Source organism: Stegostoma tigrinum, chromosome 11 (genome assembly GCF_030684315.1).
Source record: "Stegostoma tigrinum isolate sSteTig4 chromosome 11, sSteTig4.hap1, whole genome shotgun sequence".
Lineage (NCBI taxonomy): Eukaryota > Metazoa > Chordata > Chondrichthyes > Orectolobiformes > Stegostomatidae > Stegostoma > Stegostoma tigrinum.
The window spans coordinates 45,539,279-45,611,367 of record NC_081364.1 but is presented as its reverse complement, the minus strand read 5'-3'; the positions used below and the strand labels follow the sequence as shown (position 1 = coordinate 45,611,367).

At 38.3% G+C, this 72,089-nt stretch overlaps 1 protein-coding gene across 2 annotated transcripts; it reads left to right on the top strand.

Annotated features, from left to right (window-relative positions):
• The first annotated feature begins 31,335 nt into the window (after positions 1-31,335).
• On the top strand, positions 31,336-68,326 carry kbtbd8 (kelch repeat and BTB (POZ) domain containing 8). Of its 2 annotated transcripts, none has more exons than XM_048548107.2 (4): positions 31,336-31,408; positions 50,063-50,270; positions 51,253-52,367; positions 63,443-68,326. In XM_048548107.2, exons 1-4 carry the CDS (start codon positions 31,393-31,395, stop codon positions 63,904-63,906), a joined length of 1,803 nt encoding a protein of 600 aa, XP_048404064.1. In that variant the 5' UTR covers positions 31,336-31,392; the 3' UTR covers positions 63,907-68,326. The 2 variants fall into 2 exon arrangements, with proteins under 2 accessions (XP_048404064.1, XP_048404065.1); XM_048548108.2 differs by having other exon boundaries at positions 31,397-31,408; positions 50,063-50,164.
• The last annotated feature ends 3,763 nt before the right edge of the window (positions 68,327-72,089 follow it).

Genomic DNA, 72,089 nt, shown 5'->3' with positions numbered 1-72,089 from the left:
TTTGAAAAATGTTGGATATTTACAATTTAGCCAGGCACTCTCAACTTTCCCCAACTAAACTAAATGACATCAGAACTCTCGTCTCAACAGATGTCTTGATTCCATATCAAGAGCAATGGAAAAGCTAAACAAGTGAACATTGTGAATATACAAGGCCACATTTGCAATTCTGTAAAACATACTTTTCTTCATCCATTGCTTGAACTTCTTCATCTCATCTGAATATTGTGAATGCAAAATAATGTTAATCCATAACTGGATTCTCGAATTGCTGACCAACAGCCTGCAATCAGTAAGAATAGGCAACTACACTTCCTCCGCTATAATCCTCAACACCAGAGACCTGCAAGGCTGCATACTCAGCCCCCTACTATACTCCTTATACGCACACAACTGTGTGGCCAAATTCTGCACCAGTTCTATTGCTGAGAAAATCACAGTCGTAGATGGGATCGCAAACTACAATGTGGCAGAGTATAGGAAGGACATAGAGTGCATAGTGACATGGTATAAAGACAAGAATCTCTCCATTAACATCTGTAAAATGGAAGAGCCGGTTATTGACTTCAGCAAGTGGAATGGAGGGCACACCCCGTCTTCATCAATGATGCTGGCGTGGAGATGGCCGAGAGTGCCAGTTCCTTGGAGGGACCATCACCAACAATCTGTCCTGGTCCACCCATGTTGATGCTATAGTCAAGAAAGCACAGCAATGCTTCTGACGATTTCCTCTGACGATCAAGGAAATTCAACATGAACATAAAGACTCTTACAAATTTTTATGATGGTCCATTGAAAGTATCCTATGTGGATGCATCTCAGAGTGGTATAGCAACTGCATTTCCTACGACCGAAAGAAACTACAGAGAGTTGTGGTCCAAGTCCATCACTCAAACTAGCCTCCCATCCATTGACTTTAACCATACTTCTCACTGCGTTGGGAAAGCAACCAAAATAATCAAAGACCTCTCCCACCCCAGTTATACTCTCTTCCACCCTCTTCTGTCAGGCAGAAGCTATAAAAGTTTGTGTACCTGTGAAAACAGATTCAAGAATAGCTTCTTACCCACTGTTATCAGACTTTTGAATGGATCTCTTTAATGTTAATGTTGATCTTTCTCTGTCTCTCTCTGCACCTTCTTGGCAGCTATAACATTGTATCCTGCACTCTGTTTTGTTTCCTGACTGCACTTGTACAGTATAATCTGTCTGTAAAGCAGGAAAGACAATATTTTTCACTGTACCTCGGTAGACCTGACAGCAATAAATCAAGTCAAATCAAATCAAATCTTTTTTACTTACATCTACAACTTGGCAAACTGTCAACAACTTGTTAAACACATTAGTAAAGTTGGTCACATCTTCCAGTCACAGCATAATAATAAAATGTGAGGCTGGATGAACACAGCAGGCCCAGCAGCGTCTCAGGAGCACAAAAGCTGACGTTTCAGGCCTAGACCCTTCATCAGAAGGGTCTAGGCCCAAAACATCAGCTTTTGTGCTCCTGAGATGCTGCTGGGCCTGCTGTGTTCATCCAGCCTCACATTTTATTATCTTGGATTCTCCAGCATCTGCAGTTCTCATTATCACTGATCCAATTCCAGTCACAGCATACTTGCTTTATTAATGGGCTCAGATACAACTCATGTAGCCATTAATGATGAACTGTAAAGGAAGCAAAGCCATTTCACTCATCTATTAAATTCTTCCAGCTCTGAATCCATGGTTCATTTCTACAGGTAGCTCGTATAAAAATGTCTAGCTGCCTCTAAGAAATTTTTTAAGAAGTAACAGTGATGAGCACCATTGAGCTTTGAACCTTTGATAATCACTTCATTAATAGGAGCAGCAGGTCTGACTTCATTTTGATTTCATCCCCAGCCTCATGGGAATGGAAGTGGGAGTTCAGAGCATAGATTTCAGTGGTCATTTGTTCCAGTTCCATTTGGTCTCAGGTGGGTCCATGAACATCTAACTGCAATGTATGTTGATTCTGATGTTTAGGCTTTCAGAATCAATATTGTAATGGCACAGGAGGCCAATTGGCCCATCTTGTCAACACTAGCTTTCTCGTGAACATTATGACTTTGTGCCATTTGCCTGCTTTTTCCACATATCCCCGTAATTTGTTTCTATTCAAATTACCATCTAATTCCTTGTTGAACACATCAATTGTCTTTGCCTCCACCACAATTCCAGATAGTGCATTCCAGACATGAAGCATTCACTGTGTGAAAAAGTATTTTGTCATCTCACATTGGCTACGTTTGCAAGTCACTTCAAATCTGCATCCTCTCATTCTCTCTCATTCTACAAGTGGGAAAAAAATCCTCTAATTTCTCAGACCTCATGTTTTTTTTTCAAAATCCTTCTCAGTTTCTCAGCCACCATTTTTCTAAGAAGAATGTAACCTCTCCTTATAACTGAAGTTTCTCATCCCTGCAGCCGTTCTTGTAAATTGGCTCTGTACAATTTTTCTATTCCCTCCTAATAAGTACACCTGGAGAACTCCGCTACAAATTTTCCTCTTATCTATTGACCACTACTAAATTTGCTGTCAGCCAATTTTGAATCCTTGTTGTTATTTCATGAACTACAACTTTCCCCAAATCGGATTGGTGACACTACATTAAATGCCTCTTGGAAATCCATGTACAGAGCATCAGTAGCATTACCCACAATGATCTTCTGTCATCTTTTCAAAAGAACTCCAGCAAATTAGTCATTTATGTTTAAGAAGTTTGGCTAGCATGGTGGCTCAGTGGTTAGCACTGCTGCCGCACAGCGCCAGGGCCCCGGGTTCAATTCCACCTTCGGGTGACTGCCTGTAGGGAGTTTTCACGTTCTCCCCATGCCTGTGTGGGTTTCCTCCAGGTGCTCTGGTTTCTTGCAGGCTAAGTGGATTGTCCACAGTGTTCAGGGATGCATGGCTTAGGTGGGTTATAGGGGAAGGGGTGTGGTTGGTAATAAGACAGTGTGGAGGTGGAGGAACACAGCATCAGAGGAGCAGGAAAGCTGACGTTTCAGGTCAGGATCCTTCTTCAGAAACAAAATGTCAGCCTTCCTGCTGCCTGTCCTGCTGTGTTATCTTAGACTCCATCAGCAAACCTTACTATCTGTGGGTGTGGTTGGGATGCTCCAAGGGTAGTGTGGACTTGTTGGGCCAAAGGGCCTGTTTCCATGCTTTAGGGATTCTATGAAATTCAGGGTGGCTCTTCTTAAGCAATTTGTTACCTTGTGATGTCTACTTCTTTCCCAAATAAGTGCTTCTAGAAGCATTCTTAGCACTGAAGTTAAAATAACTGCTCTACTTTTATACTGGGACATAATGTCTACAATCACCAGTCGTCTGGTACCTCCCCTGAATCTAGGGAAGACTAAAAAATTATGGTCAATGGGCTTGTAATCTTCACCCTCCTGGACCATGCAGACATATGAAATAAGACCAAAGTGAAGTAGGTTGTCCTGGGATCGTGCGCAACCGTTCAATCAGATGATAGCTGATCATTTTGTGTTTTGAATTCTACATTCCCACCTACTTCATGACCCTTGATTCCATTGTCTATTAAGAATAAATCCATCCCTGTCTTAAATAATCAATCATCCCACCAACATATCATGCAATATGGCTAGTGCTCGAAAAGGACACATGATGATTTTACGGATGCACTGCACCTCACAGAGGAACTTTCTAGGATCTAATTTCTCTGAACCCATAGAAATCTTAAAGGTCCTTCACCTTCTCAATTCCAGAATGGATTCTAAAAGAAACAGACATATCCCATAACTCAATTCTGAATTTACGTGCTCTACTCATTGCCATCCTCTGAATACTCACCCATGAAGTTTGTATTGTTCCTGCAATATAGAGACAAAAACTAAACACGGTAGTTGATTTGCAGACTTACTGAGCCCAGATACAGATTGTGCATTTCCTCCTTTGACTTAAACATTTCATGTTTGTATTTTTTCTTTTTTTTTTAACTAGCACTAAACACTTAGAATGGTTTTATTGAACTTTTCCTATCATCCACGTTTTGCAGCAGCTTACATTAAAGGTGTAACAGCTGAGCTGCTCCTAAATATCTGCCAATGTCAGTCATGACCCAAACAACAATTACAACAATGAACTTAACTTATTTTCATGCTTGAATGCATAAAGCTGCTTTACAGATTTTTGGTGACCTTGGGGCAATACAGTAATCATCTTACTAAGGGAAAGGCCCAGCTCCAGCAACATACATTCCAACTTGCAGCAGTTCCAGAAGCAAAACAAAAAAATGGATTTTATCATTTTATTAATTCAGTTTAAACTCTTCATTCTAATGTTTTCAAGAAAATATAAATGAATATAAATAAAATAAATCTTACTGTCTTGAGGGGTAAATTCACATCCAATATGGAGCTATTGAATGGACTGTTGTTTAAAACAATTAAATTTCATTTTGATCACACAAATAAACTTTTAACTTATAAACAGGAACATTTGCAGATATTTTGATTTTCAGTGCAAGCAGATAATTGGACTCATTTTAAACGAAAGTAAAAGGTTTCTGAAAGATCTGAAGCAGTTAATTGTAATGTCTGCTATGAAATGTAACACAATTGTATGCACTTCCTGGTCCACCATCCACCATTGGTATTGGATGATTTATTTTTACCTCTGTGGTTACTAGCGTCGCATACACTGTAATTATTTGTCAATATTTATTTTGTAAACTCTCGTCATATTAATTTTAAGGACTTCCAGCTGATTATGCCTCATTCAATTGTAAAATATCCTTCTTGCTTTATCAGAAGCCATATAGCCTCTCATTGTTTTGTTAAATAATTACAAATTTAATACTTGCTCAAATATTAATATTCACTCTATACACAAGAAAGGTTGTTACTGTATCTACTCCTACATTAGTCAGTAATTAGATGTTAGATTTGTTTGAATTATACCAACATGTGCCTCCATTGGTGATTCATTTCGAAAATCCACTGTCCAGATCAGGAAGGCACCAGGTTCACTTTAAAGAAATCAAGAAGTAATGAGCTTAAACCATGCAATTTTTAGGAGTAGGAGGAACAATCATTTGGTAATATTGATGCAAAAATTTTGTTTTGCTCTCACCAGAACAATATGCAAGAATTCCAATTCGAGGTTAACTGCATGAGAGAACAGTAATTGGTTGATGGACACAGTAAGTGGACTCTGATTGGTAGAGGTTTTGCCATGGATACAGCACATATTGATGATAGACCACAAACCGCCAGACTTTGCTTAAATTTTAAACCCAGAAGGTTGATATTGATTGGCTAAGGCATTGTTTTAAGAAATAGACCAATGAATGGCTGTCATTTATTTTGTTGAGTTGAAGCAAGAGCAGGCATGTGTATATGTTCTTTGTTTTGTTGTGCCTAGCCATCTGCCCTGTGTAATAACATATTAAGATTCAAGTACATGCAAGTGATTTGATTTAGATTTGATTTATTGTTGTCACATGTATCAAGATACATTGAAAAGTGTCTTGTGTGCTCTACTGGCAGATTGTACCATACAAAGTGCTTCAAGTTAACAGAATAGAAAGCAAAATACAGTGTTACAGCTTCAGAAAAGGTGAAGAGAGAAAGATTAGCATTAACATTTGGGAGATCCATTCAAAATTCTGATAACAGCATGGAACAAGCTGTTCTTGAATCTGTTCATAATGTATTCAAGCTTTTATATCTTCTGCGCAATGAAAGAGGGAGGGATAAACCTGACTAATAAGTCTAAAATGATTGTCAGCCTAATTCTCTGGCCACTAAGAATTACGCAGCAAATGTTGTCCAGTCAAAGAACCACATCTAATTTTGGACACAGCTGTGGGTTTTGCAAATGTTGGCTAGTTTCCAAGAATTGTGAAGTGCAAGTAAGCATGCTGTATGTCCCAAAGTCTAATGAGTTGTATCAAACAATATATCTACTTCAGGTGATATGCAAACAAGATACTGACGACATCCAGAAAACCTGGCCAAGTTGAATAAAAACAATTATAATTAATTAAAAGGATGCTGTGAAAATATAGACAAAAAATGCATTCTATGTTAATTAAATAAGGGTTCAAAAAATAATTGAAGATTTTATCAAATTTCATCCTCAAACATAGCATAACAGTGGTTCCAGTATAGCCATGAGCAATGTGAAACTGAATGATGAGGTCACTTCCTTCAGATATTTTTACATCAGTAAAACATTAAAGTGACTTTACATTAGTCAATCTGCCCATCTTGTACTCAAATAACATAAGTTACCACTTTGTGTCAAATAAAGATACAGTCCAGAAATACTGTTAAAGACCACATATTTTATAAATAATTAATGAACCAAAAGCCCTTGGTTACTTCACAGTCATTTCAAAATATTGATTGTCATAATTGTATGCACAACTACCTTAAAGATTTTAGCAAATATTACTTTTTTTTGTAGAGGAAATGATTATGAACACATCTGCCGTAATCTTAGTTCTTACTCTTTGGCATTTGAACGATTTCAATTTGAAATGTTTATTTTACCTCACTTCAGTTTGCGGGCAGTTCTCCTGTAAAGTGATAGTTGCGTTCTTGTGTGACCTTGGACTGTAAAATCTCGCATTGTAGGGAAATCACAGAAAATCACAATACCTGTACAGTAGAAAGTTTGCATTATTCAAACAGCGTCCATTATCCATCAATCACACTATGGCCAATTTGTGTTAACAAACACATGCTGTAGCAGAATTACTTGTGTTTCCATGTTACAGCAGTACATAGTCACTTTTTTGTTGCCGTTAGAACTCATTTTTGTGCAGATATTTCTGGAAGTGTAGGACATATCTGCATTCACCTTTTTCTTCTCTATGTTCTTGAGTTGTTGAAAATAGCTTTTTTTCTACATTCAGTATAGTAATATTTCTTGTGCAACAACAAAAGTTGTAAATGAATAAAGATTGAATGAAATATCAATTTTATTTTTCTTTGATTTTCTCCAATGAGTGATTTCAATTTTAAGTGATTTTGATGGACTTGAAAATGGTGATATCAAATCACTGAGCATGCAACTGGAATAAAATTCTAATATAGTGATTAGTGAAAGTCTGAAGATCACAACATGTTACAGTTTATGTTCTATATGAGCAATCTTAATCTGTATATTTACTCGCTGAATCTTTACGCGACAGAGAAAGCAGAATATTTGTGGAAATAGACAATGAGTCACTCCTTAAACTAATGCTGTGAACAGTGTAAATTAAAGATGTTCTCAAACTTGAATTGTTCTTTTTTTAATCAAAGTATCAATAAATAGTTCATGAATCAGCCTGGACTGAGTTAATCTTCTGACATTCAGTTCGAGCAAGTACAAATTGATTAAATTAAGGTACTTCAGTATCAAGTTTTCCATCATTGTGTTGTCACTAAATAATAAATTCATACTGAAAAATAATTTTGGATTTAAGGAGTATGCTGGTGATCCTCCATCAATGCCTCAGGCACACTCTCATGGAACACATATCTGGACTTTTCATACCCATAATTTTCAATGTATAATTTCATTTTATTGACTCTTTATCAAGAATATGAACTCAGTCTTAATCTGCAAGATGTAACAGATGCTGAGATCTGATTGCTGTACTTGTTCTTAAAATGGCAACAACCTATTCTCTTACTCCATTTATGATGCAATATTGCTTCCAGATGTAATGCCGTAGTGCAAATGAGATAACGTGCGTATTTTCAAGTGAGGGAACTTCACCACAGGTGGTGACCATTCCTGCTGGAAATTGCAGCTTGACAATTGTCAATGTGAATATTGTTTTACACCCATATCCTACAAGTGCCTTCAGTGATTCAGTTTTCCAGTCCTCCTTCACTTTGCCTTACAACAAGGTGACTAAATCGATTATAAGATAACAAAGTGTGAAGCTGGATGAACACAACAGGCCAAGCAGCATCTCAGGAGCACAAAAGCTGACGTTTCGGGCCTAGACCCTTCATCAGAGATCTTCTAGGCCCGAAACGTCAGCTTTTGTGCTCCTGAGATGCTGCTTGGCCTGCTGTGTTCATCCAGCTCCACACTTTGTTATCTTGGATTCTCCAGTATCTGCAGTTCCCATTATCTCTAATACTAAATTGATTACTTACTCAAAAAATTTAATGAGGAATATTGTGGGTGCAGTTATTATAACAAGGTCAGCCAGTTGCACCTCACAGAATGAGTCCCCTGAGTGGGGCTGGTCCAATCAGGGAGCCCTGGCTGGCAGATATAAACAGGAGCATCAAGGGTTCTGTTCACTCTGATAGCAGACACTGAGTTACCTGAGTCAGTGTCATGTACTATGCACATATAAATAAAGGGTGATGTGGTGATGGGATGCCAGCCTTCATGGAGTTATTCCAGTTGTGGGTAGTGTTGCTGATGTGGTCTACAAGGATTTTAGTCAGGCTTTTGATGAGATTAGCTTTTACACTTTTAACCAATGGGATCAGGGAAATGTAGCAAGCTGTGTACAAAATTGGCTCAGGGACAAGTAAGAAAGGATAACGGTTGACCGATGTTTTTGTAATTGGTAAGCTGTTTCCAGTGGTGTTCTGCATTCTCTATTTTCTGTGGTACGTATTATCAATTTAATGTAAATATGAGGCATGATCAAGAAGTTTTCAGATCACAGAAATGGGCAATTTTTTGATATAGAGCAGGACAGCTGTAGACCACACAAAGATGTAAATGGACTGGTTACATCAGCTGGAAAATAGCAGTGAAATTTAAGCCAGGCAAGTGCATTTGATGAAGTCAAACGAGGCAAAGGAATACACAATTAGTGGGAAAATAGTGAAAGTTGTGGAGGAGATGAGGGACTTTGGAGTGAATATCCACATATTCCTATCGCTGACAGGACACATTGATAAAGTAGTGAAGAAGAGATATGGAACCCTTTCTTTTGTTAGCCAAGGTATTGACTACAAGAGCAGGAAAATTATGCTGGAACTGTGTAAATAATTAGTTAGGCCTCAAGTTGGGCATAGTGTGCAATTCTGGTCACGTCACTATGATATCTCAGCACCAGAGAGAAAGAGTTTCTCATTTGTGTGTATTTGAACATAGTTTTTGTTTTGCCTAACAAAAAAAGTCAATACACGCCAATCTTGGAGTTGCACACTTCAGCCTCCTTATGTTTCTTTTCTGATAACCCTGAGTAATATCATTACAGTTGCTGCAAGTAATTGAAAAATGTGTTGTATGTGTTCGACATATGACCCAAGCTATTGAAGACTCTTTTTACAAAAAAATTCATTTATGGGTCATTGTTAAAAGAACATGCACACTTTTGTGGCATTTTCAAAGCAAAGACAAAACTAACTCCATATAGTTATAACTTTACAATTAACACTGATTGAGGTTGCTCGGAGCATCTGCTGTTCCTTGTCATCTGGTACACTGCCTGTAGTGCAGCTGTGGGTATACATATTGAATATTATTGTTAAATCATTTTGGACTAATATAACGGCACAACACAATGACATGTTTCGCTGAGTTTTGCTTCCTGAATAGTAGCCATCTGTTGAAATTAGAAGTCAATGAACAATTTACAATTTATTAAGAAAAGTTTGGAGCAGTGTGATAGGACTTAAATCTGGGACTGCCCTTTAAAAATCAGGGCCTATGGTCATCCAACTTTTAGAAAAACCTGGCCAAGTTCTTGTTTAAGTTTTAATGCTTATGAAATCTGCAGAATTTCATGAACTATTGTAAAAACACTAATTTTCAACAGATCCTCAGTCATTGTCATTAATGACTTGTGTGAATAGAATGGCATGTGACATTTTCTGTAATCTTTGATGATTAACGTCATGTTTTCTCTATGGCTTTACAAAATGAATGACCTATGCAGTGAGATATAAGTTCAGCTTGCTTATATAACAAGTCACATAGACAGAATTTTCTTTTAAGACTATCCTATTGCTGTGTTCTCCAGGTATTGCTTCATTGTCTTCCTTCAAGATCTTGGTTCTTTTACTAATTCAGCTTTCTGACTATACAATTTCTTTGGTGCTGAAGCATGACTTATAATACCACCTTAAAGGTTTCCCAGAAAATGGCTGATGAGCCTACAGTCTCTTTATTGATTGTCATAAAGCTCATTATTTCTTTTTCAATTAAGATCAATTTTTTCCTCTAATGGAGTTATTAAATTTCCATTGAAACAATTTTATTAATCCTTATCTGTGGAAAGAATCTAACGTCCTTTGTAGCATGACCCAATACAGTAATAGAAGCCCTTAAAAATGAGTTGATAAGATCAGGCTTCTAAAATAAGTCCAGTTGAGAAAGATGTTACATGAGCAAAAAGAATAAAATAAAAGATACACTTACTAGAAGAGACTGTATGTAGCCTAGATTTTGTGTCACTGTTCATGTCTGCCAGAGCAAAAGCAGACTTCTATAATTGTTCATAAAACAATTGGTCTATTCAATTCAAGGTCTTTTACTACATTAGAGCCTCCTTCATCTGTTCTGAAATGTATGCTAACAAAGTAAAAAGATTAGCTACAAAAGGATTTAAACTAAAATAGTATGGAAAAATGCATCTGATGAATGCTTTTAACAGTGAACACTGTGAACTATATTATGCCTTGTTCATTAACTAAATGCTCTTACTGGCCCATATTCATGTATTTATATACTTTCATTTCAATGCCTCATCTCCTATTGGTAACTTTCTTCAACTCCATATCCACCTCCAACTTAATGTGTTGATCCAAACCTGCTCCTCCTAACTCTCTTCTTCCATTTGTCGCATCAAGGGCAGTTTAGTTTGTAGGACCTCCTCTGCTTAATCTCTGTACTTCTGAAATCTCTTTACTTTACATATTTATCTCCCTTAAACACATACTTACAAGACTCTGTCAAACTATTGGCAATAATTTGGTGAATTACAAGCAATAATCCAATTGTCATGCATTATCGTGTTACTTGGACTATTGTAGTATCTTCAATCCACACAGCATTCTCAACATTGTCATTCTACAGGAAGCCTTAAGGCAAAAACTTTTCCATGGCAAAAGGATCTTGCCAACCACTTAGGAAGATTACCTGTATTATTGGAATGCAACAGCAAAAAGAAAGCGGTGCCAGCAAACCCTGTTAATACAGCTATGCTTCTTGCACAATTGTCATATTCAAGCTTTACCTTTTCACATTATTGGCACCTTCATAAATGAAAATGTCCAGACATTGATATATTTTCTCGATATTTGCCAAAAAATTGAAGTTTAAACAGAATTACTGGCTCATATAATCTCTACAACTGGGTTGTCTGTCTCATGATAATTTAGATTGGTTTATAAAGATCTACCCATAGAAATTTGCTAACAAACCATATTCATCACTTGGTTTTCCAATAATTTTTATATGAAGGAGCTTAGTAGCACAAACCACTTCTGCTCTTGAGTTGCACATTCATAATAATATGCAAAAATTCAAACATGATTCAGTAAACACATTCACTTTAAAATGATTATGCTTCTAGAAATCATGATCATCATTTGTATGCTCATGAGTGATCCCTATTCTGCAGAGGCAAGAATATTCTTACAGAAATATGTCAGAGACATGGGTTATAAAAGTTCCTTTTCACTTTTAGTTTCATAGATTTTTTTGACAAATAGGTTTGAACATAAATGACTGGCCGGATGGTTAATAAATTTAAATTAACAACTCTATTTGCGGAAGTGTTGTTTATAGCATCAGTGAAAGTTGGAGCGGTTTGCTGATTTAGCACCACACAGCCCCAGAGAAAAATGTATATGATCTAATATGTTAACATTGTATAAAATGTAACGTAAAACTTCTTTCCACTGTCGGTCTGCATGCAATTATCAATTTTCAATATAACCTGTTTCATCGGAGGAATCAACGAGGAATTCTTTTGAAGCATCTTGAAATAGAGTAAGTTGTACTTGAACAGATGATTTACTCAGGCCAGGTTTGGAAATGCATATGTTCAGCAATAAAACAAGATATGCTGAAAGAAGGAGCAGCTGCATTTTAACAGAGTCAAGTGACTGATAAAGCATTTCCTTGCCTGACATTTCCATCGCTCCATCCATATCTCAGCTTTGCAGGCAATAATACCTTCAGGAAAGGTCTTGATTTTCAACTAAACAGCTACAAATAATACAGATAAAAGTTCAGTTTGTTGTGCTCCAGTTACATGTGTTATGATCCTTAACTAAAGTTATGTTAAGGCCCAGTCTATCTGTAGGAATTCTGCTTAATCCAGGGAGGGCTTTAAACAGTCATTTCTCATACAGACGCAAAGCACATTTACCAGTTTTCTAACTCAATGTGTCAGACAACATTAGTTAAGGATGCACAATTCAGAAAAAGATGGGTAAAAGACATGTTTTATATGATGCAGACAGTTATGTTTTATTAAAGATCTCAAAACCTAATGCACATAAATAATGGAAAAATGCCTTTGACAAGCAACTATTATTCAATATGTAGTGGAGCCCTACTGTGCTAATTACTTTATTTACTCTTGTGTGATAAATTAAACATAATTTTGAACTCCAGCAAAACAAAACATTTCAATCTGCAGCTAGTACAGCTGCACAATACTCCCTCTGAAGATTTGCAAAGCTAACGCCCATTTTCTACCGGTGATAAATAGATATTTTAGGCACATGCACAGTATCACTTTTGAATGAACTCACTTTGTTTAAGAATACCACTTATTTTGATACATTCCCCTTGCAAACGCAAAAACAGTTCATGTTATGATCTTTTATGCCTGATCTCGACCAAAGAAAGCATCTAAATTTAGTGTAATGTATATACAAAAAAACCCATCTCAGTCATCAATTAAAATTTTGATACTTGTGGACCATGATATTAATAGAAAGGTGGGAAGGCTGCTTAGGAGCCCAGTCACGGCTGATGAAGCCAAAACTGTTTGGGATTTGGAGGCCCTGCTAAATTTAATAGCTAAAACAATGTGAACGTGACATTGTTAAATCTGACTTTGTTGACAAGTGTCAGGAGAAAGGCATCTGTAGCAGGGATTGAGAGGGACAAATTTCTTAAACTGTTGCGGAGTAGGGAAAAAGGTCTGGCACAGATAAGGAGGGAATAGGTATCACACACCTGATACAGGACTTACACCAGACTTCCATGTGAAACCTAGACAAATTCTTCTATCCTTCATATTTAGCCAGGAGTTAAATGAATTTATTTGTCGCTTGCTTTGTGAAATGAAGCAGCTTCACAAGACCATAAGAAATAAGAACAAGAATAGGCTATTCAGCCCCTTGAGCACACTCCATTTAGTAGGACTGTGGTGATCCAAAACTCGTCATGTTCACTTTCCCACCCTTCCGACATAACATTTGATTCCCTTGATGATCAAGAATTTATCTATCTCAGCCTTAAATATACACAAGGACTTTGCCATCACAGCAAGGATATCCAATGACTCACAGTCTTCTGAAAGAAATTCCTCTTGATCCCAGTCTTAAACCGGTGCTCCTTCATTCTGAGACTATGCCGTCTGGTCCTAGGCTCTCCCATGAGATGAACCATCCACTGTCAAGCACATTAAGCATCCTATATATTGCAATGTGATCACCTCATTCTTCTAAATTCCAGTAAACAGAGGGACAACCTGTTTAGCTTTTGCTCAAAAAAAACTTGCTGTCCATTCTAGGGATTATCCTAGTAAACCTTTCTTGAAGTGAGTCAAATGAAATGATATCTTTCCTTTAGTAAGGCAACCCAAAATTTCTCTTAGTACTCCAGATGTGGTCTCACCAGTATCTTGCACAGTTGCAGTAAGGCTTCCCTACTCTGATACTCCAAACCCCTTGAAATAAGGGCCAACATATCATTAGCCTTCCTGATTATTTGCTGGGCCTGTGTGCTAGCTTTCTGTGTTTCATGTATTAGTACCTCTAAGTCCCTTTGAGTTGCAGCTTTCTGCAGTTTTTTCTCTATTTGAATGATACCCCGTTCTTTTGTTCTCCCTTCCAAAATGAACAATTCTGCATTTTCCAACATTACACTCGATTTGCCAACATTTTGCCCACTTACTCAACCTATCAATATCTCCCTGTAAACCATTTATGCCCCTTTTACAACCTACCTTTCTATTTATTTTAATATTCTCTGCAAATTTTGGCGTAAGTATATTCACTTACTTCATCCAAATCATTGGTATATATTGTAAACTGTTGCAGACCCAGCTCTGGTCACAGGATGCCAACCCGAAAAGAACCCCTTATCACCACTCGCTATTTCTCAGTCCATGCCAATATACAACCTCCAACACAATGGCTCTTGGCTTATGACTTAATGATTAATAGTTAGTCTTAGCAAGTGGTCTCTTGATCTGGCAATGATCACAGGTAGCACACGACAGCACTTTACAAAGGCATAAACTGCAAGGGGCTATATTCTTACCGTAGCAGTTAATATAGGGTATTCCAGTTTCTATTCCAGCATGTTTGGGGTATGGGATTTATTCACTTGACAGAGCAGTCCCATCAAACCCTGAGAAATAATTTCTGTCAGACCAAACTTTATGGTACAAGTAAAGGGGAGGAAGGAGCTCCTATCCACAAAGAATCTTGTCATTTTATTGGAAAATTAGTGTTACTTCTTGAAATGTAATCATGATTGTTACTTAGCAACCATTTTTGCATAGAATCATCCCACAAATGCCACTCAAGATGAATGCATGGGCAAAGTACTATTGGTGTTGTATTCCTAAGGGATGAATTTTTGTAAGAACAGTCAGGGAAGCGCTGCACTTTTCTTGAAAGAGTATCATGAGCAAACAGATGGGGCCTAAACTTGATTGCACATTTGAAATGTGGCATTTTCATCATACTGCACTGAAGTGTCAACTTGAATTACAAGCAGAAGGACTAAACTAAGGTTTGAATCTGCATGCTTTTAACTCAGAAGCTTTCTCATTATTAATTTATTATAAACCCAAACCTCAAGAAAGGGAAATCTTTAAAGCAAGTATTTTCAACTCTTGAGATCGGAGAAACTGAAGAAAAGTTTGGTTTCAAAAGCAAAGCGAGCAAGCTACTCTTGTGCAAACATTCCTGTAATCAGTCATTTTGAAATAGTTTTGAATGCATGCTGCTTATAACAGTTAAAGTGATCAATTCAGCTATTGCCTAGCTTAGAGCATTTCTATTCAGATTTTGCCAAGTGTTCACCTTCTGTGCTGTGCAATTTTGTGATTCTAAGAATGTTGTTGGAATTTTAACCTGTTATATAAGCAGCATTCTACATCGTGTCATAGAGCTGCACAGCATGGATACTGACTCTTCAGTCCAACTCATCCATTCTGCCTAGATACCCTAAATTATTCTAGTCCCATTTGCCAGCATTATGGCCCATAACACTCTAAACCCTTGCTATTCATGTACTCTCCTATGGTTTCATGCACAATTGTCTCTGATCATCAGCCTGCTATAAGCAGTGTTGTTTGACACAAGTATGTGTTTAGAATAATTAGTTGTTATTACGCACAGTTAAATTGCACATGAGTACTTGGCTAACATAATTAAATGTCCATGTATGACCAACCACAGCATTTATATAATTTTTATTTAACAAGCAACCATTCACAGTATTTTGAACATTACATAGAATTCAACTGCACATATTCTGAGGAAACATTCAATACCGGACAGAACTGAATAAAATTGGAAAATGAAATTATTTTATTCTCTTGAATTTGTTACTCAGGGGTGAACAGGAGGCTTCTTTGAGCAGAGTCATTCTAAATTGCATATCTTTTGAAGATAAACTTAAATATTTATTTAAAGGTATTGAAAATCAACATGGGCGACAGGTCTTTTCAATAAACATCATTTAAAGAGAAATATGAGGTTCACTTAATCTGCAACTGTGACATCAGCCATTTTAGGTAAACTCAAGATATGTGAAGCCTAACAAAATGAAATTGGAATTATATCCCGTTTTTTCTCATATTATGATTCCTAAGACAAAACAGACCATTCTATTTTTAAAACACAGTATAATTGGTGATTAAAATGCAACTACAATTTTGTTTTATTTTTGTTGTGTTTATACCAGTCTCTGATCTATAGAGAACATTGTTGGATGGAAATGTTTCCGTTTTTCCCAAGGAGAAAACCTCAGAAGGGTTTCAGCAAGGAACATATTGAACATAGCCAGTAGAGGGCAGTCTTTGATCAGCTTTAGGCCAAAGACCCTCAAATCGAAAAGACAAGCATCTAGGTTTTTCCTACCACAAAAACCCTAGGATTTTTTTCGTACAATGTTGGTGCTCATCCAAGTAACCGGGTGTTAGTGCAAATGGAATGGGACACATTCATTTCAGGGACTCCATGTCAGAATCAAGCAGGACAAGTCATGTGCTACATAAAACAATGTAGCTTCTTCTGCTCAGCATTACTGAACAACCTCATCCAAACTACTGAAAATAGTCTCACTTTCGAGATTGTCAGACAGTATAAGCTTGTTTTAACTCTCCATCCTAGAAATGGAAGCTTGTTTAATCAATGAGTTACTCAGAATTTTAATTTATTTGTTAAGACTAAAAGCAAAGATTGTTATGTTAATGATAATGGTGTAATAGTTCATTGCTTATCAGGGATTGAATAACCATGGGTTAGTTTATTTAAAACAGTAAAGCACATAAAATGGTCTTTGGATTCTATAGGGATCTGTCTAAATGACATGGATTCTAGTTCATCAATAGTAAAGTTTGATCTGTCTCTGAGTTATGTCTTCTAATACAGTCCATAACGTTTGGAGGTGTTTGAGTTCTTCAGCAGTTAGTCCTGATGTGTTATATCTGTATAGGCTATTGTTCCCAAATGCTAAGGAAATCTTAATGGATCTCCTTTTGCATTGGGCAAACTGGAACTGAGAAACCACAACTTTGGATATTGTTTAAACATGTTGAGTTCTGTTGGGAAATTTGCTGTGTCCCACTTTAAAGTAGGGAATTTTATGGTTATTCTAACAATATGCCTTTGACCTTCTGTGCTTGCAATTGAACCAACATTTGTCCTAATCATTTGCCTTTTATCAAGTCAGTTAACCAAACCTTTTGATAGGGATTTGTCTGCTTGCAGGAAAGCTATGTTTTCAACATCCTCCAATATAATAATGAATAAAGATATTAAGAGTTGTCTCATGTATTTTCAAATGACTTACAACTATTGCATGTCTTTGTCCTGAAGATTAACTTGCTTGCTCATTATTGCAGCATGACAGGCATTTTTGCATGATGTTTTTCATCACTATTCACCAAGTCATGTTAATTGTAATGATCTAATGATCAATCACTCATCAGTGAATAATTAGTTCTGTTGGTTATTTTGATTAAAACAATAAAATGTATTAAAAGCTATGAAGCAGTCATTCCAGCAAACCGAACAGAAGTTGCTGGAAAAGCTCAGCAGGTCTGGCAGTGTCTGTGTGGGATAATCAGAGTTAATATTTTGGGTCTTGTGACCCTTCCTCAGTTCTTTCAGTTTTTATTACAGCAAACCAATTGATTTCTGCATTTGTAGGTTGCAGACCATAGCAGACTAACTGGCAGACAAGGTTACAGTTTTGTTTACACACAGTGCACACTTTAAAGGCAATGCATTACAGACAACACAGACAGGCAATGGACTACATCACCTTGGATTTAATCAGTGTTCAGGTACCAGCTAGGGACAAATTGTGCTGCTACATTATAAAATAATTGAGAAGAATGTGAGAAAATTTAGACTAAGGCTAGAAAGACAAAAAGCAAGGAAGTATTATAACAGGTCCAAGTTAGATAGTAACACTAAAAAGTAAGGCTGAAAATATAGCTGTATAGTAGTGCAGGAATTAGATTTACGACAGCAGTGAAATTAAAATATGCAGATTCTTCTGCTGATGATTTTTGATTTAACCCACACAAATTGTGGTATTTTGAAGATTGAGAGTGTAGCTCTCTGGATGCGGGTAGAATGGGAGATTATCAATCAGTGTCTAATGAAAATTTGATACCTGGCTTGCTGTTTTGAAACTTCCAAGTCATGTAAATGCCTTTTCCCATACACGTAGAATGCAACATGTATTCATCAACTCAAGATGACTCTTACCAGCATTGATTGAATGTTCCCCTTTATGTTTTCAGATAAGATGTTTTTGGCTTCTATTTTCCTGCTTTAGTGTTATTGGAGATTTGGGAAATCCATTGATGAGTGAGTTGAGAAAAGCCCTTTCAATCAGAAGTGAGTGGTTTGGGATTTTGGAAGAGATATTATCAATGTGCGAGATCTCACAATTCAACCATTTCTCACAGTCATGGTAGCACGGTTGCAGATCATCAGTGTGCAGCATAATATGAAGGAGGGCAGAAACAGAGGAGAGAAGAAATTGTTGGCAGAAGAAGGCTAACCTCCCTCTCTCTATTTATTTCAGAACCCCCTTCCTCTCCCCTATTTCTGAAGAAGGGTCCTCACCCTTTCCTGTTTGGCCTGCTGTGTTCCTTCAGCTCCACACCTTGTTATCTCAGACTCCAGCATTGGCAGTTCCTACTATCTCTGGATGGTGCTGAGCAGGTTGTTTTACTGATCAAGGGAATTCAGAAAGCATACAATTCCACCTCAGGCAGTGTTTGTGTTGGGTACTTTTCACAACAGAGCTGATCACAGCATTGTGCAATGTCCTCCTTAAGGCCTTCCATAACCAAGCGAATTGTGGGTGGTTCTGCCACTTATATCAATGCCACAGAGGCCAATATCCCATCACATCATCCTTTATTTACGTGTAGCATGTCCTTGACACTGATCTATTTCCCTCAGCGCCAGCTCTCAGAGTGAACAGAGCCTCTGACACTCCTATTCTTATCTGTCAGCCATGGTTCCCTGATTGGACCAGATTAACAACCCCAATCAGGAAACTTCTATTCTATGAGGCCCGCCTGGCTGACATCATTACAATTACTACATCATCCCTCCTCCTCCAAAACACTGAATCCAAGGCCTTAGGCTTGTCCTTTTATTTCTAGCTCCTCCTGGGGTGTTTTAGTACCAGGTCAGATTCTGCCAACTCTCTCTCTGATATGGGTGACATGTCATGCATATTAGCTCACCTCTTACGCTCGAAGCATCTCGGAATAAATTCATTTTCTTCTTCAGGCAGCAACAGCATTGAGGTGGTGACATCTGTCATATTCATCTCAGATTCTGAGGTATCTTTGATGCTTGACAGAGAGGGAGAACTCATGGTTTCTGGAACAGTCAGAAAGGCTATCAAGGAGCATGTTTTGCTTCTGTACCATTTGCAAGTTTGCAGCTTTCCTGTGGCCCATTTGCTTGTTTGGGACCATTGCACTTACCCAAACCTTATACGTCACTGGACCTGATTTTGCGTTGACCCATCTTGCCCATACAGGGCCATTCCTGTGGTTTCCACACCAAACTTCATTCCCTGATGTAAACTGTCTCTTATGCACAGTGGTGTCTTGTTGCTGGCATTGACATTCCAGACGTCATTTCACCCTCACGGCCAGTTTCGGGAAGATCAGATTTAACCTGGCGTGGAGTTTTCTTTCTGTGGGAGCTATCCCTGCAGTTGCATGAGAAGTGGTCCTATCATCATTTTTGGAACAGGGATAATTTGGTATCAAGTGAAGCTGTAGGCTGTTCCTTTAAGTGTGCCTTCAAAGTTTGGACTGCTCTTTCTGCTAGATTGGATGTTGGATGGTATGGAGCTGTCCTTACATTTTGAATACTATTCGATTTTAGACGATACTCAAAAGTCCCGGCTGGTAGACAAAGGTCAGTTATCTCTAACCACCACTTCTGGAAGTCCATGTTTTATGACAGATGCACACGCTTTTTCTAACGTCATTCCTGTGTTTGATAAATGAACGTATGCATGTCCAGCTATTTCGAGTGGATGTCCAAAATGACTAAGAACATTGAGCCAATGGAAGGACCCGCATAGTAGACTCTGGGTCTATACTCAATGGAGTTCAGAAGAATAACGGGGGGGATCTAATTAAAATTTACAGAATTCTGAATGGCCTAGACAGAGTGGATGCTGGGAAGATGTTTTCATGAGCAGAAGAGACTCGGACCTGAGGGCACAGCTTTAGAGTAAAAGGAAAATCATTTAGTGCAGAGATGAGGAGAAACTTCTTCAGCCAGAGAGTGGTGAATCTATGGAATTCACTGCCACAGAAGGCTGTGGAGGCCAGGTCATTGCATACACTTTAAATGGAGGTAGTTAGGTTATTGATTGTCAAGAAGATCAAGAGTTACAGGGAGAAAGTAGGAGAATGGGTTTGAGAAACTTATCAGCCATCAATGAATGACAGGGCAGACCAATGGGCCAAATGGCCTAATTTCTGCTCCATTGGTCTTATGGTCTTATGGCCATTTGGGGCATCATCACCTGCGTCAATTTTCAGCAGGCAATGGAGAACATTTTACAAGTTCTACTCCAGGTTGCCATTTATCTGTAATGACATGTTAGTAACAGGGAATACCAATAAGGAGCGAACTTGGACATAGTCCATGGACATTTCTCCCAGATAAGTGTATGCCTTAGAAGGGAGAAAATGTGTTCCGGGCATCCCAAGTCACCTACTTGGGCTACCAAGTCAACGAGACTGGGTTACACCCATTGGAAGATAGAGTGAGGGTGATCAAAAGTGCCCTGGTGGCCTCATCTGTGAAACTTAGCTCTGTCCTTGCGTTGATGAATTACTACCGAAAGTTCATACATAACCTGGCCTCCAGCCTGGCACCTTTGCATCAACTTTTAAATAAAGGGTCAGCCTTGGAAATGGTCACATAGTGAGGCAATAGCTTTCAGGAGTTTCCAAAATGAGAATATTGGTGAAATGTTATACCTAGTGGCCAGGATTGGATGTCGACATTGCCACATTGTTGGGGAAGTGCCCAGAGTACCAACAAGGACAAAAATTACCGACAGCAGCTCACCCACATTCGTGGGATGGCTGGGTAAACCCTGGACTTACTCAGAAATCTACTAAGCAGGTCCTTCCATAGGTTCAATGTTCTTAGTCATTCTGGACATCCACTTGAAGTAGCTGGACATGCATACATTCATTTGTCAAACACAAGGATGATAACAGAAAAACCATGCGCATCTGTCAAATATTTAATTAAGATTTCACTCTGGCAGCCATTTTCTAATCACAAAATAATGTCGAGCCTATCTATGTAACTCTTTCTCAACCAATTTTGCCCCATCAAGCTTGGGTTTGAGCTTTTACTACAATCAACAGAAACCAAACCAGTTACTTCTCATCAGCGTCTGGAACCAAAGTTATACCCGAAATCTGTAAATGAACCTCAACATAGGCTCTCAGCCCAACCAAGGTCTTCTGCAAACTTAAGTGTTGGAGTGCAGGATGAATCTTTAAAGGCTAGTTCTGTGATCACTGAAACAACTGTGCAAGTATTGAACTCCATCAGAACCAGTGACCATTTGATCAGAAGTTAATTTTGATTGGTTCTCATTTGGATGATGCTAAGCTATATAAGTGTTCTGAAATAGATGTAGGTGGAATTTTACAGGGTGTGCACTCTCCTGGACATGGGCTTATGAGTTCTCTTACTCAGTTTAGGCTTAGTGGGACATTTCTGCTCTCCCAAGTCTACATATCAGCAGCAGATTCCAGATCCTGAAGGAAATTTTAACTGTTTGGCTGAGACTTGACTTTGTTTTGGGGTTTTGCTGTGGGCTGACTTGGAGTCTCTCTGTTCAACATAGGTCCTCAGTGAGGCTATGCAATTGCCTTCACACAAGTGGTGTCTCCCAGTCTCAGTCAGACTGGTGAGGGTGTCCACATCCATCGGAACATCCTCCAACTCATAGTTTCCACTTGCCACATTTTTCAATGTTGTTGAAGTTCAGTTGGGCTTCAGCTAACAGGTGCTTTGGCATAGTTAAATCATTAATTCGAATACCAAACCATCTCTCAGCGTCTCATTACAGGTTAAACAAAAGTGACATGTCACTGCCAGTTGTCTTAACCTAGTCAAAAATCTTACTATGGATTCCCCTGGTTCTTGACCATGCTCAGAATGTTATGCTCATTGTTATGACTGTGAGGGAGGAATGCACTGATAATCCAGTCCCAATATTTCATCAGATGCTGGAATAACACAACAACATACAATATGTTGGGAGACAATCTGGAGATTCTGCTACATGCAGAAAAAAAATTCTTCCAAGGATCTTTAATGCAAGGTTGAATTAGATGGAACTTTTATGTCAAATTTGCAACAGTTATCCTGTGATTGACTAAGTCAACAAAAATGGACAAAGGCTGCCAGAACTTTGTACACAGTGTGATCTTTTTCTTAACCATACCATCTTCTAAGCCAGATGTCGACACAAGGTGTCATGGGGCCATCTGACTATTGAAAACAACTTAACATGATCATGAACAAAAGTATCTCTAACATTCTGCACATCTACACCTATCATAGGGCAGACTGTAATACTGTGAATCCTTTTCCTTTATGTGTGATGTCCTTTAAGAAAACCTCCTGTCTACTATTCCCAATGCCTCACTATCCTTCCAAAATAGAAGTGTGCAGAATTCAACATATTATTCCAACAGTGCCCTGACCAGGATTTTACAAAGGATTCTTATGACTTACTTGCTGGTGTGCTCTATGCCTCAATTTAGATAGCCACTGAGCCCATATGCTTTTTTTAAAAAAAAAGATTTATCAGCATGTCCTGCCAGCTTCAGGACAAGAAATAATAAGGATGTTCAGAGAACCAGAAAGATAGGTTAATCATGGAGGGCATATTGCAGGCATAACATAGATATTGTTCGTGCCGTATAAAAAGAAACGGGATCAAACCATTGTTAAAGAAGATTTAATTCACACTCTTTTCTGCTAGCCTCCAGACCAAAAACTTTTGATCTTTTCTACTAACACTATAGACTTGAATAGAAACTGTATCATGTATTGATTTTTACCAGCCTAATTTCAGAACGATGAAATGGTACCGAAGAGATTTACTGAGATGAGATCAGGGATGTGAAGCTTCAATTTTATTGAAAAGCAGATCTTTTTACTGGAACACAGGAGATTAGTGGAAGATCTGATAAATATGTTTAAAATTGTGAGACGTTTTGATCAAAACAAATAAACATGGGAAAGCCATTTTCACTGGTGGTTGAATCAGTAACTCAAGGGTATAAATCCGAGACTGTCACCAAAAGAAAGGAGAAAGAACAACACAGAGTGCTGTGACACAGTTGGAATACGCTGCCAGGGACAATGGTGAAAACAGAATCCAGGACAGATTTCAAAGAGGAAATGTACCACATAGTTAGATGGGTGTATGGAAAACCACTAATGAACAGAATTTTTACAAGGGTTTTTCAATTTGGACATGCAATACTGTTAAAGGAGTGTGCTACTGTTGTGGCTGAAGGTAACGTTTGACTAAGACTCTGCCTGCTCCCTCAATTAAATATAAAAAGACCCAGTGTCTCCCTTTTTGTAGAAGAATGAAGGAATTGTGATGAAATCCCACTAATATTTATCCCCCAACTAACATCACTAAATCACAGATAACTTGCTTTTATCACGTTGCTACTTGTGGAACCTTACTGTCTGCAAATTGACTGCAGCTTTATATTAGTGACTATACTCTTCTCTGGTGTTTCTATGGATCTTTTGCAATTAAAGCTACAGAAGAACTCCAAGAGAGAACACTGACAAAAGTGAAATAACAAGGTGTAGATTTGGATGAACACGACAGGCCAAGGAGCATCAGAGGAGCAGGAAAGTCGACTTTGAAGAAGGGTCCAGACCTGAAAGGTCAGCTTTCCAGCTCCTCTGATGCTGCTTGGCCGGCTGTGTTCATCCAGCTCTACACCTTATTATCTCAGATTCTCCAGCATCAGCAGTTCCTACTATCACTGATGAAAGTGAATAGCACCCTCAAAAAGTCAGCATACACAGAATGGGCAAACTACCTGAATCTCTGCTGTAAAATTCTATGATTCTACTGGTTGTTGAATAATTGCGAGACTAACCTCGTGAGTGGGTTAGCTGGCTCTGTTGGCTGGACTGCTATTGGCCAATGAAGAGTGATGCTGATAGTATGGGTTCAATTCCTGCACCAACTGAAGTTACCTTGAAGGTCTCTCCTTCTCAATGTTTCCCCGCTGGAGGTTTCCCACAGGTTAAGCCACCAGCTATCTGTCTCTCAAGACAGAGTGGGGCTAAGATGACTTGACCTCCTATACAAATGAAGTTCTGAAACAGAACCAAATGTTTATACTGTATTAAATTAAATCCAGCTACAGCTTATATTGTCTGAGCTATATTGTAAATCCAAGTCCTTAGTGAATGTGATTCTGATAGATCTAGTATTCCAATGAGTCTTATTATCAGTACTTTGTCTCATTTCTACTATACATTTTGTATGTCCACTTTATTAGAAATCTATTAACCAAGGACACATTGACATTTGAGAGTAGTTTTTAGCAAAATATATCAGGAGGTCATTGTGAATATTACATGTTTAGCACTGATTTCATGGTGTAGTCTGTTCTGTGGATGTGGTCGGTACATGTGAACATCAGTATGTTATTCTAATCCTGAACTATTAAGATATGTGCAAGAACAAAATACTTTTGGTATTAATCATGCATAATTAGCACGGAATCATGTTATTTCTACATTGCCCTAGGGAAAATAACTATTAAAAATAAATTAGATCATGTAATAGAATGCTATATAACATGTGCTATAGCAGAATTAACACGTTATACACACAGAAATAAATGCAGCAAGCTCAGCCATCACAATGTACAGTGACTCCATTCGCAATGTTATGCTTCACTCATGAAACTCGCCACTTTCCTGGAGTCATTATAACAGTGGAGATTTTATAAAAGTACGCAAGATTTCACAATTTACCTGTCTTTAAGATACAGCTTATCAGAAAGCCTGAGTGCGGACCAGGTTTCTGTGCTTAACAAGGTTTACTATTTATCATAAATAGATAGAATCTACCTAGAGGTAAACAATTATCAACTGTCAACAAATAACTCTCCCAGGTAAATCTTTAACTTCCTTATGAACTGGCCTATATATACAGCCAGAGAGACACAAAAGCATTGGTGCTATGGATGAATGGTAAAACTGGGAAAGCAGTTCAATGGTCACTGTCCGCAGGGTTCGCTGAGATGGTCTTTTTGACTCAGCTGGATTTGCTGTTTGTCAATCTCTCTCTCTTCAAATAAGTTTTGATTTCCTTACAGGAGGCTCAGAGCAGATAGTTCTCAAATGACAAGGTCACTGGCTTATTGGTAAATGCAGTAGCTTACAGCAACTGGTAAGGGAAAATAAACTTGCTTTCTTTGGACTTTAGGTGTTTCATATTGCAGAAGAGCACTTTCCTTTCTGGAGGTCAAAGCGGTCCTGATTATCTCATTCACACCCACAAGCTGTGGTGTTCAGCCATTTGGGAGTCAATCACAACATTGTCGGTCGATGGAAGCTCTTTGTGACTGACAGTTGGTCGCCACTCCACAGTCTAATCAGCTACTTGCTGCTGGCCAGGTTTCATTTTGTACATATTCCCTAGTAACAGTAAACCTCCCGCACTAGTTGAACAAACAATAGTGTTAACAGTATTTACAATAAGTGCAGGCAGCCCTTGCTTTTCCAAAAAGGAGGATAAATGGCTCAGTGGTTATCACTGCTGCCTCACAGCACCAGGCTCAATTCCATCCTCGGGCAAAGGGCTGTGTGGAGTTTGCACATTCTCACCATGTCTGTGTGGGTTTTCTCTGGGTGCTTTGGTTTCTTCCCACAGTCCAACGATCATAGATCATAGATCATAAAATCCCTACAGTGCAGAAACAGGCCCTTCAGCCCAACAAGTACACACTGACCCTCAGAGCATCCCACCAAGACCTTATCCCCCTAATCTACACATCCCTGAACACTATGGTCAATTTAGCATGGCCAATCCATCTAACCTGCACATCTTTGGAATATCTACCATATCAACATAAACTGGAACTAGCTGCAATAAACTACTTTTTGATGAAAACAGGAGTGTCTTCTAGCTAGAATAATCTAGTTTTCCTCTAACATACTAGGCCAAGGAGGCATTGTAGATGTTTACATTTCGGAGAATGATGACAGCAAATCTACTACTTAGAGAGGTGCAGACTTGGTTACAGATACAACTGTCTCCCTCTGTCGGAGGGAGCAAGAGCAAATTAAGTTTTCCCAATAACTTGCACCATAACATATTTCGCAACTGCGGAAACTGCTAGTGAAAGTCTCCGCATATCAATCTCAAGAACTATTCGCTTTCACCTGCCTTCATTGATCCTGGCAACAGTTCCTCTCATATCATTCTTACTATAGATAATCCTGAAAGAGTCATAGAGTCATAGAGGCCTACAACATGTCCCAGCTTGTCCAATCTCTCTCTATAACTCAGTCCCTTGAGGGCACGGCAAGAAGTCGGAATGCAATGCCTACAGACTTCCTTGGTGTACATTTCACATTGTTAAACATTTTGGATGTCGGCAGGTGGATTGTATGTGAGGCAAAAATGGTAGTGATTTTATGGTGGAAAAGCAATAAAGTTATCAGTTCATTTTATGTAATGGAAATGCAGGGGAAATATATCCTTGGAGAATATAGGGTTTAAGCTTATTGTTAATATATTTCATCAAAAAGACTGAGAAAAGATTATCAAATGCCACTGTAACCATGTTCATGGTCATATAAAATGAAGAGAAATGAACAGTTTTGCAGTCCATAAGTAGGAGAAATTGTGCTGGAGTCTTGCTAATAATGGCAGCAGCATTGAATCATTTGGTGCATCCACAGCTCTTCATCATATTCATGGTTGTGTCTCTGCTGAAAATTCTATACACAGGTTCCAGCAAAAGCAGTTGAGGGTTTGTGGGTGGAGTGGGAGTGTGGGGTGTTGGAAGGGAGAAAATGACACAATAAATTGTGACTGAATGTTTTACAGTTCTCCAGAAAAATGTCCATTCTCATCATCAGTCAGGTCTAAACCTACGCTTTAAGAGGCTATTGATTTAACAAAGGAAATGTAAATACATAATACTCAGGCTAAAGTGAGTTAAGACACCATTAAAAACAAACTAGCTTCTTAGTTACAGATTTGCTGCCATATTACATGATTCAAATACAGAGAATGCTGCACAGCACAGCTGGATCTCACGTGAGACTGTTAATTCAATATGTGTGGTGTAAGCCAATTAAACGATTAACATATTAAACATATCCATCATAAACCAGCTATATTATTAATTTATTTCTGATGTCCCACTGATGCCTACATACAACTAATTTGTCAGACTTTTGGATCATGCAGTGAAATGTCTAATCTTTTTCTTTGTAAGGGTTTAATTTGTCTGTACTTGTATCAGTTTAAGAACATCATCTCTGTAATTTAATGAATCCCACAATGTTTCATTGTTTTGTCAAAACTTCTTGTATTTGTATTTATTATAGCTGAGGTCATGAGATATTACTCATTATTGTGAAGTTTTCAGATGAACACTTCGTGAAGTTTTATTTTTACTGATCTTTCAGTAATGAAAGAAAGTTTTTTTTTGCTTTTTCATACAGCTTTTCACAAACTCAGGATGTTCCAAATGTTTTATCCAATTAAGTATTTCTGAAGTGTAATCACTGTTGCACTATAGTAATTGATAGATTACAGAAATTAATTTATTAGGAAATTAGAATTTCTAACCTTTGGTCTAGAAGTTTGTTTGCATCTGTCTCAATGGGTATACCCAAGATACTGTTATATTGGGTCTCACTTAAATAAGACAGATGAGCATGGACGTCTGGACATTCTCAGGCAATTACAGATGGAAAGGCTAGGAATTTCAGATTGCAGATAAATATTTCATAGGGAGGGGAAAGAAAGGCAAGCAGCTGGGAGTGAAGAAATCCGGGATGAAGGAAATCAGAAAGGACAGTTGACAGAAGACAATGGGAGATCAGTAATGTTCTGAGAACCTACAGTAATGCTAGGAGCAACATTCCTGCAAATTTCACTCCAGTTGCAGATATATATTTTGAAGAAATGTACCTTTTTACAAAGGCTGTCCAATAGTTTATTTAAGGGCCACCTGTTAGACACATAGCCTACATTTTCCTGAAAGTCAAGTGGCCATATTTTATTTAAAATCAACCTGTTTCGATATGTAATGACACACTTCCATGGGCAGCATCCTGAGGTAGGATTAATCAAGCCTTCTGGGCCAGAGGTATGAATACTACAATGTGTAACAAAATTCTCTGCTAGCCTCAGGCTGGTTGCATCCAGGGAAACCTAATTTTTCACAGGATGCTTCAAATCACTTCATTCCTGATATAAAGGGTCTATTGTCCCTTTCAGGAAGAGAATCTTGAATGTAATGTTGCCCATATTTCTAATAGTGCACTTCCTACCCACTGTATTAGAGATTTAGGTTTCATGCCTGCAACTGACCACCAGATGCTGTGCCCAATTTTGCAGTTGACCAACAGAATTGACTATGATAGTCTTGCATTGGCAGCTAGTTTGATGGTTAAATGTGCTAATTTTAATCAAGAGTTCACTGTGTGGAGGCTAGGCCAGGAAGGAATGCCATGTTCATTATGAATGAGTTGTGTTCTAAGAAGAACTAAACAGCTATGTTCCTCATCATTTGCTGGTACTACCAGAGGTTTATGCTGATACTTGGTGCAAATGTGAAATATTTCTTGGCCACAAGATATTATGCAAGTTAATTTCAGGGAAATTATGAAAGAACAATGACCTATTTCAAAGTTAGGATATTGTGCACCATGAAGGGAGATTTCAAGGTTAAAATATTTCAATTACCTTACAACTCCTGGCCTTTTTTGCTTGTAGAGATCACAAGGAATGGTGATAATTATGTAGTAATGTTGGTGACTTGCTACACTACATTATTTGGAACAGAAATATTGCAGCCAAAAGTAAGCTGTTGATGGAGAAAATGGATATTGAGTCCAGTGACAATGATCAAGCAATATGTTCAGTCCTATGTGGTGTCAAATATCTTTATAATTGTCATGGGAAATATTGATTAGTCCAACAAACTGTTGATGAAGCTTGAAAATTATGGCACAAAGTAAAAGTGCTGTGTGCACTAGAAATCAAAAATAAAAACAGAAATATTCAGTGGGTCATGACACATATGTTGAAAGAGAAACAGAACTGAAGATGGTGAGGTGGCTTTGAGTTCAGGATATGAGTTATTCCACATATGACCCAAGTCTTTGCTCTGCTATTGCAGCTACAGAAGGAGAAATCTTGCTTGGATCTCGGTGACGTGGGCTATGGATGAGAATAATGATGATAGGTCTGGCAAGTTCTATCTTGATGCCAGGAATATCTCATATCTTTTATGCATTTGTTGCAAGGTGCTTCCAGTTAGGCAATGGAGAGTTGCCAGTTAAGGAGATTATAGCTTGTTAAATGCCTTATTAACACTGCAACTCACCTCATTGCTATTCAGCTTACTAAATGTGGTAAACAAGCTAGATGTTGAGAATTCTCAACAAAGAAGTCAGAGCTGCTGGCTATGACCAGCCTCCATATGGTTAGCACCAAACAGCATCTCAGGGCATGATCAGCGGGCACCATTTGCATGCACCTCTTGCCCATGGACATTGGCATCTGACACTTCCCAACCCCATATAACCATTGTGACATCTCTCTGATCCACTTGCAGGCTGTTTATGAAATATAAGTTTGCATTGCTGGGCACACTGGTATTGAAAGGCTGCTTCAAAGACACTTTGCACACAAATGCTGGTACCCAGCTCACGGCACGGATGATTTTGTATCTCAGCACTGTTTGTTTCCTCTCTTCCTGCTCATTCACTTAGCATTTACCTGCATGCTGATAGGATTCATGCCTCGCCTTGTAAGCTGTGCAATGCCAGTTAGAATGCTGAAGCTTCAGCCAGAGCCAAACGCTATCAATTAAAATGTACTGATGTGCTTTACAGTGCAGACACACGGGCAGGCTGCTTGTTATGCTCATTGGAAACAATTTGTTGGGAGGGTGGAGTTGCCATCGAGATGCAAATGCACTGCATGTGTATTCAACCAAAAAGTCATGTTGGTAAGCAGATGGGACTAGTCCTGAGTCCTATCAAGCAGTTTCTGCTGTCTGTTGGGAGTCTCGTTTTGTCAGTCATTGACACAGGTTTACAAAAAAGAAATCATGCTTGACAAGACAACTGGAATCTTTCGAGTACGCAACCAGTAGAGTTATTGAAGGGGGCCAGTGGAAAAGGTTTACTTGGGCTTTCAGAAGGCTTTTGATAAGCTCTCACACTAGAGATTAGCATGTAAAATTAAAGTGCATAGGATTGGAGGTGATGTTATTTGCAGTAACCACCAGCTTGGCCTCCACTGGCTGGGCACAGAGGATCAGGGTAGGCATCGTTAAGGATTAATGCCAAAGCTCAGGAGTCAGGGATGACAGTTGGAGGCAAAGTTCAAAGTGGTGGTTCCTACATATTGGCTGCTGGGGTAGAGTAAGGTAAAGGGAAACAGAAATTCTGGGGTGGTAAGCAACAAAGCAGAGCCCAGTCCACAATGAGCTGTGTCTGAACCACCTCATCCATTGACTGCATAATCCTGCTTTCCCAGAAATCAGTCTGGTGAATCACCATTGCAGTCGCTCTATAGCAACTATATCATTCTTTAGATATTGAAGACCAAAAATGTGTTCCAGCTGTCATTACATCAACACTCTGTACAATTGAATTAAGACACTTTTAGCCTTGTAATAAAAGCAAAATACTGCAACAGTGAAAGTATCTAGTCCGATTTATTTCCTTTTCTGTCTTTATTCTTGCATTCAAGCACTCATCCGAAGAAATAATCAAATGGAGAGGTTCAAGCGCGTGGGGCTATCTCAGGTCCTCTTGCAGAGGGCTGCTATTTAGATGGATCGTGCACGGTCTCGTTCTGTGCTGTAAGATTTCCATGATCCCCAATGTTGATAGGAGGGTCTAGAGGGATCTATGGATCCTTTCACACCTTCATTTCCTGCATAAAAAAGACGGCTGCGGTGATGAACTGCCAGGTTTAAAGATGCTCCCTAAAGTTGGCTGAGGTTGGAGGATAGAGAACGCACTCACGTTTCCTCGACCAGCTTACACCATTGACTGCCGGGGGCGCGCCTCACCGCACGCGCGGACGAGCACGTGCGCGTGTCCGTGCTTGGCCGGCCGTTGCCGTGGCCGTGCGCGTGAAGGGGAGGTCGCTCGCCGTTATTCGCAGGCGCTGGTAGAATGGCTGCAGCAGCGGGTCAGTAAGTTGGGCCTCTTTGCCGGCTCGTGATTCGGAAGCGAGGTGCGGGGACGGGACGGCGGTAGTAGTCATCTGACCGTTCAATAGTGACTTGTTAAATACCGGCCCGGGAGCTGAGCCGGGTCTAGCCTTTGGGAGCGAGTGGAGGTGGCTGTGGAAACAATGGGCCGCCGGTTAAAGGGAAGCTCGGTGTGTAGGGGGCTTGAGAAACTCGGTAGGCCCAGTCCCTGGGGAATCGGCTTTTCGCTCTTCCTTGGCAACTTCTGCCTTTTGTTATATTTTCTCCCTCGCTCTGTCTCGCTTTAGGAGAAGTCTTTTCCGTGTACTTGCTTTGTTTGATCATTCCCCTTGCGATTTCTGTGCGGGGAGCCTTTCTTGTCAAGGTCCAAAAATTGTGATTGCTCGACTTTCAAACTTATTTGTTTAAGTTCAAGAGAGAGAAATTATTAATCGGTGATGCTCAGAGGTATTGTGCTTGCATTCTACTCTTTGCAACAGATAAGTGTTAAAGTTTCAGCTGATTTTGATTAGGTGGTTACGAACAAAGGCTTGTGAACATTTCTGGTAAGATGCCCTTGCAACTTTAGGAGGTAAGTTAGGTACTTTAAATGGAATAGTGACATCTGCTTTCCCTGACTCTGTCACAGTATTTTCTAGAATGCGAAGTTGTGTTTTCGAGTTGGGGGGGGGGGGAGGAGGGAACTGCATTTAAATATAATTTCATACGTAGTATGTACTGAGTAATTTGAAAGTCACACTAACATTTTCACTTGGAAGAAATTTGAAAAGTGAGTTGTAGTTCTACAGTAGACCAGGCCATCAGTTTACAGAATATTTCCTTGATTTATGGTGATTATCTGGTTGAATTCTAGATGGGTACTGTGCTCAAAGAGCAGAGATGGTGACTTATGAGACTAAGCAAGTAAATTTGCTTGACTATTTATCATATTTGCACGGTAGTGTGTAATCAAAAGGGAGTTGTGCTGGGAATTCTCACGTTGACTTTGGAACCCATAAACCCTCGCGGCATTAGCTGAAACATGGACAGAGAAACCTTCAGATTACCACCTACTGCACTTCTTTAATGTTTAACACAAAGAATTAAAGATCCAATGAGAGTGGCAGACACTGAATATACTCTGGATGTAGAACTTTAATATCCCTCACCTTGAGTGACTTGAAAGAGTCTTGATGGACGCAGTGCTAGACTGAGTCTGTGGCAAGTGTGAGGGACCTAGCAAAAGGTCAAAACGTACTTACCCAACTCTTTCCTCTGCATTTGTGTTTGAATTTATTGGCAAGAGTAGGAATAAAAAGTCCTAGTGATAGGATTAAATAGGATAATTTTGAACATATCTAGCAATTTAGGACTAAACATACATGAGACAACAGCAGAATTGTTTTCAGCCACGTAGCCTTGCATATTCCCTTTTCTGCCATCAAACCAGTCAAACTATGAAGCAACCACGCACAACTTCTTGTATGCCAAACAGCAGAGGTAGCATGTAATAGTTAGGGGTAAGAGAACCTGCAGTGAATGGACCAGATGTGAGTTCTGCTGTACTACCACATCTGAATGGTGGTGGACAGTTAAACAGCTGACAGGAGGAGGAAGCTTTACAAATATTCCCATCTGCAATGATGGGTGAACCCAACGCATCATTACAAAAGCCAAGGCTGAAACATCTGTGTGATCTTCAGCCGTAAGTGCTGAGTGAATGGTCCATCTTGGTTAAGCCAGTTTGTATTACTCCTTCTGAGATCAAGAAACAGCTGAAAATACTGGACGCTGCAAAGGCTGTGGGCTGTTACAATATTTTGGCGCTAGTACTGAACACTTGTATTATAGAACTAGTTGTGCCTCTTGACTAGCAAAGCCACAGCGTGAGCACCTACCCTGCAGTGTGGAAAAATTGCTCACGTCATGTCTCCTAGAAAGCAGGCCAAACTGAACCTAGCCAGTTACAGATATAACTGTCTGCATTCTATCATCAGCAAAGTGATGAATCAAGTTGCGGACATCAAAAATGCTATCAAAGAGCACTTGCTCAGCAATAATCATACTGATATTGAGATTAGTTTCTACTGTTGATACTCAGCTACTGACCTCATTGCAACTTTAGTCCAGATATTTCCAAAAGAGCTGAACTCCAGAGGTAGGTGTGTGTAGCCACCCTTGATATCAAAACATCACTTGATTTGAGTATAGTTTTAAGGTGTGTTAGCGAAACCAAAGTTGATGGAAATCGAGAAATTCTGTACTGCTTGGAATCATACGAACTGAAACGGAAGCTGGTTGTGATGATTAGACGTTCATCATCTTAGTTCCAGGACGTTCCTCAAGGTAGATATTTTCTCATCAGTCTGTTCAGAGTTGTTATTACCTGCTTCTGGAGCAGATATGACTTGAACCCAGGCCTTCTGGTGCAGAGGTAGTGACACTACGACTGTGCCACAAGGACCACTGTTATTAGCGGCAAAGTGATGCAGCCACCGATTTAATGCTGTCCTGTGACACTTAATAATTTGGCTCATCAGTGTTCAATGCATTCTGCAAGAATCACCCTGCTTCATTATAGACTTGGCTGAAATACCAACTGAGACGGCCCCTTGACAGCCTGGCAGCCTTTGTACTGCTTCAAGAAACCCAAGGAAATCTGAAGTCTTTGGAAATCTTTAGAAGAATCTCCAGTGGCTGGAGTCATACCAATATAAAGGAAGATGGTTGTGGTTTTTGAATCTAGCCACTTTAGTTTTGCATTTCAAGGCAGAACTTTTGTATTGTACTTGTGCTTCATCAATGACCTCTGTCAGAAGAGCATGCTGAAAATTCCCCCAATTTGCACATCATCGTGACTTAGAATATATTCCTATTCCTTCACTGTTCGCTGGGTGAAAGCCTAGGAACTCCTACGTAGCAACTAAGTTTGTACATTATACAGGTTCGTGGAAGCTGCTTAGCATCATGTATGCAGTTAGAGACAGGCAATAAATGTGGATCTTGCTAATAATTCCCAAGTGACAAAGTTTATCCTTCACATGCTAAATTGGGTACTGTATTGCATGGTTTTTGTAAATATGCTGAAAATTTAAGTTTATCTCTGTCTTGAAATTTTACATGTCATGTCCTATCTGTCTTCATTCTGAAGCTTTTTGTCTGGATTTGTCTTCATCTATTCCGTGCTGTTCCTTTGTCCCTTCAGAACATTTGTTACTTCTCCTCATACTCTCTATAATAAACAGTCCAATTTCTTTCAAGTTTTCTAACATGTATGCTCTTCCTCTCGAACTGTTTTGGGGATCACCAAGCTTGCTCTGTAGAACTGCATGCATTATCTGTAATTGTCTAATTAAGGGATACTAAATTTGAACGATCCCCAGACTCCTTTTTTGTTTTGAAAGATCAAACCATTATTCTGATTGTTAATTTCCAATGAATACCTTGGATTCCTGGTTTATTGGTTTATGCAGATGTTGAAGGCTGTACGCTAGTCAAAGAGGCCCTTCAGCTTTTCCATCCTAACTTGCTGCAAAGGTCTGATGTATTTCAAATGGATATTACCATAAAAGCGGCAATAATATAATTAAGTAATTAAAACTTGCAGTTTGTGGTATCAAGATTACGCAAGTTGGTGGCTCGTGGATACCCTTGTGATCTTGGGCAAATATATCTGCAGCAAGTGTTTGGATTTTGAGCTGGAGGCTGAACTGTAAATACTGCTACACATTGGGGATGGAGAAGGTAACATGGATTCCTTATATCAAGACCTAGTCATGTCCCTTTGGGTCTTCTAATTTGTCAGCGATGAAGGACAGGAGAGCATGACTGAGAGTGAGATAGGGAAGGGAATCAGGAAGGCAGGAGTGCAGGAGCCTTCGCCTCTCTAATTCAATAGGTTTTTTGATGTTCTCTTGGCATGCCTGGATGAGAGTGGGAGCTATAGGCTGAATACATGCAAACTGGCTATGGCATCATGATACAGAAGCCAGTAGGTGGTGGGAGCAGCAAGGCATGTAGGAGTATGGAATAGTATAATGAGGCAAAATCAGTGTTCTCTGCCAAAAGAAGCAAGAGTCCAGATGGCTGTGCTGTCTGTGTAATGCCATGAAATGGGACATCGACTCAGGATTGGAAAGGAGCTTACAGTGGCAGGGAGAAGATTCAGATGTCGTGGTACATGTAGGGTACCTATGACAGACTAAGTGGCATCTAGGCTGCTGTACCCAGAGTTTACCCAGCCTGTCTGCTTTTTTTTTTCCAACCTTTTCCTTTTTTCTGTATAATTTGTTTTTATTTCGTTTAGTTTTTAGTTTTACTTCTGGGTTGTGATGGCGATGGCATTGAGAAAGGCAGCTTTGTTGGGGTCTGGTGTGGGTGGTGGCATCTAGTGAGCCCAGAGTCAGACTCTGGCAGATAGCAACAGGGCAGCTCTTAAGCCTGGATCGGGACTCTGGCGGACGACAGTGAAGAGGTGGCTGGCAGAGGAGCGAGCATGGGACCTGGTATTGGCTGCTACATCAGCGGAGGCATCGTTGGAGAAGTAGGCCTAGCAGTGAAAGCAGTGCCTGAGAAACAGCAACTTTGAGTACAGCACTTGTAGTAGCGAATGGTTGCAGAACAGTTCTTAGATTAGATTCCCTACAGTATGGAAACGGGCACTTCAGCCCAACAAGTCCACACCGCCCCTTAATGCATCCCCCTATAACCCACACACCCCTGAACACTATGGGCAGTTTAGCATGGCCGATCCACCTAGCCTGCACATCTTTGGACTGTGGGAGCAAACCAGAGCACCCGGAGGAAACCCTTAGACACGGGGAGAATGTGCAAACTCCACACAGACAGTCGCCCGAGGCTGGTTTCGATGGGGTCCCTTTAAGCTGTATTTTTGTTTTATTATTCTTAACCTATTCAAAATGGTGCAGAGTGGTGACAGTGGAAGCTTTTTTACTTTAACTGTATATTTCACATAAAATACCTGTGATAAAATCTGACTGACCAACATAGGTAAAAGTAGGAAAAATGTTCTGCAACGATGTACTGATTTGAAAGCACAATTTCAAAGATCACCATTTCTGGATCATTACCTATGCATGTGCAAATTAACATCGTCTTCGTAAAATTGCAGCGGGGATTATGCCTCAAAGATTAGCGTAGGAGAAGTAGATTTTGTTTCAATACCACTGGGGAAAGTGGTAACTGTGCTGTTGGAATGGTCTATGCATGAACCTTGCTGGGACCAGTGTTCTTCCAAACTGTACAATTGACGAAGTCGAGAAAGTTTTAAACTAAATGGGGGGGGAAAGGATCAAATATAGACAGATGTATTATAGTAGAATTAAGTAGTAATGTGACAAATAAAGGTTAGGAGGGATAGAGAGGGGAAAAGAAATAGTAGACTAGAAACCTAGACTAGATGTTACAGAGATAAAGGTTCTGTATTTGAATGCCTGAACATTCATAGCAAAATAACCAAATTGATAATTTTCAAGTATATCATATGATCTGATAGCGCAATGACTCTGTACTGGTTATGATGAAAGGTCCTGGCTGTTGGAGGAAAAATAGGAACTCCGGTAAGGGTAGCATCGTTAATTGTGATGGCATTTTGTGCAATAATTGCAGGTGACCTGATTTTTGAGATCAGAATTTGAAATACGTTTGGGTGGAAATGTAGACTAGCAAGAGAAAGAAGTCACCAATGGACTGGTTTACTCAACAGTAATTATAATGTGGAGCAAAGTGTATAAAAATAAATATTGTGCACTAGTCATAAACAGATGTTAATCATCCAGGGTAACTTAAATCTACATATAAACTGGAAAAATCAGATTGCTGGAGCTTGAATGAGGAGTTCATAGAATTGTTTCAGTTCATTCAAAGATGGCAGCAGAGTAGGATGCTTCAGCCAAAGCTTGTCCATTCCATCCATTTCTTTGCTTTCTTCTTTGTTTCTTTTTGTGTTTTTTTTCTCCTTTCTCTTTGATTTCCTGAACTCCTCGCCTTAGCACAGGGTTGTTCTCTGGTGCCCTGTGGCAGTTTTTCAGTTCTGTGCGGACGTCTGGACTCCAGTGTGATCCAGCGTGGCCTGGGTTGGCAGGACTGTTACTGTGACTTTTTCATTTCTTTATTTTTCTAATATACTCCTATGATCTGTAATGCTGGACTTTTATATTTTTTTGCCCCAAGAACTTATACAGAGAATTTGTACCTAGGTACCACATGCCTATGATGGTGCTGTAAATGGTCACTTATAAACTTTTCACTGGACTCATTTGCGTATTTGTGCCAATAAGAAATCTAACCTTGTAAAGCAAATTCAAATCAATTCAATTCACAGTGGTTTTTTAAAAAAAATTGAGCAGTATGTTCAGCTACCAACGATAGAGCAGATTATCCTAGACTTGGTGTATTATCTGACAAAATGAACTATTGAACTCAGTTAGACTCATAGCACAGAAAAAAGCCCTTTGGCCACTGTCTCCATGCCGGTCAAAACCAACGACCTAAGTTATAATCCCATTTCCCAGCACTTTGCCCATAGACTTGTATGACTTGCCATCGACAGTGAACATCAAAATACTTAAATATTACATTAAGACACCCAAGCAACCAAGATATGTTTGAATTTCACATCAAATTTGAAAGGGAGAAGCTTGGACTAAACAAGAATTTTAAATTTAATTAAGGACATCAGTGTCAACTTGACAGCTCAACTTGCTGACAATAATTGGCATATTAGGCTGGGGGATAGATCAGTGGAGATAGTGATGTACATTTAAAGGGATTTCAGAATATTTAGAATAAATATATTCCAACTATATAAATAAAAAATGCTAACGGGGGGACCCAACACCACAAAAGTTAAAAGCATCAAATTTTAAGAACGCATAGCTGCACAAAGATGAATGGCGGTATGGCCTGATTCGTTAAAATATAGAGAATGACAAAAAGGTAAGTAAGAAATTAGAATTTCAGGAAGCTAGCTAGGAATCTTAAATGGATAGCAGACATTTCAAGGATGTTGATAAAGGAAAATAATAACTAAAGTATGCCTTCTGTCTAGAGGATATAGTAAACACTTTACTAGTTGTAAATCAGGAAGTGGAAGCAAGGCAGGAATTTGACAAAATTTCAATCACAAGGGAGCAGTACTAACTGCTGGACTGGTGGTCTGACAAATTTCTGGATCCAGCTGGGCAGCACCATGAGGTTAACGAACTTCTCAATGCGTAGGTGTTTATTTTCTAAAATACACTAACTTCAGAAAAGTTTCCATTGGAATGAAAAATAGACGTAAGTCCTCTATTCAAGAAGAGAAGGAAACAAGAAACTGCAAGGCAGTTTGACTTTTTTTGTGGAAAAGGTGTTGGACTCAATTGACAGTGATTATTGTGCACCTAGAAAACACAATGTTTAGGAAGAGTCAGTTTATTGAAGGAGCAACATGCACTGAATATAGGGGTGTCTGTAGATGTATTATACTTGGGTTTCCACAGGCATTCGATCAGGCACTGCATCAAAGGTTATTACCAAAAATAAAAGCTTACACTATAGGTGGAACATATTAGCAATGTCAGAAGAGTGACTAGTTAGCTGCAAGGGTCTGTGCTGACCCAGCCTTTCACAACTTGAATCTATAACTTGAGTGAAGGTGTGGTAGCTAAATTTGCAAACAACATCAAAGTAGTTAGAAAAATATGTTGTGAGGTTAGCACAATGATTAGCATTGCTGAGTCACTATGCCAGGGACCCGAGTTTGATCCCACCCCTCGGGCAGCTGCCCATGTGGAATTTGTACATTCTCCCTATTTGCATGTGGATTTCCTGTGGGTTCTCCTGTTTCCTCCCATAATCCCAAAAATGTGCAGGTTAGGTGTATTGGCTTTGCTGAGTTGCCCCATAGTGTTCGAGTGTGCACTAGGTGGGTTACTATAGTAAACGTGGTGTTATGGACAAGATAGGGTTGGGTGTTGTACAGAGGTTCGGTGGAGTCTCGATGGGCTGAGTGGCCTCTGTCTGACTGTCGGGATGCTAGATTCCAAAAAGACCAGGATTATGCAGGCGGATACAGCTTGATTCAGTGGGTGACCAAAATCTCTCAGATGGAACTTGGTATGGGGGAAAAAGTGACGTAGTTCACTTTGGCAGGGGGGAAAAAAAGGCAGTGCTACTTAAATGGTGAATGACTGCAGAGTTCTGAAGTACAGGGGATTTAGTTGTGGTGCTTTGTCACAAAAAATTAGTATGACAAAACAGCATGCAATCAAGAAAGGTATTGGGATACTATGCTTTCTGCAAGAAATTTGTCATAATTTTCATGGTTTGTGTAGGGCATTGGTGAGACTACATCTTGATGGAAGACTGTAGTGTTGGTCTTAAGGGCATTGGACGTGTTTCAGAGGAGGCTTACTGGATTTGTTACCTGGAATGAGTGGGTTACCTTACATGGATGATATGTTGGAGAATCTTTCTGTTTCTACTGATGTTGAAAAGAATGAATGGCATGTATGTATAAGATTCTGAATGGTCCCAGGTTTGACATAGAAAATATATTTCTTGTTGTGGGTCAGGGTGGCAGGGCGGCTCAGTGGTGAGCATTGCTCCCTCATAGCGCCAGGGGCCCGGGTTTGATTCCACCCTGGAGCAATTCTGTGTGGAGTTTGCACATTCTCCCGATGTCTGTCTGTGTGGGTTTCCCCCTGGGTGCTCTGGTTACCTCCCACTGTCCAAAGATATGCAAGTTAGGTGGATTGGCTGTGCTGAATTGCCCATAATGTTCAGGAATGTGTAACTTAGGTGGATTATAGGGGGATGAGTCTGGGTGGGATGTTCCAAGGATTGGTGTGGAGTTTTGGGCTGAAGGGCCTGTTTCCACACTATAGGGATTCTGATTCTGAATCCAGAGGTAGGTTACACTTTTTTACCATTGTGGGGCTTACCTTTCAGGACAGATGTGATAATTATTTTTCTCTTGAAGGTTTGTGTGACTTTGGAACTCCGTCTCAAAGATGTGTTGGCAGGGCCATTAAATACTTTTAAGGCAGAAGGACCTAGATACTTGATGCGAATGTGGAATTTGAAACACGTTTGGACCCTGCTTTTATTGACTGAGAAAGCTCAAGGGTGTGAACAGCTAAATTTCTTATATTTATGAAGTTTATAGCTTGAAATACAGAACGCACAACAGACGGAATTTATTTGTTTGTTCAGATCCATGGCCAAATTGTGGGTGAATTTTTACCAAAATGTTGTGCTTATACAAAGGGAAGAGATGATGGCCTAGGGGGAGATGATGGCCTAGCAATGTCATCACTGGACTGTTAATCTAGGAACTCAGATAACATTCTGGGACCTGGGTTCAAATCTCACCATGGCAGATGGTGAAATTTTGAATTCAATAGAAATATCTGGAATTAAGAACCTAATGATGACCATGAATCCATTATCAATTGTCAGAAAAACCTATCTGGTTCACTCATGTCCTTTTTGGGAAGGAGACTGCCAACCTTACTTGGTCCTCCATGGGACTTCAGACCCACAACAAAGTGGTTGACTCTGAACTGCCTTCTGGGCAATTAGAATGGGCAATAGATGCTACCTAGTCAGCAACACCCTAATCGCATTGATGAATTTTTTAAAAAAATTGATTGCGTGAATTGACCTAAAAGGGCATGTCTTTTGTCAAAGCCCTCTACTTTAAACAGATGATAAGCAATTATTGGCCTTGCAATGTCCAGAATATTAAAGTGATTAGAATTTTCCAAGCTGTCCCAGCATATTTTGTAGTCTAAGGCTTGAGATGACACCTCTTGGAAGAAGATGCCTCAAAATCAATTGATTGCATACCTCCATTAAACTCACTGGCTATGACAATTAACTTGGCAAATTTGCTGGTTTGTGCATAACAGCTGTTTCAAACTTGGTCAAAACCAATAACATTCTAACTGTTTATAGTTGGAAAGGATGACATAACAAGACTTCATATTTTAATAATTTTTTACGACATATTTTAAAATGTTACTGACCAGATACACACACTCTAGGCAACTTTTACTCAACTACACAAAAGCAATCGAACAAAAACACTACAGACAGGAAGAGATTCTTTGGCCTAGCCAGCCTGTGCAAAAGCATGATGTCTTTTCTCTTAAAATGCTGTTTACTCCATACTGTCCATATCCCTTTATTACCTGCCTATTCATGTATCTGTCAAGATGCCTCTTAAACATTGCTGTTGTATCTGCTTCTACCGTCTCCTCTGGCATCACATTCCAGGCACTTATCACTTTTTAAAAAAAAAAATGCCTCTCATGTATCCTTTAAACATTCCCCATTTTACCCATAGTGTTTGATGTTTCTGTCCTGGGGGAAAACGATATTCGTTCTGTTCATGCCTCTTGTAACTTTGTAAACCTTTTATCAAGAGTGTTTTCAGCCTCCGACATTCCAGTGAAAACAAACTGAGTTTGTTCCATCTATCCTTGTAGCTAATACCTTCCAAACTAGACAACAAGCCGGTAAATCTTTTCTGCACCCTCCCTAAAGCCACAACATCCTTCTGGTAGTGGGGCAGCCACAAATGTATGCAGTATTCCAAATGCGACTAAGCTAAAGTTTAAAACAACTGCAACATGAATATTTGCCTTTTATAAGTATCTCATACGGCAGTCTCTCTAGAATTATAGTCCTTTTAGATTCCATTGGGTTCACACTTCCCTTTTTAGACAAGTAGATATTTTGTGACCATCTCTAGGTTTTTCCCTTTGGTCTTCATGAGTTTCATTAATCGTTGGAAGGAAAATCAATTGCTGCACCTGGGTAAATATAAATATCTTGCATGTGCTTCACAGTAGAAATATCTTAAGCATTTATAATCAAACTCCCCAGGCTTATTATCACGCAGATGTCAGAACAGAGCACATGACCCTCTTCTCTTGTCCGAACTAATGTTATAAACCCCATATTTGCACCACTACAATGTGTATTCAGGCTACCTGAGGACTGGATTTGCTCCTCTTCTGTTGCCTTCCCTATTAATTAACTTAGCCAGGCATTTGCAGTTGAGGGAAAAACATGATTATTGAGTTCAAAAGAAAGATCTTGTATTGATATAGCACTTATCATGATTTTGGGATGTCTCCAAGGAGTTTACAGCTGGTGGATATTACATTCTTGTGTGGCTGACCAGCACTGTAGCCATTTATCTGGACAATCTGCCATGCTTGAGTACAAGTAAACTTTAGTCCTAATGTAATTGATTTTAAAATATTGCAGTTTTTACAGAAAAAATTCGCATAAGTGAGAATTCACAATCAAAAGCTTCTTTCCAACTGTAAATGCAGCTGTGCTTTAAATGCTAATATTACTGTACATAATTGAGGTGTCTATCTATACGCTCTAATGTTGATGCACCTAAAGCAGTCAGAAATAAGACAGCACATGGCTGTTTTTATTTGAAGATTTTAAACAAATTTTTGATTTTGTTCACTTGCATTGAGTGCAGTTGGTTTTTTTGAATGCTGTTGGAAGTTAAGCCTACTGTGGAAGCTGCTCTGTCCTCAGTGAATCAGTTTAATAAGAGTTGAACATGATCTTCAGAAACATCAAAACTTTAGGATTAGGATTTTGTGAAATCTGTTTAGAGAAAGCTAAGCAAATCTGCGATTTTTGTTTGTTTTATAATCCAGGTGCTGGAAATCTGGGGGGGGAAAAGAAAACAAACAGCAGGTATGGAAGCATCCATGGAGGAAGAGCACAGTTAACAGTTCTGGCCCAGTGTCCGTCCTTCAGAACTGATTGTGGCTAGGAAAAAGTTGGTATAGATGCTAAAGATGGGACAATGGTAGGTGAAGAGCGAGAACACCAATTAGGCAGACGGAGTGGGTAGTGATTATCCTAGTAGAATTAGTCGCTGCTAATGGGACCGATTTTAGTAGCTAACAACAGGTTGGTTGAGGTAGCAGCCCCTGTGATCACAAGGCCGAATGTGCTTGCCCTAAGATTGCTCGTGATAATGAGATGTAAAGCCAGAATGGTCCCAAGTGGAAATTACATATGTATTTCCAGGTTTTGTTTTTGTTCCAGTTGGAGTTATGGTCGGCAAGAGTTTGGAAAGTAGTGGATCAGAAAGCTCTTTTCTAAAATTTGTCTGGCAGCAATGGAAATGGAATTTGACCTCCATTGTTGTAAACCAGTGACTCTTGTGGTGATGTGTGATAGCATAGGCAACAATTTTGAATCTGTAGCGTGAAAGGCTAGTTTAACAATACAGTGACTAGTTTGAGATGGTAGGAATGGCAGATAAGAAGGTTCTAGGCTCAATGTCAGCTTTCCTGCTCTGCTGCTTGGCCTGCTGTGTTCATCCAGCTCTACACCTTGTTATCTCAGTGACTAGTTTGTTTCTTTTGGATGGAATCTTTGAAATGTGACTGGTTTCAATGAGGGAGGAAAACTACTTCAGTAGGAGTTAATTTTCTGCTTCAGTAGCATCTGCCCCACTTAGTTTTGATACACCCTCAGCAATGTAGAGTAACTGAAGTGTAAATCACTTTGTCCTGTATTTGCAGAGTGGAAAGACAGTAGTGCACGCTTTGTAATTGTGCAATAAGTGAAACTAGTTTATGAATTGAAGTGCACGGAATTGCAAATTTGAGATTAGGAAATAGTCTGAAACACGGTTTTGAATATCGAAATCAGTCTGTGCCACAAGACCACACAGTCAGATTTTAAATATACTTGATTAGCCTTTTAATAAAGCTGTGAAGTACCCCAAGGTAAGAAGTTTGTTCTAACTGGAACTGTTGACTGTGTTTAATCCTGGAAAATGCAGATTCTTTGTTTTTAAAAAGAGTTAGTTTTTGAATTGCAAGGAGAAATGGAAAAAAGTCATTAGGATAACTTATTTTTTAACCAGTTTGTTTGTTTGAACTGGAGACACACCTTTTTGGACAAATAAGATTTGAATGCAGACTCTAAGAGGTTTTTACACAAGATTAGAACATGGCATTTTGAACTTTTTTTTAATTCTACATTTTGTGGACGCATGATAACCGACCCCCAAGGCAGGTAGAATCTGAACCTTGACCTTTTAGACCAGAGATAAGGACACTGCCACAGCATTGCAAAAACCCCAAACATTAACAATATTTCAAAATGGTGTAATTGGATGTATTTGTCCACTTTACATAGGATCTGATATATCAAGATTCTGAAGAAGATGGTAGTTCTCAAATTCAGAAAAGCATGTTGGTACTGTTCGGATGGTGGTGTTGCTAAGTGAGAAGTATGGGTATGCTGTGTTGCAAACCCACCTGATGTAATAACCAATTTAAGAACTTTAATTCTTAGAACAATTGTGATTATTCAGTAAATGTTTTTCATGAAATTGTATCTCATGTTGGACTCATTCTGGATTTTGAAAGCATAGTCTCGTTGAGTATGATCCTGTTTCATGTGGCCAAAAGGACTTGCCGTTCGATGTGATCCACCTGCCCTAAGTACCAGTGGCACAAAAGTTCATTTCCCACACCACTCACTATGTGGTAGGCTGAATGTCTTTTGGCTTGACAGTAGTGTTTGTTAGCAGAGAAAGCAACTTGCATTGCTACCTCATAGCTGACTGAAACGGCTAGCTTCAATTGTTTCTCAAATTATTTGGATATTTTATCTTTCCACGGTAATCTGAGCTAGATGTGATTTATATTTTAACATCAAGTAGTAATGGCCTTGGAACCATTCATGAGTATGTATGATGTGCAGCCACAGTGTTGGCATAAACATTATGGAGTCATAGTCATACAGCACGGAAGCAGACCTTTGGTCCAACCAGTCAATGCTGAACATAATCCTCGACTAAATTTACAGCGTTCCATTCGTATACCCTATTTCAGAATGAAGACTGATGAACAAATAGCTTGTGCTCCCATTTACACGGTTGCCAATAAAACTAATACACAACACTAGTGCTGTAGAAGTTCCAATACCTTTATTAACCTGTGATAATAGGTTACTGGTAGACAGCAGGGCTTGTAAATTTCTCAACCTGCAAGTTTAGGAAAAGGCACTTGCTGGGTAACACAACTTCAAATGTGAACTTGCGTGTAGTGGAGCCCATTAAGTTGGAAATTTTGTTGTAAATGTGTGCCAGTGTCACCTTGCTAAATCCATCCACTGTCTTGTGTTGTCTGCCCAGTCATTGGGCTCTTTCCTCCATTTGCATCAATGTTGCTTCCCAGGACGCTGCCAGAGACTAAACCCAATTGCTTGCAAACTGAGTGACATATTGGGCCCAAAGTTGAGTTTCACAACCAATCTCCTCTTATCAGATACTACCTACTTCTGACTACTGTCTCTTCCTCAGCACAGTTGTTGTTAGAGCCTTCATCTGGCCCTAAGTCTGGGCTCCTTATTTCAGTACCCTGCGTACTTTCTGTGAAGGTACGCTTGTCCAAACTTCTTTCAGATCCTGACCTCCATCGCATTCCAGTGACACATTACACTGTGCTTGCCAAGTAGTGACTTGAATGTCAGACTCTCACGTTTGTATTTAAATCTCTCCAGAGTATTGCTTAGAGAAGTAACAACGGTCTGTTTTTACTCTCTTGGGCATCTTCCACACTGAATTCTGATAGCCATGCCTTCCACTGTGTTGATGCTATGCCTGAAATTTGGGCTTCTGAATGAGATATAGTTGTTTTTGCTTTTGTTCAGTTTCATGAAATGTGTGTCTGTACAATATTCTGCACAATCCATAAGTTCGATATCTATCTGTCTATACTTTGATACACTCAGATTTCTATCTGCGTAATGTGTTCTTGTTGTTTCACCTTTTAAACTTTAATTTTTGTAACTGGTATTCAAATTTCATTTTGAACTAGAAGATAGATTGGAGATTATTGGCTTGTTTGTGGTTTAATTATTTTTCTTTCAAGGGATGCTTAATATGCCCAAAAATATTTAAATGAAGGAATCTGTGCAGGATGCTGGTTTTCATTTGTGTATATATTAAGAAATGAGATGTACACAAGTTGGCTTCTTCCCATTATTATTCTGGTTAGGCTTTGCAAAAAAATACCCAACTCTGTGGCGGGGGGGGAAATCCTAAAACGATAGAGCGTTGAAAAAGTTGACCAGTATGTGAACATTCCAAAGATTTTTGACAATGTATTACATAATGAATTGTGAACAAGATTAAAGGGTCAGTGACAATGCAGAAGCTACAGTTTGTGATCCCCAGTGGTCAATATTGGGACTGGTGCTGTTAATGTTAGATTAATGACTTGGACTACCATGTTGGCTGCATGTGCAATTTGATGTCATTGAATGTTTGACATCAGCATGATGTTCTGCCATTTATAAATAAATGAAAAATAGCGTTGCCAAAAATTGTTAAAATTGCACTTGTGCATCAATATGTTGTCAAGTTCTCTAATACCCAAAATATTGTTAGGTATTTATAAAAAATAATTGAGTAACTAGAAGTGAATTTAAATTCAGACAATGAAGAAATAAGAATACTTTTGAATTGGTCTAATGTCAGTTGTTTCTGGACTGGTACCCTTAACATTCATGGCAAATTGTGAGCAGTGATGTTGTGAATGATATAAACAATAATGGATTTCATCACCGTACTTCTGAATGGACTGCTGATTCACATTATAAATAAGACTTAATGTGCTGATACATTTGATATCAAATTCTATGGCAAATGTGAAAACTAAATGTTTTTGTTATTGTGCCTGACCCTTGTTACTGTGACATTAGAGAAACCTGCCAGCAAAAACCAAGTGATTGAAGTTAGAAAATCTCTCAGGCTGTTGTTTATTCTGACTATCTGCTATGAAAAGGCAAGCTAAAATTATACATGTTTGCTGACTCTTTTTTTCTATTTATTGAGATCTTTTCATGAATTAGTTTTATTCTAGTGCAGAATTTGAGAATTGCTGAAAAAGACATTTTTGTTGGTTTGTTTTTAACTTATGCTTACCTTGATATTTAGTTGAATACTACTTTAAAGGGAAAACCAAAATACCGTGAGTATAGTTTGGTTGGCAAGTGGGCTCTGTCAGCAGAGGTGTTACTTTGGAGAATGTCAACCATCATAAACAAGTACACTTACTCAATATTCTTGTGGCTTGTTCTGATGAGTGCAATAGGTGAAGCTTTGACAAATGTCTTTTAATGGAAATTGGTATTATTTGCAGCAAAATCTAAGTAAAATTGTTTTGCTCCGGGGGTGCCACAAGTGTTCCCTAATGGGTGGCATCAGCTCATGGCTGTAAACAACTCCGATCAGTGCTTCATCCTGTTTCTTACCTTCCTTGGCATTTTCATTCTTATCTTGTCTACTGTTCCCCTTTTTTATTCTGAATTTTAGCACAACAGTATGTGGCATTTTGCAACAAGAGAACTAGCTGTTCACTTTTTAAAAAGAATGCATTCAATGATTTAATATAAAAAGTAATTGTTACTCGGCAGATGATTTTTTTTTTTAGTGTGTTTTTAAGAAGCTTATTTTCCCAGCAGCAACAAGAGCATTTAATTCAAAGGTGGTCAACGTAAGATTGTTGTTAGCAATCATTGTATTGAAAATCAAAATAGTGGATGGAGGAGGCAGGTGGTTCTTGCTGTCTCGTGCTCCAACACGAATATTTTCTTATCCAACTGTTAATTTACCTTTATAACTCTGTTTGAAGTTATTTCAGGACAGGGCAATTGATCTGTTTTTTGTTGCTAGTGGATTTGGACAACTTCCTTTTAGCACTGACCTAATAGCAAAAGAACCACAAATTTAATGTCTACTTCTGGTCCGTTCTGCATATCGTTGACCTGTTTTCTTTCACTGCCCTTTTTTTTTGCATCATGGTCAATAACTGACAAATCCTCTTTAATTATTGCTCAATTCTAAAATAGAATTTTGTAATATTTATGTATAAAAGAAAATTACTTTTCGTTTCATGTAATATCTCAAATGGATTGTCAGGTACAGATAACAACACCCACTTAATTTAGTCTCTGTCTCCCCTCGCCCCTTGGGCAGTGGAGGGCGGAGTTTATTTTTGCAAAGTAGGGCAAGACTAATGCAAACTTGACATTTGAACCCAGAATCGAGTAGCCTTAAGGTCAATGTAGAAACATATTTAAGGACAAGGATGTCAACAGCCGGAGATTTATCCTACAATAACTAAACAAAAATGGCAAATTATGATCATTGTAGAATCTAGAGTCCAGGATCTATTAAAACAGATATCTATTGAAGATTTCATACTTTCTTTATTCTTGGTCCCTCGCTGATCCAGAAAATTACTTCAGCAATGCAGCGCAGAGGGAATGTTGATTGGCAGAGATGTTGTCTTTTTGGAGTGGGGAGATAGACATTGATACAGAGGATTACTGGATTCTCCTAATGTCTTTCTCTAATCTTTGAGATCCCCCCCCTCCCCAATCTAGGATATGATGAGATTAATTCATAAAATATCTTTTCCATTTACCTTCAGTGCTTGCAATATTTTCAATTGCTGCTTAGGTGATATGACTTGTAGATAAGTAATTTTGAACATTTTTAATGTTGGTTTTTTTGGGCTTTGCTAGTTGTTTCATATGTCTAAATTCAAAGACGAGTCCCATTAGCAAGGTAACACTCTTTGCTAATGTGAAGATCAACTTTAAATTCACAATATTTGGCATTATTGCCGATAACTGACTTAGCTGAAAAGACTTAGAAAAATTACTTTCACATCAAACAAAACAGCTTCTGGATTTATTGTGACCTGACTTGCAAATATTGTAATCTCATGCAGTTTATTGCAGCAGTGCTTATTAGTAGGAATTTGAGTTCTATTTTTACTGTGACTGGAATGTACATCAGCTACCTTTTCTAATTTAAAGCACTGTGAAATATGCATTTATATCTAATCAAAACAGCTGGTTCACTTACTATTAAAGCGTGCACAGATTCCTTTCACTTAAGATCATTTTCATCACAATTGATTACCTTTTGTATTAATAAAGTGTTGGTAAGAATTCTATATAGTTTTGAGCTGCTGATCTGCATTAACAGGGAACTTGGTAGAAACAAGCTAACCTTTCACTATTACTGGGGCTGCCTTCTGTTGGTCGTGTCAATCTTGAATTGTTTGATTTTATGCAATAGGAATTGGGGGGGGGGGGAAATGAAATTCACATCCCTGAATTTTACTGCATGTTAACAGCATCTAGATATTGGAATGATTGGAATAAAAAATGGCTGAAATAGGCATCCAGCAAGCCCATGTCAGCATCTGGAGGAAGAAATGGTTACATGTTCAGATAGACTTGGACTGACATTCTGACAAACAGAACTTTGAAGTTAATTCTCCATTTGTTAGCCAAACGTGGGATTGGAGATAAGAGTCACCAAACTTGCAATGTTAACTCTCTACTTTCTTCCCACCTGAATTTTTCCAGCAGTTTGTTTTTGTTTTATATTTCCAGCATCCCCACTACTTTTGGTTTATCGTGGTATTGGGGAGGCAAATGAAATTGTAGTCACTTAATATTTTTTGTTTCCCTTGAGGCCTAAAGTGACGTGTGTTTGTGTGAATATATCTAATTTTCTTTTTTGTGTGATAAGCGATGAAGAATAATGTCATGTCATGGTTTTTCTACAGATTTGAATAAATTTTTACTGGGACACAATGGAGTTTCAAGCCCAAGTCAGAATATCGGGATGGACCCTGCACATGCATGTAGCATTCTGCAGCAGCTTAAATGTATGTACGATGAGCAGCAGCTGACTGACATTGTGGTGGAGGTAGATCATGGAAAAACGTTTTCCTGTCACCGAAATGTACTCGCTGCAATTAGTCCTTATTTTAGGTATGCTTTTGCTGTTTTGGTAGCTAGTCACATATTTAACATTACACACCAACGAGTGGAATATCAGAGTGGTGGGAATGGTGACAATTGATGTCAACTGAAACAACCATTTTATCTTCAAAGTTAATTTCTGAAGCACATTAAGTTCCAGCCCTTTAATTATGCTACCACATGCAAATGACGTAGCATTGAATGGATAATCTGACTTTTGCTTTAAAGAAATCTTAGCTAGTATTTAAAATGGCTTTGTAAGATCTCAAATATAATTTTAGGACTCAATATAATTTTAGTTTACAATTATTTTACTCACTCAGTCGCTGAAATAAGTTGAAATGTTTTTTATAGCTTACTTTCCATGAAATTTTATTTTCTGTATTAAAAAGTAGCCAATTAAGTAGAGCTGGTTTATTGGAACCAAATCTAAAAAGCTAATGCTTCAATCCTTTTTGGAATTCAGCAATTATTCATTAGTTTAATTTTTGAGTTTGTTTCATGTTAAGATGTAGTTTCATAAAGGTTTTTGACTGAAGTAATTAATGTTGAGGAATTCAACAAACTAGATTTTTAGATTGTATTAATTGGTGGTATTTCTCCAAGTTAGACTAGGAATTCAAACCCTATTCTATGGCTTCGCTGCATAATTTAGGTTGATATCCCAGTGCAATACCGAGATAGTGCGCACTCAGAATATTCTTGACATCCCAGTTGTTTGTTGTTGGAACTTATGGAAATCTCAACATTGTGAGTTTATTCAACTGAGTTTTCAACCATCGTCCCTTCAACCAATGTATCCAGAAACAGAGAGATCAGTAGTTCATCTCATTGCTGTTTGTAGATTCTTGTAGTGTAGCAACTCTTATTCACTTGTAATGAGCAAAATAATTAACTGTCTACAAATGTGCCTTTCTGATGCATGACTATATGGATGAAAATTGCTTGTTCCAGAATGGATTCAATTCATCAAGCTTTTTTAATTTTGTAGGTCTATGTTCACCAGTGGCCTTACAGAGAGCACGCAGAAAAAAGTACGAATTGTGGGAGTGGAAGATGATGCGATGCGGCTGGTGTTGGACTATGCATATACATCTCGAATATCGTTGACGGAGGTTAATGTACAGGCTCTTTTCACAGCTGCAAGTCTCTTCCAGATACCATTGTTGCAGGACCAGTGCGCCCAGTACATGATCAGCCGACTGGATCCACAGAACTCCATTGGGGTTTTCATGTTTGCTGATGCGTATGGACACCAGGAATTGAAGGAGAAATCTCAAGATTATATTAGAAAGAAAATTTTGTGCGTTGCCAAAGAACAGGAGTTCCTCCATTTGACTAAAGACCAGCTGACAAGCATTCTAAATAGTGATGACCTAAATGTGGAAAAGGAAGAGTGTGTTTATGAAAGCATAATTCAGTGGCTTGAGCATAACCGAGATAAAAGGGAGCCACATCTTGCAGACATTTTTGCCAAATGTATACGTGTACCTCTGATGGAAAAGACCTTTTTACAGAAAATCCCTTGCACTTTTGCACAGGCTATGGCTAGAAATTCCTCAGAACATGGAGACAATGACCGGGCTGATAGCTGTAGACCAAGACTTGGTATGACTGCTTCACAGATGATTATCTGCTTTGAAGCCGCCAACAAACACTCAGGAAAGAAACAAACTGTGCCTTGTTTAGATACTGTTACAGGAGAAGTCTTCAAATTATGCAAGCCTCCTAATGATTTAAGGGAAGTGGGAATCTTGGTGTCACCTGATAATGATATTTATATTGCAGGAGGTTACAGGCCAAGTAACAGTGATGTATCTATAGATCATAAAGCGGAGAGTGATTTCTGGATGCATGACCATGCAGCAAACAGGTGGTTGCCCAGAGCCCCATTACTGAGGGCACGAATAGGGTGCAAACTAGTTTATTGTTCCAAAATTTATGCAATTGGAGGTAGGGTGTATGAAGGTGATGGACGGAATGCTTTAAAATCAGTGGAGTGCTATGATGCCAGGGACAATTGCTGGATAGCTGTCTGTCCAATGCCTGTTGCAATGGAGTTTCATGCGGCTGTGGAGTATCAGGATAATATCTATGTGCTGCAAGGTAAGTGTGTGGATGCTCAATGTACCAATTTTGTTAATTTACATTAATTGATATGAAAGTTCTGACAGTTATTACGTACCTCAAACTAAAAGCTCCTTTAAAAAGATTAGAGCTGAATTTAAATGTAGCAGGGTTAATGAATTGGAGGTATGGTCGTCTACTGGTTAATCTACAAATGCCTGTACTTTGGATACAGTGATGTGCATTCAAATCCAACTAAACCTATTATGGCAAGTTTATATACAATAGTTTAAGTCTGGAAATAAAAAATTGGTCTTAGTCATGTTAAGCTCCAGTTACTTAATCGTCAAAAATTCTACCTGGTTCACCGATGTCTTTTCTCCCAGCTGATGGTAATACTGGAAGAGTCCAGTTGTAGCATGAAACCTGACTTGACTTGACATTCCTTGAGGTTTATTTTGTAATTTGTTTACTACAATGGTCAGTCACTGAACATTTCACGTAAGGCTGGCATTATACCTTTTAAATGAAATAATGTAAATTGATTGCAGGAAAGAAAGGGAATGAAACACTTAATTTCAAATTGTCATAGCTTTATATAGTTATCTTATTAACAACAAAAGGACAGAGCCACTCTTTATTTACCAGCCATGGACTTTATAGAAACTCGACTCCAGAAATGTATCATTCCCATCTTTAAAATATCTCCGTAAACTAAAAAATTTGCAAGCCTTACCTCCTTGGTGACTTTCTGCGCATTCAGCAGATGTGATTCTGTATCCCCACGAAATGCAGGCATGCTAATTTGCTAACCTCTCACTACTGAACTAGCCCTGAAAGAGCTTAAGACTTATTTCTAGCTTTGTCCTGGAGGATGCTGAAATATAAACTGTCATTTTGGTAAGGTCTTTTTTTTTCTTCTGAAGTCAGCCTGTCTCTGGCTCATGGCCATCTGTCTTGCTGTATGTTATAAATGCTTAAGTCATAAATATGCAGCAGTTATCTCGCCATGAGCTTGTTGAGAATTTACCTTAAGTCACGTGATTTATTGAAAAGCCTGTTCTTAGCTCAATGTTCCAAATAACTTTCTGACCCTTAAAGCAAATCAGACTCTTACCAGAGATCTTATTTACATCAGCTTGAGAATTCAGGTTCTCAAATAATAACTTATAAACTTACTTCACACCTTACGTCACCAAAAAATAAAATCTCTCCAAGCAATTCCATCATTAGATAAACAGTAACATATTAACAGAACGTGTATGAAATATCATAAAATTCGATTGAAGTCCATTTTAATCATCGCACTAGCCATTTTTGCAAAAAAATAGCACCCACAATGATGTTGCTGACATCAACAGCCAATTTAAACACAATCTGATATTGCTGGAACTGGTGTGGTAATCTGTGCAATTGTCAAGATGTCTCTAGCACCCTGACATTGTTTTGTCTGTTTTGAATTTCTTTTGTTTAGTTAAACAAACTTGTTAGAGAAGCGCCACAGTGGTGAAATTCACAATAGACTGTGACAAAATCCACTGTTGCCAGTACATTAGAGAATTTCATATTTTGTCTTGGGCACTGGAAAATGAGAGCTTTTTTTTTTGCTTTTCTAAGTGCTACTTGGCCTTGTCTCAGTATGTCACATTGCTTTCGCAATTCACTTTTTTAGCTAAATCTATGATCAAATTCACTCGTAACCAATGAAACCATTTGTTCAGGCATTGTAAATCATCTTTCCAGGTTTGGCTGAACACTATCGAGTCACCAGCTGCATAATCCTTTGACATTGTTGGATAATTGTAGAGATGTTCCTTGTGTATTTTGTATTCCAAATGACATGATTTGGAATCTGACCAGTGTTTCGGAAGCTGATATTTCTATAGTCATTTGAACATGCCAATATCCTCCTAACACATCAATTTTTGTAAACAATTGTGCTTATTCAATCCCCTCAATCCAATCTTCCAACTGAGGAATCAGCTAGGACTCCATTTTTGTTACTGCATTGACTTTGTGATAATTGATACACAATTTGATCCATCCAATTTCTGCACTGTCACAAATGGTGAGCTTCAACTGCTAGAACTGTCGTTGTTCATAAATGTGATTTCTTGGCTCATTTGGGCTGACTTCTCTGTATTGAGGATATTGTTTTATGTATAATATGTCCCCTACATCAACATGACGTATAGTCAAAGATGTTCTCCTGCCCTCTTTACGCAAATAAATGCATTACTCTTATAGCTTTTTATAAATCACTTCAGTGGCTTTCTAGGAGATAACATAATATTTTAACTCTTTAAGTATCACCAGATTTTCTAATTTGATCACTTAGAGGGTCTGATTTATTATCCAATTGCTCTGATATTTCTAATTGACTCCCTATTTCTTTTACCACTAAATGCACTTCTATCCTGACTATCCTCCTTATCATTGTACTTTTAACAGATCAATGTGACATTTTTGCACTTTTTTTCCACACACTCCAGAGTAATTGGTATATAATTCACATCATTGAGTTTTCACAATTAGTATCTTTTTTGATTTGATGAGGTCTAGCGAACCTTGCTTTTAACAGTCCGCAGAAAACAGGTAACAGTAGTAACGCCTTGTCTCCTACGATGAAATTCTAGATGTTAACATTGAGTACTTTTAAAAATATTTTGTGGACAACTCCCACACTCTGATTAATTTTAATTGGAAGCCTGAAACAGCTTGGCAGTGTAGTCTGAGATTTTCAATTTTTTTTTTTAAAAACTAAAATGGCCCTCTCTCCTTATATCCATATTTTGGTTCAAAAGGGCTGCATCTGCTGGATTCATCAAGGGCATCCCTAATGGAAAACAATAGTAAGGGAATTCCTTCAGCCAGTGATGCATTCCTGGCAATAAGGTCTAATCATGGTCTTTAAATTTTGTCTATCTTTCCAATGCTGTTTGTGGTTGTGGGTGCTAAGGGTAAGACAAAAATTGTTTTACTGAGTCTTCATGATTCAAAATATTTATGACAGTGCAATTTAAACTCTTTTCCATATTTTGTGGGTTAAATCTTAGAAATTTGAAACTAGCTTTTCTGCAACCACTAACTTTCTCCAAAGGCACCACCTCCAAAAAATCTTGTCCATATATCTGAAAGTATTAAAAGATATTTGTTCTCATTCTAAGTTTCGTGGATTTTACTACCCCAGATTAAAAGAATAGTGAAGTCTTGCTTCACTTGCATAAGAGCTTGGTTAGATTGCAACTGGTGTATGTGTACAGTTGTAGTCTCCTTATCTCAGGAAAGATATTATCATAGAGGGAGTACACTGAAGGTTCACCAGATTGTCATAAGATGGCGGGACTGGGCAAACTGAGACTGTGTATTCTTTGGAATTTGCAGATTGAGGAAAGACATCATTGAAATTTATAAAATAATTAAAAGGGTTAGTAGGGTAAATTCAGGTGAGATGTCTCTTCTAATTGTACAGTGTAAATCCAGGGGATGGCTTAAAAATAAGAATGCCACTTAGTCAGCGGTGGGGAGCAATTCTTTTACTCAGAGTTGTAAACATCAGTCTTTGAGCATGTTTACAGTAGTGTGAGACAGATTTCTGATTACCAGCAGCGTGTGGTGTTAGTAAAAGGTATTGGAGCCCTGATCAGCCGTGACCTTATTGAATGGCAAGGCAGGCTAGATGGACTGAATGGCCTCTCTCTCACTTCTGTGTTCCTGCACGAACTATTAAGACCTTGGTAATGGTTCTAACGAAAGCTGTATCAGGTCTCGGTCCTGGCGTAATTGATGGTTGGGATTTCTGCACTGTTAATGTCTCTCCAAATGTGAACCAGTCATTAAGTGCCAGCCAATAAAAGTATTTTAATACTTTTACCTTCATTTTACTCACATCTAAGTGGCCTAAATGGAATTTTGTGTCCACTCATTAAAATTTTGCGAGATTCACATGGAACTGCCCCTGATATACCAAGTGATGAGGAATGGGCATTGTCTATCAGGTGGTCCATTTTCTCATTAAGTTTGTCTTTTAAATAATAACACTTGGGTATTGGTTCTGTTTCACTTTTCTGAGCAGGTTATTTGATTTAGCTTTTTCAATTCCAGATCTGTCTGATATCCTATTTCTATTAAAGAAGGTAGATAAAGCATGGCGATGTCATTGTCTTTGTAGTTATCTTTATTTTGTTTATTTAAATTTTCATAAAACAAAAATCAGAGAAATAGATTTCGACATTAGTTCCCCTTTCTATAGCCGCCTGTTTCTACCTAATTCTTTTGAATGTGAAATTAGTCGTAAGAGACAGAAACCAATTCAATGTGTTTGTCCTGTAGAATTATCAAACAACCTTGTTAAGGCCAGTATTTTTGGACCAGCAAAGTCATTTCCCAAAATGAGATCAATTCCTTTTTTTTTCGGGATTTGTTACACTAATGCAACTGAAACTTCTCTCTTTAAATCTCACTTTCATCCACCTTCACACAATGCCATATTTTACCATTATCGACATAACCGGACCAGTTTGTAACTTCAGTATGCACCTCCAATTAAAACTTTCTTTATTAGCCTTTGTGGAAGACACATTGTATGAGCTCCATTTATAGATTAAGAACTATTTATTGTTCTGCCCCTTTGCTTAGAATAGTTCAGGGGTGGCAACGGCCTAGTGGTATTGTTGCTTGACTGTTAATCCAGAGAGCCAGGTAATATTCTGGGTTCAACTCCCATCCTGGTAGATGGTGGAATTTAAATTCAATAAAAATTTAGGGTTCAGGGTTTAATGGTGACCACAAATCAATTGTCAATTTCCACAAAAAACCTATCACGTTCGATATTGACCTTTTTAGAAATGGAAACTGCCACCCTTCGCTGGTCTGGTTTCTGTGACTCCAGACCCACAACAATGTGCTTGACCCTTAGAAGCCCTCCTGGGCAATAAATGCTGGTCTAGCCAGTAATGGCCTCATTCTGTGAGGGAACAAAAGAAACTTTCCTTTTTGAAATAAAATCAAAATCTCCAGTTGTTTGCTTCTCTTCCGCATCACTTAGAGGAAATTTTGACTGCCCTGATTCATCTCCTCTTCATTGATACATTCCAAGACAACACGGTCCATTTGTACTGCTGCTGCAGATTTAATACCAGTTTTTTCCTTTTGCACCATTTTCTGAGGGTTCCTCCTTATTGCAATAAGACTCCGCTTTAATTTCCAAAAATTAGCTTTAGTACATACAGTCTCGTAACAGTCACAGCATATTACTTAATCACTTTTTAGGTGCTAACCTTCCTTCTGAAGAAAACTTCGAATCTTTTCCATTCCAGATTTGTTTTCTATTCTTGATTTCCGCATGATAATTTTCCCATTTGGTAACTGTGGGATAACATAGGTATTAGTCAGAACTGCTATTTCTTCAAACTTTCATACCTGACAGTCACAAAATAACTCATAAGAATTGCCAGAATACTTTGAGTTCTCACATTATCATGATTTGCCTTACATTTTCAAAATTGTGACCCCTTCAACCACCACCACTACCCCACCCCTGGTTCACTAGGAGAAAGAGACAGCAATCAGGAAACTAAGGGTACTTAACATTTCTCATTGGGGAAAATGTTAGGCTAGGTCTATTGTTCAGGAAAAATTGGTAGAACACTTCAAAAACAAATTAATACAATCAATCAACTTTGTTTTGTAAAAGGGGAAATCATGTTTGGATTTCCTAAATTCTTTAGATATAACAAGTAAAGTTGATAAAATTGAGCCGCAAGATGTAGTCTTATTCCGTTTTTGGCCCCTGTATTTAAGAAGCAGTATATTGGCATTGGAGGCAGTTCAGAGATTCACTAGACAATCCCTCACGTGGAAGGGTTGACTATTAGGAATGGCAAAAAAAGGTTGTGCACTTCATCATGAGAGTAGATGAATGAGGAGCAATCGTATTAGCGCACAGAGTATCTGCGGGGAGAGGGGAGGTGGTTGACAAGGTAGCTGTTGGGAAACAAACACACAATGCAGAATAAGCTCAGTAAGTTTTTCTGACCTGAAGAATCGTCATACCAGACTCTAAGTTAATTCTGTTTCACTCTCCACAGATACTGTCGGACATGTTTAGTTTCTCCAGCATTTCGTGTGCTTGTTTCAGATTTCCAGCATCCACAGTATCTAGCTTATATTCTCTTGTTTGGAAGGTGTTTCCATTAGTTGGAGAATCACAAACCAGAGGATATAGTTAAAGAATAAGTGGACACTCATTTAAAACTCAGATGTAGAAGAATTCTTTGAGTAGTGAATGTTTAGAATTCTCTACCTCTAGAGTTGTGGAGGCTAGATTACTGAAAGCATTTTAAAGAGGAAATAGATTTTGAAGTAGCGAGGAGTTGAGGGCTATGAGAAACTGAGGTCTGGGGCAGATCAGCCATAGTTTTATAAAATGGCAGAGAAAGTTTGAAGGGCTGAATGGCCTACTACTGATCTAATTTCTCTTTGGAACATGAATCATCCTCCTAGCTACTGCTTCACTGTCCTCACTTTGCAATTCCAGCTTTCTTATTTAGAGTTTTTGTTTTCTTTGTTATTCACTTTGTCCTTCTTATTTTAATTTTCTTTTCCTTGCTCCTTTTTATAACCATTAATGGTTTTTTCTTTAATTTTTTTATTTCTCGAAGACTTTTTTTTCATATCTAACCAAATATTAACTAATTCTAGCAGTGACAAATCAATTTTAAATTTCTCTTCTTTTAATTCTGAATGCTGGGTAATTGTTTTAAGCATCTCAACCTTCTATGGTACCACATTTATTTCTACCTTGAACTTATTCACTAGCTCCATGTAGCAATAGTCAAAGATTTCAAATAATCTATTTATTTTCTACCAGAAAAGTCTTTGCAGTGGTCCAAACAATTTTGCAATTTAAATCTGTAATAATAAGAGCAAATCCTGTTCTTGTACACAATCTACACGTTTTCTTTAGAAGTTGACTGTTCTGCATGAACCTCACTACTTTGTGCTACTCTCTGGTAATGCTGTACGTGACCAATTTGAGTGAAACCTGGGTCAATCAACCATAAGTTTTTTTTTTCAGTTTGGTTACCTGGTGGTCGGTGACTGACCACAGACTATTAATGTACTTTTAACAAAATAATACTACGTTTTAATCAAAAAACTAATATATGCATGACACTTTGGAATGATCTTACAAACAGGAAAGAATCAGTTCTTGTACCCAGTAATGTCCTTTACAAGCATTCAACTTCAGTGAACTGTCACTTCTGTCTCTTTTTTAAATTTTTTATTTGAACCGAGACAGTTGCAAGTGTTTCCTTTTGGTGACTTTCTGAACATTCACCAGATGTAATTCTTTCCATCTTTCTTTAAGATGCATAAGCAACCTAATTCACTGCTTTTTCCTCACTGAAGCATAAGAAAAAGTAGGATTTTTCAAACCCTGTTAGACAACTGGAAAGCAGCCTTGAGGCTGCGGGAAAAACTACCCTTCTCGTAAAGATCTTTTCTTCTGAACCCAACCTTCCTGTGTGCTCTAGCCATCTGTCTTGCTGTAGATGGTCAATACTAAAATCGACATTAACCAGCAATTACCACACTAGTAAGCTTGTTGAGCCAATTAGATGAAGTAATGTGATTTCTTGGAAAGGTACTTTTAGCTTACTATCCCAAATAACCTTCTGACCCTTTTTTTAAAAAAAACACCTCTCAGCACTGAAAACCAAAAGGCCAGTTTATTTCAGCTTTAGAATATGAGTTCCCATATCATGATGCAACATTTTGTGCTCAGACTTGAAATAATCTAGGAAGCTATTTTTGTCCGAGGGAAGGGTTTTAAGTGCTGGCCTTGCTGTTGATGCTTATGACTCGAATGAATAAAATCAACCTCCTTGCAATTCACTAATTCTGTTTTGAGGAGCTATCACTTTAGTGATTCATTTAAATTTGGTGTTTTGGCCTGTTTAGTGGCAGCTGCTGATAAGTACTACTTTTAAGCTTTGAGCTCATTTCAGTATCAATTTGGCAGTGAGTTTGCTGGGTTAATGTAAGTACTCCGGAGCAACACCATGAATATTTAAGCAGGTACTGGTAAGTTAGGGTGTATTTCTTGACATGGGCAGATGAAATTTGTTTTATTTAGTTAAATACAGTGCCAACAATTTTGAGTGTTTATTATATCTGCACTTGCATGCTTATGCTAAAATTCAATCTTGATCTCATTCAGGCTTTTCTTAATTAAGCTGTGATAGTTGTCAGAACTTTTTGATTTCAATTTGGATGAAAATTTAGACCTTTTTAAAGTTAACAGTCAGACTGAAAAATCCCAGTTGATTAAAATAAGCTTGTCTCTGCAATTGATTGATAATCAAGGCCTTTGATTATTAATACTGTGAATATATCCCTCACTAGAATTAGAATTCTCATTCCTGACCTAGTGCTGTTAGAAGTAAAATGCAAATTGGATTAACTTTCTGGCTGGGTGGTAGAGAGAGCTTGATAACATTGATACACAGGCTTTGTAAAATGTGTATTCATAATAGTCCACCATTCTCTAGTTGGCAGTGACGTTGGTATTAAGAGCTGTTGTTTCATTATTTCTAATTCCATATGTTTGCTGTCTCTCCTCCTCTGCCCTCCCACCCTCTCCAAATTTAAACAACATGCTGCTGTGCATTTAGAGAAATATTAAAACTGATCGTAATACACAATATGTTCAGTGATTGCATGGGAGACAAATTTTTAACTGGAGTCCATTTGTCTGCTTATATAGCTTTCTTAAAATTTACATAGTAAATGTTCTCCTGATTTTAGATGTCTTTTATCCCTCAATTACTCTGCAGATGTTTATTCTTGGACTGGAAAAGTGACTCACTCCCTGCTGCTGTCAGGCTCTTAAATGAGGTTGCGCCCCACCACCACACCCCTCACAGGAAATATTATCTAGTATTCCTTCAGGAATGAAGAATAATCAAAAGGGTGAATTTCAAGGCTGTAACCAGTTAAAAGGTTTAAGGAGCAGTCAATCAAAATGATCTTGTTCCTTGTATCCCAAGAACGTGATGCTTGCGATGTCAGGTATAGTTGGCTCCTGCAATCAAATTGCATGATGCTCATGCAACTGTTGTGGGTTGAAGTGAGTCATTATTTTGTTGCCTTTGTATCTTCTACTGTGCCACCAGCTTGCTTCCAAGCAATGCACAGTTTATTTTGGAAACCTCTTAAAATCTCAGTTGATTAGTCAGTTTCTTGTATTGATCATCTTGGTCCCCTTTTTACAATGACTATCTTAGCAGATGACCACATTCATTGTATTTGTTCTTTCATTTTAAGGCATGTTTGACTGATAGTTAACACCCTTGCCCCTGCCTTAAGACTGGCATACATTCTTCTGATTAAAGTTATAAACTACTTGCATAGTGAATGAAAACATTTCACTTAATGGGGGTCTCCTGGAAAGGCCTGCACTTAACTTCTCAACAGCCGTTAAGAAGGGAAAATTATTGGTGAGCCATTTAAACTAAACCTTTTCTTGGAATTTGTCTTTCACCTGGGTGTTTCCAGATTGAGTAAACTGAGCAGCTAATTGCCTTCAAAAGTAGAAAATTTAAAATAAAAACTCGACCACAAGAAATGGACAAATCCATTTGTTCCTGTTCTGGTATATTACTGTACATGGCAGCTTATTTATTTTACTTTTAACGTTTAGAAACCAACTTATTTTTTTCTTTTCTTCAAGCTACCCAAAGCATTTATACCATTTTCATGAGTTCCTGAGACTTTCGTTTTGTATTGGCATCATTCAAAACAATCTCTATGGCATCTTCACAAGTTATTGGTCAAATATTAAAATTGCTTTAACTAGATTGGCTTTATGTCCATGTCACAGCATGCATAGGATGTAGGAAACAATCAGTGTTCACGTTGGCAGTATCAGTTTAAAGTGTGGATCTTAACCGTCTGGATGGGACTTACCCAATCATTACTGATGTTGTAATTAATTGAATTTTCTTTGGTAAATTGCACTGCATTGCAATGTTTCTTTAATTGCAAAACGTTGTCTGTGTTTCAGACTCTTTTGCAAGTACTGATTTAAGCTAACGTTATAAAGTTGCTAATACATTATCATCCAGTATTAGCTTGCAGACCACAGTGAATTACGCCAAGAATGTTCTGACAGTGGTGTTCCATCACTACTGTATCTCTTATCTCTATGACTAGATTGTGAAATAGAACATGTGTTGTAACTACATAAATGTGGTTTTCGTGTACTTTATGCCTTGCTTTTGTGCAGTTTGTCTTGACTGTCAGTAGGAGGCTGATTTATTCATATTCAATGAATACCTATATTAATCATTTTGGGTCTAAACATCTCCCATTGTAAATTTGAAAGTGCTGCATGTCCTGGAAGCTACATATATTAATGCATAGGGCCCTATTCTTTCCAGAAAGAATATGTATGTGCACTGTACCTGTATCAACTCAACCAAATAAATGAACAACAAATGACTTTCAAGTGGCTCCTCAGCAATGTCAGGGCCAATGTTAAATCAAGCCTGTTTATTAAATGTCAATCATAATTAATTGAAACATTCTCCACGGTAAATCTTTACCGATCAGAGGCTACTCCATTAACCAATCACCACTGTTCCTTCATGCCGTATCAGTGGTGTTTTTTCAATCTCCCTTGAATCAGTACTCTTGCAAATTGTCCTGATGAGTGCAAGTTGAAAAGATCCAACCAATCTCTTTTTCCAGCCTTGCTCAAGTTCTTCATTACCTAGTAAAAATGTTGCATTTAAAAACCAGTAATTTTTTTCATAAAAAGCTGTGATATGACTTAAATGACTGAAGAACTTAAATGAAATATAAAATACTGCAGGTCAAATGCCTGGTAATTTGTTCATTTATTGTTGGTTGCTACTTATTTTTAGTGACCCAAACTATGCTGCAATGTGGTTGAAATTGGGAGTGCTTGATTTGGTGATCTGATGCATGTGATCAACTTAGTTAGCAAACTGATAACCAATCTGGGTGCTATAAAGTAATTGGATAATAAAACTGCAACTTCAAACGTTTTCTGATCAACAAGTCTGAATTGTCTGTCTTTTGTTTAGGTGAGTTTTTTCTGTGCTACAATCCACACAAAGACTACTGGGGCTGTTTGACGCCAATGAGTGTGCCTAGAACCCAGGGGCTGTCAGCTGTCTGCAAAGGTTCCATCTACTATGTAGCTGGAATTTGTAAAGCGCATCAAAGAATGCTTACAGTGGAGACTTATGACATCCAACTTAATAAATGGGTGCAGAAGAAAGATCTTCCTCTGGATCAGTCCACAAACCCCTACATTAAACTTTTTTTGCTCCTTGACAAACTGCATCTATTTGTGCGAGCAACACAAGTGGTAGTAGAGGAACATGTTTTCCGTACTAGTCGTAAGAACTCTTTATACCAATATGATGAAGAATCTGATGAGTGGAAGAAAGTGTATGAGTCACCAGACAAGCTATGGGATCTTGGCCGCCATTTTGAATGTGTTGTTGCCAAACTTTATCCACAGTGTCTTCAAAAAGTGTTTTGATTTTTCTTCCGGCAATTTGCATGAACTAATGGTGTGATATGGGCTAACAGTATTTTGTGTAATCAAAATGGCTGTTTTAAAAGCACTAATGAAAACGGACAGGTGCTTTTGAAAGTAGCAGTGTTTTTGAACTTGTTCAGAAGTTTAGTTTTATAATCAAATTTTACTAACTTTTCACTGGTGCTGGGGAATATAAAAGTGCAATTACTTACATGAATTATAGCTTATTTTTATTTTTAGCTAGCTCATTCAGTGGCATTTCTTGAATTGTACAGCAGTTGTCCATTGCCTAGCAATCTTAAAACTATGCAGACTAGCAGGCAAAATTCAGCTTGGCGGTAAGAAATTGTTTCGCCCAACATTATGGATAAACTAAAGCCTTTAATGAGACATACGGGTATAAATTTGTTTTGAAGTTAATAGCAGCTGTATTTTTTTAAGTGTCTGTATTTGAAAATTGACCATTTTACATTTAATGACCTGATTCAAATGTGAAGATATTTTGGTGGCTAGATCTTAATGGGGAAGCTGGCGAATTAAATGGTTTCTACATCACCTAAAGTAACTAAATGAAATATTGTACCAGGATCAAGCCTTGCAATAAATACACACTGCATAGAATAATAGTCATGTAAAACTGTTTCACTTAGCCCCATTGTTATTAAGTCCCCTTCATTGCTTTAAAAAACTGAGTGAATCTTTCAGATTTAAATTACACAGCTTTGCAAGTTTTTGAAAATGTGCAATTAACGAGTGGTAAACCTTTAACCGCTTTATGAAACTGATACAACTGTTAGGAGGTACATGTGCCCACTGTTGTAACAGGGTATACTGTTTTAGTGTGGAGCAGAAATGAGGGGAAGAAATTATGGTTTTTATACAAAATGGCTTCTGATAGTATTGAGATCATTTCTTGGTACTGCAGGAAAACCAGAAACTTTACCGGTTGACTCAACTTTATGGGGCAGCATTCAGTGCTGCCTCCAATTAATTTGAACAGTCTAGAATTGCGATAATATGTCTGATATTTTGTAGATTCAGAATGAAGTGGCTAAGATGTGAATCTTTCCCTGTGGAATACATCTCTAACTCCTGCAGAAACTGAAAGCTATAATTGCCTTACTTCTATGGAGCAATGTCATTTATTATTCATCTTACATGAAGTAAATCTTACTTTCATTTTGAGTGTATATACTGCAGGTTTTTTGGAATTCCAGCATAATCCACCTCTGTGATTTGGTAAAGATGTAAAGCACCCCTGTCTTGGTCTAAATTCATATTAGCAGTAATTGTCCTAAGATTAGTGTGAACTTAGCGAGGTAAAAGTGTTGCCTATTCTATTTTGATTATGTCATCTGCATTTCTGTTAATGAAAGTATGCATTTTTAATTAAATTTAAAAATCATGCTTAATTAAAATTGATCCCTCTGTTTTTCTAGTACAGTCAGTGAATGAATCTATCCATATTTCCAAGATTCAGCATTTCTAATCTGTTCATAACTGATTTCACAAATCTTTTCATGATTTTTTAAATTACTAAAAATAACTTTCTTGCATTGTAAAGTCTGAAGCATGGCCTGTTTAAACTCAGTACACGCTTAAGATATTTTCAATGCTACACAATGTTGGAAGGTTCTTTTTAAAATTAGGTTTTTTTTCTAATGTGCAACATAATGCAGCAAATAGTTTGTTTTGCTGTAGATCATTTTCCCAGTTTACCAGATAAACTTCTTTCAGGAAAGATGTTATAAAAACAGTTAAATTCCACTTCCTGTCCTGATTCCATTTCTGCCTGTCAGCAAGTATTAACTTTCATGACAAGAATTCTGCTTGACTGTTCCAATGTTTTTGCATTTCCCCCTGGATTAGTAAGGTACACTGCATTGATTTGAACTTAACTAGTCTCCAACCGTAGATTTGGTTGTTGAAGTCTTGTAAATTGTTTTATTGTAATTTCATCTAATCTTGGGTGGACTCTATAGCTTGGTGGAATGTTTTAGTGAAAGCCTAAAATTGAAGAATTTTCAGTATCCAAGTTGCGCAAGTATCATTGCATTATATTCAAGGTGAAGATAAAATTTAGAATTCTGAATGTCCTTGAAGCAATGCAGAAAACATATTAAAATTTAGAATACTCATCTGGGGGCCATGTAAGTCATTGTAAGCAGAGCTAGTCAATCAGATGGAATGTGAAAACTGATTCACCATGTTGACAGATACCTGGTAGTTCTACCCTGCTCAAGTCCCTGTGCAAAAAAACAAGTTTCACAGCGTCTCATTTTATTCTTTCAACTAGTTGATCAGTGGCCAGAACCGAATGTTGTGTTTGCCACCTTTCTAAGTTTATCAAACAATGTAGTCAGTTAGATGGGTTTTTATTCTTTATTGGGAGTTTTCCGTGAATTATTTGTGAAAGATATGAGTACAGTTGTTTTTGGTGCGGTAGCTTTAGTTAAGGTATTAGAAAACTGAACTCTAGTTCAGACTGATGGGACTTTCTCTGGCTATAAAGAAATGACTGGGAGCCTAGATTTTGGTCAATGTGCAGAATCACCCACAAATTAGGTGGTGTAGTACTGTCATCGGATTGATCTTCTAAATACTAGATGAGACCATAATTTGGGCCGGAGGCTTCATGTGAGTGCCAAAGATGGATTTTTTTTTTTGCTAGAATTGCAAATGGCTGAATGCTCCATCTCTTTTGAGCCTTTGCCTTTACTATAATGCTCCAATCATTCCTTTTTTGACGAAAAGGACGCTTGATCATCTTGCTGTGTACTAGCATGCAAAATCTCACCAGGCTCAAAAATTCCAAGTAGTAAAATTTCATCTTTAGGGGGCTAGTATCTAAACTTGGCTGGAACCATACTTCATTTTGGTCCCAATTCCATCCTCACCTGGGATTCTTTTCTCCTCTATGACTTTACTGTTCCTGTTTCGGAACTCCATACAACTGTGAGCATAACGCTGTAACTTCTGCAACAAGGTAAAGATAATCAAATTTCAGAGGCCTTATGATTTGTGTATTAGCACATATGGCAGCGTTCTGGTGAACTTCCACAGTGGGTGCCAGTCATAACTGATGTTTAGAAGATCTGAAATGTTCAGTACCTCAAGTGAACTGGCAGGTAAGCCTTGAGCTAATAGCTTAAGTACCATGTAGTTCGCTGTTTTTAATTTCCAAGATGGTGCATCATAAATGAGTTAAATGCTTTTGTTCTACATGCAGTGCGTTTTTCCTGTTTTAAGAGTTTTTTGTATACAAGTAATTACAAAATATCTTGTAATCTTGCATCCTATAACAGCTTTGAAAAATTAAATTCTCTTCAAAGGAGGTGTTCTGCCCACAGACCTGGCTTGCAATTTAACCATTTTCTAATAGCAATGGAGAAAATCTAGAATAAACATTCAATACTTTCTGCATGGAGAAAAGTCACTATGGCAGCTATATTTTACAAAATTAAAATAGCAAAACTTTGTTTTTGTTTAATGCAGAATTATTGAGTGTGCATTAAATTAGTTTAAAAGCAATAATGAAGGTTCAGATAAATGTTCATGGGCAGTAAGATTTTAAGCGTGCCATTGTTTTACAGAAATTGGTTATACAACTTAACCATTGTTTGACTGCAACACTCTGGCTCCATAAGAGTGCACCACAAAGAAATCCCCTAATTCTCTTCTCTTAATTTCAATTTCGTTATGAAGTAGTTTAACTCCAATTTTTATATTTAACCACATACCACTTGGTTACTGCAAACTTTTTGAAGCACCTTTCCACATGCAGTGTTGTATTAAATAGTATAAGAAGCTACAGAAGAGTGTTGCATAATTTTCAGAACTCCTGTCATTTTCTTCATTAGGTAATGTTGCTGCTGATTAGGACAATCTTATTTACAAGATGTATTGACCTTTTTGGTGGGGGGAGAAGATTGAATTGACATGATAAACTAAAAATATAAAATTGAGTTGGTTTAGCAACTGAGTCCTCATTGCACCGTGATATTCAACTTGAATTGTATGAATACAAAAGCTGGCTTCTGATTTGTGAAGTTAAATCTGTCTGCATTTTTAAAAATTTGTAGAATTTAGATCTATTTGCACTGTAGATTTGCTGAATTATTTGTTCTTTGCTTCAGCTGTCAAAGCTCATTCCATTGTGTGCAAAGATTTAGCTATAGTTAACATTTAATGTGACTTGAAATGTATGTTCAGGTTTATATATAATCACTTGAATTTTTTGAGAATTGTAAAAAGACATCTAGCTGTACTTGCACATGATTTGAATTGAATGCTTCAGAATTGGTGTTCGGATGGGATAAGCTGGTTTACTTGATATGTGATGTAGTTTAAAGTATGTGTGACTTGTAACGAACTGAGACTATATTCTTGAAATAAATTGATTAAAATATGGGTAATTGAGGTTTTTCAGCTCTAGACAGTAATCATTTTGAGTTGTATTTATTTGCTGTTTCACATATTTTGCATACTCCACAAAGTAAGACCATTACGTATAATCCAGATTATGGTATTCAGACCTCAGCATCATTTTTAGGAACCTTCTAAATTCTTTATTTCTTTAACCTCCTTTCAGGACATTCTCCTGGATGTTAATACACCTGTGATAATTGCAGAAAGAATTAGTTTGATATCTGTTAATTTCAAACTGTAGACATTTATCTTGGTGTCAGCTATGAGGTACATCACGGACATGTCATTTCTCTGGTGAAATCATCTATTTCGTTTGGTGAATAAGTATCAACTGACGTTGCACAGTATCATCGCCTTTGAGTTAAATGAGGAAATATTGGTTAGTACCCTGCAGAACGCTTTCAAAACTAATTAGATGACAGTGCCAGAGATAGTAGGAACTGCTGGTGCTGGAGAATCTGAGATAACGCTGTGTAGCTGGATGAACACAGCAGGCCAAGCAGGAAAGCTTGACGTTTCAGGTCGGGACCCTTCAGAAATGGGGAAGGGGATGCTGAAATAAATGGAGGCGGATAGAAGATGGATAAAGGACAAGATGGGGTGAGAGGAGACACAGGTCAAAGAGGTGGGGTTAGAGCCAGTGAAGGTGAATGTAGGTGGAGAGTTAGGGAGGGGATAGGTTAGTCCAGGGAGGACGGACAGGTCAGGGGTGGGTGGAATGACGTTAGTGGGTAGGGGATGGGGGTGGGGCTTGAGGTGGGAGTAAGGACAAGTTGGGGAGGCAGGGACTAGCTGGGCTGGTTTTGGCATGTGGCCGGTGGAGGGGGGAATTTTGAAGCTTGTAAAGTCCACATTGATACCCTTGGACTGCAGGGTTCCTAAAGCGATCATTTGATACCCTGTTTTTATTTGAAGCAAAATTGAAATGAACAAGAATTTCATGCAGACAAATGTGAGGTGTTGCGTTTTGGTTGTGTGGATGATAAATAATTCCAATTATGGCATTGGGAGCAGAGGAAAATAATCAGTTTTGTGGCTTCCTAAGGGATTAATATCTGGAGGCAAGAACTGAAAACAATTTGGGGTTCTGCAGAAACATGGTTATAGCAGAGTAGAATGCACTTCTTTGGCCTCCTAATTCTAAGGTAAGGGTGCTAGAAAAGATCCAAAATATGTTTGCAAGGATACTGAGAACTCATCAGGAAAGGTTGAACAAATCAGGGTTTTTTTCCTATTAAGGAGGCCAAGGTGTGACCAGGTGAGAGGCTGTTAAGATGCTCTAAAGGATAGTAGGATAATGACACGTGGGGGATTGAAAACTGTGGGCCATAACTACAAAGTAATCACTAATATACCCAGTAGGAAATTCAAGCAAAACTCCTTCACTCCCATGCTTTTAGAATAGGGAATATGAAGGTTAGTAATAGTTAACACTACATAGTTAAGTAAGTTGAGTAAATATGGTGGTTTAAAAACTGCATCTTCTCCTTTTAGTTTTGATTTTGGCATCTATTGTTGGCAACTGTCCAAGTGAAATGTTGTTACGAGATATGTTCATTTCCTGTGGTGTTGTTCACAGACTTGATCATTTTATTCACCATTTCAGATGATAAAACCTAAAATTTGCTTTTATATCGAATACTATACACCACAAATGCTTTAGCTTTTAAAGCATAATCACTGGTTACGTAAGTCAATGGAGTTTTCAATTTCGACACGTTTTATAGGAATGCTGTTTTTTGACTGCGGTTCAGTGGACTTGTCCCAAATAGAGATGATTAAACACCAGATTGTGCTGCTTTAGCATCAAACACTGGGGATCTTGGAGTAGGTCAACAATTATATGTGGAGAAAGTGGACCAAGATAAAGTTGTGACATTTTTCATATTTCATTACTTATGCTAGTTAAGCTGTCAAAATTTCAAAAGTTGCAAAAGAAATAAATGTAATGTTTAACTTCACACTCTAAATGCAAACTTGACAACAACAGAGGGGTAAGGTGTGGAACAACTTGTGGATCCTTAGAGGAATGCTTTTAGCTGCATAGAACCTAAATAGTCCTCCATGATGTTGAGGAGCTATGTAATCATTACTTTCATACACAATCTGTTTAGACTTAGGTACGTAGAGAATGCTGAAGAAACTCAGGTTTGGCAGCATCTGGAGTGAAGTAATTAACATTTTCGAGTACAGTATATCTGTTTGGAACTGGAAGATAAGAAAATGATTCTTTTTATGCCATTAACAAAAGGAAGAAGTAATGAGTGGAAGAAGCTCCAAGCAAGAGACAAAGGCAGCACTGATTGTAGCAGAAGAGTGACATAGATGCAGCGTAAGTGTTAATGATAGAAATAGATCTTTTTTGTAGAAAGAAAACCAATGCAAACAAATCATTGAGAGGTGTAATCAAATTGGAGCAGTTTTCATGATCTGAAGTTTTAAATTCAGTATTGAATCCTTAAAAATATAAAGCATCTAAGAGGAAAATAAAATGCTGTTCTTCCAGCTTGCATTGGGCTTCACTCAAGCACTGCAGTTTTAGGACAGAAATGTTATGATGAAAATGACACTGCATTGAAGTGGAAAGCAGCTGGCAAGTATTAAGAACAGAACAGATGTTTTGCAAAGTAATCAGTCTGCATTGGGCCTTACTGAGGTAGAGGAGACTAGATTGATAAAGTAAATCACTGCTTTACCTGGAAAATGTGTCACCTTGAACAGTGAGCAGAGTGGAGGAAAAAGTGCAAATTTGACTTTCTGCGATTTGCATAGGATGATGCCACTGTAGGAGACAATGTGGCGTCAGGAAGATGGAAGAGTGGATGAGTGCAGAGTGAATAGTCTTTTTCGGATGCTGACAAGGCATTGGGCAGATGTGTATGGTGAAGGATGAACCTTTAAATGCTTAAGCCAGTGTTGTAGAAAATAGAATCAAGGGGAACGCTTTCATTTCCTTTCACCAGAAAGGAGATGAAGGGATGATGGCAAAAATGTGGGAAATGGGTCAGTTGTGGCTGAGTTCTTTCAGCTATGGTGATGTTGAAGGGAATCCTCTGCTAATGAAAAAGGAAAACTTGTCAAATGCATCCCTGTTGCATCATTGGAACAGATGCGATGGAGACATGGAAACTGGGAACAACTGTTCTTGTGTTAATGTGATGTGTAGAAAAAGTGGAAAATTAGGGACCAGTTAGTTTAACATCAGTAATGGGGAAAATGCTAGAGTCTTTTATAAACAAACAGAACAAAATGTATGAAAAACATTAATAGGATTAGACAAAGCCAGCCTGGATTATTGAAAGGCAAATCGTGTAGCAGATTTACTGGAGTTTGAGGGTGTAACTTGTAGGATAGGTAGAGGAGAAGCAGTGGATATGGTATATTTGGATTTTCAAAAGGCAATTAATAAGATCCCTCTGTTTGTGGCCAAAATTACAACGTGGGGCAGCAGGTTATATTTTGACATGGATTGCAAACTGGTTCACACACAGAAAATATGAGAAATAATTGGGTTTTTTAGAGTGGTAGGTAGTGACTAATGGGGTATCACAAGGATCAGTGGTTGGACCCCAGCCAGTCATGCTATACACAAATAACCTGGCTGAAGAAACCAAATGCAAAGTTTCCAAGTTTTCTTATGGCACAAGTGTAGGGTTGAGAAGAGTTTGCAAGGAGACTTTGAGGCGATTTAGACAAAGTGAGTAAATGGGCAAACAACTGGCAGTTGCAGGACGCTGTGATTAAATATGAAGTTA

Bases quoted from the DNA above. Each gene is read 5' to 3' on its own strand.
- kbtbd8 (XM_048548107.2), top strand. The intron at 50,271-51,252 runs GTATGCTTTTGC...TTAATTTTGTAG, and splicing joins GCAATTAGTCCTTATTTTAG to GTCTATGTTCACCAGTGGCC. The intron at 52,368-63,442 runs GTAAGTGTGTGG...TCTTTTGTTTAG, and splicing joins TAATATCTATGTGCTGCAAG to GTGAGTTTTTTCTGTGCTAC.